Source organism: Artemia sp. Qi Xiang Cuo, chromosome 9 (assembly GCF_049724085.1).
Source record: "Artemia sp. Qi Xiang Cuo chromosome 9, ASM4972408v1, whole genome shotgun sequence".
Classification (NCBI taxonomy): Eukaryota; Metazoa; Arthropoda; class Branchiopoda; order Anostraca; family Artemiidae; genus Artemia; species Artemia sp. Qi Xiang Cuo.
Genome location: NC_142802.1, coordinates 26,758,617 through 26,830,705, shown reverse-complemented (window position 1 = coordinate 26,830,705; position 72,089 = coordinate 26,758,617). Strand labels below are relative to the sequence as shown.

Below are 72,089 nucleotides of genomic sequence, written 5' to 3'. Positions count from 1 at the left end.
TTCATCTTGACTCAAAGGGAACCTGAAAAAGAAAAATATGAAATATTATTCATATGCTTAAGAATATTTTTTTTTATTAATTATCTATAACTTACTTATGTGAAACTGAGGTTTTTTTTTCTTCCATTTACAAGTCAAGAGGGAAGCGGAAAAAGACAAATACCGAATATTTGTCAAATGCTTTAGAGCAATCTTTTTCAAATAATTTAAAACTTACTTACGTAAAACTGAAGTTGTTTTCTTCCATGTTGACTCAGAAGGGAACCTGAAAAAGAAAAGTATAAAATATTATTCATATGCTTAAGAACAATCTTTCTTAAGCAGGTGAAACCGGTTTTTTTTCTTTCATATTGATTCAAAGGGAACCTGAATAAAAATTAGTCATATAGTTAAGAACACTCTTTTTCAAATAATGTATAACTTACTTACGTTAAACTGAAGTTTCTTTCTTTCATGTTGACTCAAAGGGAACCTGGTAAAGAAAATAACAAATATTAGTCGTTTGTTTAAGAACAATCTTTATCAAATAATTTATAATTTACTTACTTGAAACTAAAGTTGTTTTTTTTCTATGTTGACTCGGAGGGGACCTGACTAAGAAAAATGTCGAATATAAGTCAAATGCTTAAGAACAATCTTTTCAAAATAATTTATAACTTACTTAAGTAAAATTTAAGTGGTTTTATTCCATGTTAACTCAAAGGGAACCTGAAAAAGATAATATCAAATATTAGTCATGGGCTTAAGAACAATCCCTTTCAAATAATTTATAACTTACTTACTTGAAACTGAAGTCGTTTTCTTCCATGTTCACTTAGAGAGAACCTGAAAAAAAAATCAAATATTAGTCATATGCTGAAGAACAATCTTTTTGAAATAATTTATACCTTATTTACCTGAAATTGAAGTTGTTTTCTTCGATTTTACTCAAAATGAATCTGAAATAAGAAAATGTCAAATATTATTCATATGCTTAAGAATAAATTTTTTTAAATTGTTTATAGCATATTTGCGTGAAACTGAGGGTATTCCATGATGACTCAAAGGGAACATAAAAAAGAAAAATATCAAATATTTTTTAAATGCTTAAGAATAATGTTTTTCAAATAATTTATTACTTATTTATGTTAAACTAAAGTTGTTCTCTTCCATGTTGACTCAGAGGAAACCTGAAAAAGAAAAATGTCAAATATTATTTTTATGCTTAAGAACAATATTTTTCAGATACTTTATAACTTACTTACTTGAAACTGAAGTTGTTTTCTTCCATGTTAACCTAAAGGAAACCTGAAAAAGGAAAATATTTGTCATATTCTTAAGAACAATCTTTTACAAATAATTTGTAACCTACTGACGTGGAACTGAAGTTGTATTCCTCCATGTTGACTCAAAGGAAACCTGAAAAAGGAAAATATCAAATATTAGTCATATGCTTAAGAGTATTCTTTTAAAAAGTTTATAACCTACTTACGTGAGACTTAGGTTTCTTCTTCGATGTTGACTCAAAGGGAACCTAAAAAAAATCAAATATTATTCATATGTTTAAGCATAATTTTTTTTTAAATAATTTATGACTTACTAGCGTGAAACTGAAGCTGTTTTCTTCCATGTTAGCTCAAAGGGAACTTGACAAAGATAAATATCAAATTATATTCTTATGCTTAAGAAAAATCTTTTTCAAATAATTAATAACTTGCTTACGTGAGACTGAAGGTGTTTTTTTTTCAAAGGGAACCTGAAAAAGAAAATATCAAATAAGAACAATATTTTTCAAAGAATGTATAACTTACTTACGTGAAAGTTGTTTTCTTCCATCTTGACTCAAAAGGAACCTGAAAAAGAAAAATATGAAATATTATTCATATGCTTAAGAATATTTTTTTTATCATCTATAACTTACTTACGTGAAATTGAGGTTTCTTTTCTTCCATGTATAACTCAAAAGGGAACCTGAAAAAGACAAAGACAAAATATTATTCAAATGCTTAAGAACAATTTTTTTCGAGTAATTTATAACTTACTTACGTAAAACGGAAGTTATGTTCTTTCAGGTTGACTCAAAAGGGAACCTGAAAAAAAAAGTATAAAATGTTATTCATATGTTTGAGAACAATCTTTCTTAAGCAGGTGAAACTTTTTATTTTCTGTCTTGTTTATTCAAAGGGAACCTGAATAAAAATAAGTCATATGGATAAGAACACTCTTTTTCAAATAATATATAACTTACTATTGTGAAACTGAAGTTTTTTTCGTCCATGTTGACTCAAAGGGAACCTGATAAAGAAAATGTCTGATATTAGTCGCATGCTTAAGACCGATCTTTTTCAAATAATTTATAACTTACTTACGTGAAACTGAAGTTGTTTTCTTCGACTCAAAAGGAAACGGAAAAATAAAAATATTAAATATTATTCTTATGCTTAAGAATATTTTTTTTATTATTACTTATAACTTACTTACGTGAAACTGAAGTTTTTTCTTCCATGTATAACTCAAAAGGAAACCTGAAAAAGACAAATACCAAATATTACTCAAATGCTTAAGAACAATCTTTTTCAAAAAATTTATAACTTACTTACGTAAAACTGAAGTTGTTTTCTTCCATGTTGACTCAAAAGGGAATCTGAAAAAGAAAAATATAAAATATTATTCATATGCTTACGAAAAATCTTTCTTAAGCAGGTGAAACTGTTTTTTTTGTTTTTTTTTCTTTCATGTTGATTTAAAGGGAACCTGAAAAAAAAAATAGTCATATGGTTAAGAACACTCTTATTCAAATAATATACTTACTGACTTAACTTACTTACTTGACTTACTTACGTGAAGCTCAAGTTTTCTCTTTCATGTCAAACAGTTCGTGGTAACGAACTGTAAGTAAGGAGCGACCCGGCTCAATAGTAACTAAAAGTCTAAAACCGGAATGTTGATACCAAGAGATACATCAATAGAATCAGATTTGTATGCTGATTTCAAATATATATGTTTCATTAAGTTTAGTTTAACCCATCAAAAGTTACGCGCCTGAGAAAATTTGCCTTATTTTCGAAAAAAAGGGAACAACCCCTAAAAGTCACAGACCTTTAATGAAAATCACACAATCAGATTCAGCGTATCAGTGAACCCTGCTATAGAAGTTTTAAGCTCCTATCTGTAAAAATGTGGAATTTTGTATTTTTTGCTAGAAGAAATATTACGGATGCATGTTTATTTAATTTTTTGTTTTTTTTTTCTCACGGGTGATCGTATCGATCCAGTAGTCCTAGAATATTAGGAGAGGGTTCATCTGAACGGAAATTAAAAGTTCTAGTGCCCTTTTTAAGGGACCAAAAATATTGGAGGGCAACTTGGCCCCCTCCCGCGGTAATTTTTTTCCCGAAGTCACCCAATCAAAATTTTGAGAAAGCCATTTCGTTCAGCATAGTCGAAAATTTGAAAAATATGTCTTTGAGGATGACTTAATCCCCCACAGTTCCTGGGGGAAGGGCTGCAACTTATGAACTTTGCCCAATGTTTATATATAGTATTGGTTAATAGGAAGTATACAGACGTTTCAGGAGATTTTTTTTCTGGTTGGGGGGGGGGGTAGTCGGAGGAGGGGGTTATGGGGGAGGATCTTTCCAAGGAGTATGTTTCCTTGGGGGAAAGGATATTTCTATGAAGGGGGCACCGGATTTTCCAGAATAATTAAAAAACGACCAGAAATTAAATAAAAAAACATGTTTTTTTCAACTGAAAGTAAGGAGAAACATTAAAACTTAAAACAAACAGAAATTATTACGTATATGAGGGGGTTTGCCCCCTAGTCAATACCTCGCCCTTTACGCTAAAGTTTGTTTTAGTATTTTCAAAAAAGCTATCTATTCTAATTAACCGGCCTTTATGATTCAGGGGTTTGTGATTCGAAACAAATTCGAACTTTAGTGTAAAGAGCGAGGTATTGACTAGGGGTGAACTTCCCAATATATGTAATAAAAACATAAAAATATAGAAGTTCGTTACGTAAGTTAATTCGTAAGTTACGTCAGAACAAAATTTCGAGAAAGCCATTTAGCCAAAACAAGTAAAATTAATGTGTAAATTTCATTCTAATTATTCATTTACGGTGAGCTAAAATCAAGCTGCATTAATTCAAAAACGTTCAGAATTTAAATAAAAAAAAAGTTTTTTTAAAGGAGTGACATTAAAACTTACAACTAACAGAAATTATTCCATATATGAAAGGGGCTGTCCCCTCCTCAACGCTTTGCTCTTTACGCTAAAGTTTTATATTGTTTAAAAAATAGAGTTGTGAGAAAGAGTCTAACTTTAGCGTAAAGAGCGAGGCGTTGAGGAGAGGACAGCCCCTTTCTATACGGAATAATGTCTTATCGTTTTAAGTTTTAATGTCGCTCCTTACTTTCAATTAAAAACACTTGCTTTTTTTTATTCATTTTTGAACGTTTTTGAATTAATGCAGGTTTTGATTTTGGCTCGCCGTAGATGAATGATTAAAACAAAAATTTACATAAAGTTGTCTTCTTGAAACTAAAATTGTTTTCTTTCTTATTGAGTCAGAGGGAACCTGAAAAAATATCAAATATTAGCCAAATGCTTAAGAACAATCTTTTCAAAATAATTTACAACTTACTTACGTGAAATTGAAGTTTTTTTCTTCCATGTTAACTCACAGGGAATCTGAAAAAGACAAATACCAAATATTAGTTAAATGCTTAATAACAATCTTTGTCAAATAATTTATAACTTACTTACGTGAAATTGAAATTGTTTTCTTCCTTGTTGACTCGAAATGAATCGTAAAAACGACAATGTCAAATATTATTCATATGCTTAAGAATATTTTTTTAAATGGTTTATAACATATTTGCGTGAAACTGAGTTTTTTTTTATTCCATGATGACTCAAAGGGAACCTAAAAAAAGAAAAATGTCAGTTATTATTCAAATGCTTAAGAACAATATTTTTCAAATGATTTATAACTTACTTACGTGAAACTGAATTTGTTTTTTCCATGTTGACTCAAAAAGAACCTGAAAAAGAAAAATATCAAATATTAGTTATATGCTTAAGAACATTTTTTTTCAAATAATATATAACTTACTTACCTGAAACTGAAGTTGTTTCCTACCATGTTAGCTCAAAGGGAACCTGAAAAAAATTTTTAAATATTATTCATATTCTTAAGAATAATCTTTTTCATATAATTTAATACTTATTTACGTGAAACTGAAGTTGTTTTCTTCCATGTTGACTCAAAGGGAACCTGAAAAAGAAATGTAACAAACATTATTCATATGATTAAGAAAAATCTGTTTCAAATAATTTATAACTTACTTACGTGAAACTGAACTTGTGTTCTTCCATGTTAACTCAACGGGAACATGAAAAAGAAAAATATCAAATATTAATCATATACTTAAGACCATTCTTTTTCAAATAATGTATAACTTACTTACGTGAAATAGAAGTTGTTTTCTTCCATCTTGACTAAAAAAAACCTGAAAAAGAAAAATATGAAATATTATTCATATGCTTAAGAATTTTTGTTTAATAATCTATAACTTTCTTACGTGAAACTGAGGTTATTTTTTCTTCCATGTATAACTCAAAAGGGAGCCTGAAAAAGACGAATAGCAAATATTAGTCAAATGCTCAAGAACAATTTTTTTCAAATAATTTATAACTTACTTACGAATAACTGAAGTTGTTTTCTTCCATGTTGACTCCAAAGGGAATCTGAAAAAGAGAAATATAAAATATTATTCATATGCTTAAGAACAATCTTCCTTATGTGGGTGAAACTTTTTTTTTTCATGTTGATTGTAAGGGAACCTGAAAAAAAAATTGTCATATGCTTAAGAACACTCTTTTTCAAATAATATATAACTTACTTACGTGAAACTGAAGTTTATTTCTTCCATGTTGACTCAGAGGGAACCTGAAAAAAAAAATATGAAATTTTATTCATATGCTTAAGAATAATTTTTTTTTAATTATCTATAACTTACTTACGTGAAACTGAGGGTTTTTTCTTCCATGTATAACTCAAAAGGAAACCTGAAAAAGACAAATACCAAATATTACTCAAATGCTTAAGACCATATCTTTTTCAAATAATGTATAATTTACTCACGTGAAACTGAAGTTGTTTTATTCCATCTTGACTAAAAAAAAACCTGAAAAAGAAAAATATGAAATTTTATTCATATGCTTAAGAATAATTTTTTTTTTAATAATATATAACTTACTTACGTGAAACTGAAGTTATTTTTTCTTCCATGTATAACTCAAAAGAGAACCTAAAAAAGACAAATACCAAATATTATTCAAATGATCAAGAACAATTTTTTTCAAATAATTTATAACTTACTTACGTAAAACTGAAGTTGTTTCTTTCCATGTTGACTCAAAAGGGAACCTGAAAAACAGAAATATAAAGTAATATTCATATGCTTAAGAACAATCTTCCTTATGCATGAAAATTTTTTTTTTCATATGGTTAAGAACACTCTTTTTCAAATAATATATAACTTACTTCCGTGAAACTGAAATTGTTTTCTTCCATGTTGACTCAAAAGGGAACCTGAAAAAGAAAAATATAAAATATAATTCATATGCTTAAGAACAATCTTCCTTATGCGGGTGAAACTGTTTTTTTTTCTTTCATGTTGATTCAAAGGGAACCTGAAAAAAAATTAGTCTTATGGTTAGGAACACTCTTTTTAAAATAATATATATCTTACTTACATGAAACTCACGCTTTTTCTTTCATGTTTGACTCAAAAGGGAACCTGAAAAAGACAAATATCAAATATTAGTCACATGCATAAGAATATTTTTATTTAAATAATTTATGACTTACTTACCTCAAACTGAGGTTTTTTTCTTCCAGGATTACTCAAAAGGGAACCAGAAAAAAAATACTAAATATTAGTCATATGCGTAAAAACAATCTTTTTCAAATAATTTGTAACTTAATTTTGTGAAATTGAAGTTGTTTTCTTGCATTTTGACTCAAAAGGAACCTGAAAAAGAAAATACCAAATATTAGCCATATGCCTAGAAACAATCTTTTTCAAATAATGTATACCTTAAATATGTGAAACTAAAGTTGTTTTCTTCAGTGTTGACCCAGTGGGAACCTGGAAAAAATATTCAATATTAGCCAAACGCTTAAAAACAATCTTTTTCAAATAAAAAAAACAAACAAGTTTTTTTAACTGAAAGTAAGGAGTGACGTTAAAACTTAAAACGAACAGAAATTATTCCGTATATGAAAGGGGGTGTCCCCTTCTCAACGCCTCGTTCTTTACGCTAAAGTTTTTAATTGTTTAAAAAACTAGAGTTGTGAGGAAGTCAAACTTTAGTGTAATTTTTGAGGCGTTGAGGAGGGGACAGACCCTTTCATATACGGAATAATTTCTGTTCGTTTTAAGTTTTCACGTCGCTCCTTACTTTCAGTTAAAAAAAACTTGTTTTTGTTAATTTAATTTTTGAAAGTTTTTGAATTAATGCAGGTTTTGATTTTGGCTTACCGTAGATGAATAATTAAAACAAATTTACATATTAATTTTAATTTTATTTGGTTAAATGGCTTTCTCGAAAGTTGTTTAATTATATTTACGAACGTTTTTATTAGTAAAATATATACGTAACTTAGGAATTGACATACGTAACGAACTTCTATATTCATATATTTTTAATACGTATATTGGGGGGTTGAAGCCCTAGTCAATACCTCACTCTTTACGCTAAAGTTCGAATTTTGTTCCAATTCTTTAAAAATGACCCCTTAATCACATAGGACGTTAATTCGAATAAATAGCTCTTATGAAAGTACTAAAAAAAATTTGGTTTGAAGAGCGAGGTATTGACTAGGGGGCGAACCCAATCATATACGTAATAGATTCTGTTCGTTTTAAGTTTTGATGTTGCTCATTACTTTCATTTGAAATTTTTTTTTATATATTCAATTTCTGATCTTTTTTTAAATAATGCTGGGAAATCCGGCTCCCCCTTCTTAGCAATGTCCCCTCCCCCATGGAAAGATCCTCCCACATAAACCCCAACCCACTCCCCTCCCCCCACTACCAGACAAAATCCCCCCTGAAAACGTCTGTATACTTCCCATTAACCAATACTATATGTTAACATAGGGTAAAGCTCATAACTTTCAGCCCTCCCCCCGGGGACTTTGGGGGATTAAGTCATCCTAAAAGACATAGTTATCAAATTTTCGACCATGCTGAGCAAAACGGCTATCTCAAAATTTTGATCGGGTGACTTTGGGAAAAAATTAGGGTGGGAGGGGGCCTAGTTGTCCTCCATTTTTTGGGTCACATAAAAAGGGCACTAGAACTTTTATTTTGGTTCGAAAGAGCCCTCCCGCGATATTCTAGGACCACTGGGTCGATACAATCAGCCCTGGAAAAAAAATAAAAAAGCATCCGTGATCTTTCTTCTGGCAGAAAATACAAAATTCCACATTTTTGCAGATAGGAACTTGAAACCCATACAGTAGGGTTCTCTGATACGCTGAATGTGATGGTGTGATTTTTAATAAGATTTTATAGCTTTTAGGAGGTCTTTCCCCCTTTTTTTTTGAAAATAACCTTTCTTTTCCATGTTAACTCACAGGAAACCTGAAAAAGACAAATACCAAATATTAGTCAAATGCTTAAGAACAATTTTTATTCAAATAAATTATAGCTTACCTACGTGAAACTGAAGTTGTTTTCTTCCATGTTGACTCAAAGGGAACCTGAAAAAATATATAAAATATTATTCATATGTTTAAAAAGAATCTTTTTCGAATAATTTATAACTTACTTACGTGAAATTGAGATTTTTTCTGCTATGACTCAAAGGGAACCTTAAAAAAGAAAAATATCAAATAGCGGTTATATTCTTAAGAATAAACTTTATATTCTTAATTAATAAACGGTTATATTCTTAAGAATTTCTAACTTACTTACATGAAACTGAAGTTGTTTTTTTCCTTGTTGACTCAAAAGCAACGAGAAAAAGAAAAATATCAAATATTAGTCATTTGCTTAAGAACAATTTTTTTCAAAATGATATATAGCTTACCTACTTGAAACTGAAGTTGTTTTCTTCCATGTTGACTCAAAGGAAACCTGAAAAAAAAAAATATTAGTCATATGCTTAAGAAGAATCTTTTTCGAATAATTTATAACTTACTTACGTGAAATTGAGGTTTTTTTTCTGCTATGACTCAAAGGGAACATAAAAAAGTAAAATATTAAATATTGTTCATATTCTTAAGAATAATCTTTTTCAAATGATTTATAACTTACTTACGTGAAACTGAAGTTACTTTCCTCCGTATGAACTCAAAGGGAACCTAAAAAAGAGAAATATCAAGTGTTTTTTACCTGCTTAGAGACGATCTTGTTGAATAAATTTATGTAGCTTACTTACGTGAAATTAAACTTGCTTACTTCCGCATTGACTAAGTAGGAACCTGAAAAAGAAAAATATTAATTATTAATCATAGTCTTAAGACCAATCTTTTTCAAATAATGTATAACTTACTTACGTGAAACTGAAGTGTTTTTCTTCCATGTTGACTCAAAAGCAACGTGAAAAAAAATATCAAATATTAGCCATATGCTTAAGAACAATCTTTTTCAAATAATATATAACTTACGAGAAATTAAAGTTGTTTTGTTCCATGTGGACTCAAAGGGAACCTGATAAATAAAATACAAAATATCAGTCAAATGCTTAAGAACGATCTTATTCAAATAATTTACAACTTACGTGAAACTAAAGTTGTTTTTTTCCATATTGACACATATGGAACCTAAAAAAAAAAAAAAAATTCAAATATATGTCATATGCTTAAGAACAGTCTTTTAAAAATAATTTATATCTTACTTACGTGACATTGAAGTTATTTTTTTCCATTTCAACTCAAAGGGAACCTGAAAAAGAAAATATCGAATATTATTCATATAAGAATTAAGAATTATTTTTTTTTAATTGTTTATAACTTACTTACGTGAAATTGAGGTTTTTTCTGCTATGGCTCAGAGGGAACCTAAAAAAGAAAAATATCAAATATTCATATTCTTAGGAGTAATCTTTTTCAAATAATTTATATCTTACTTACGTGAAACTGAAGTTGTTTTCTTCCATGTTGACTCAGAAGGAACCTGAAAAAGAAATATATAAAATATTAGTCATATGCTTAAGAACAATCTTTTTCACATAGTTTATAACTTACTTAGGTGAAACTAAAGTTGTTTTCTTCCATGATAACTCAAAGGGAACCTGAAAAGGGAAAATATCAAATATTAGTCATATGCTTAAGACCAATCTTTTTCAAATAATGTATAACTTACTTATGTGAAACTGAAATTGTTTTCTTCCATCTTGATTTTAAAAAAATGAAAAAGAAAAACATTAAATATTATTCATATGCTTAAGAATAATTTTTTTTTAATAAACTATAACTTACTTACGTGAAACTGAGGTTATTTTTTCTTCCATGTATAACTCAAAAGGGAACCCTAAAAAGACAAATACCAAATATTAGTCAAATGCTTAAGAAAAAATTTTTTCGAATAATTTACAACTTACTTACGTAAAACTGAAGTTGTTTTCATCCATGTTGACTCAAAAGGGAACCTAAAAAAGAAAAATATAAAATGTTAGTCACATGCTTAAGAACAATCTTTTTCAAATAATGTATAACTTACGTGAAACTGAAGTTTCTTTCTTCCATGTTTTACCCAAAAGGGAACCTGAAAAAGACAAATATCAAATATTAGTCATATCCTTAAGAATATTTTTATATAAATAATTTATAACTTACTTACGTGAAAGGTTTTTTTTTCTTATAAAGGAGGAAAAAGGTTTACTCAAAGGAGAACCTGAAAAAGACAAATGCCAAATATTAGTCATATGCCTAAAAATAACCTTTTTCAAATAATTTATAACTTACGTGACACAGAAGTTTTCTGCAATGTTGACTCAAAGGAGAACCTGAAAAAGACAAATACCAAATATTAGTCATATGCCTAAAAATAACCTTTTTCAAATAATTTATAACTTACGTGACACAGAAGTTTTCTTTAATGTTGACTCAAAGGGAACCTGAAAAAGACAAATATCAAATATTATTCATATACTTAAGGACTGTTTTTTTCAAATAATTCATAACTTATTTACGTGAAAATGAGGTTTTTTTCTTCCATGTTTACTCAAAAAGGAACCTAAAAAAGACAAATATCAAATATTAGTCATATGCTTAAGAATATTTTTTTCAAATAATTTGTAACCTACCTCCGTGCATGTCTGCACAATAGGGGACCTGAAAAAGACAAATATCAAATATTAGTCATACGCTTCAGAATATTTTTATTCAAATGATTTATAACTTATTGATTTAAAAGAAACATTTGAAATATTAGTCATATTTAAAAAAACAACAACGTTTATTTCAAGTATTTTATAAGTTACTCACTCGAAACTGCAGCTTACCCTTACATTTTGACTAACCAATAGCCTAAAAAAGCAATGTGCTTAGTGTTGATAAAATAATAATTTGAGGCTAAAGTCCTACTCTAAGCAAAAATAGCCAATAGCCGCTGAGTAGTTAACTGAAATTGCTTTTCTCACTTTAAGCATTAGCTTTTTGTATTTAGTATTTAACCCTTTAGTTATATAAGCTTTGAATGTTTAACCCTTTAGCAATGGTTTTGTTTGTTGTTGTTCTTGTATCTGACTACTACCTTTCTCTTCATGAACAGCTAAAGACTAAAGTGACGCGCACATTATTGCTGTATATAACCTTTCTTTTTAGTATGACGTCATTCTATATTATGACTTTGCCATGTGTTAAAGAGCTGATGTAATTAGTTTGCGACCTTTTCCTTTGAAAATGCAAGTAAGGGGCGACCCGGCTCAATGGTAACTGAAATTCTCAAAAACGTAATTTTGATACCAATAGATACATCAAATGAATCAGATTTTAATGCTGATTCCAAATGTATGAGTTTCATCAAGTTTAGTCTCACCCATCAAAAGTTACGCGCCTGAGAAAATTTGGCTGATTTTCGAAAAAAGGGGAAAAGACCCCCTAAAAGCTATACAGCCTTAATGAAAATCACACCATCGTATTCAGCGTATAAGAGAACCCTACTGTAGAGGTTTCCAGCACCTATATACAAAAATGTGGAATTTTGCATTTTTTGCCAGAAGAAAGATCACGGATGTGTGTTTATTTGTTTGTTTGTTTTTTCCCAGGGGTGATCGTATCGACCCAGTGGTCCTAGAATATCGTGGGAGGGCTCATTGGAACGGAAATTAAAAGTTCTAGTGCCCTTTTTAAGTGACCAAAAAAAAATGGGTGGCAACTAGGCCCCCTCCCACGCTCATTTTTTTCCCAAAGTCACCCGATCAAAATTTTGAGATAGCCATTTTGTTCAGCAGGGTCGAAAATATGATAACTATGTCTTTTAGGATGAATTAATCCCACGAAGTCCCCGGGGGGAGGGCTGAAAGTTATGAACTTTCCCAATGTTAACATATAGTATTGGTTATTGGGAAGTATGCAGACGTTTTCAGGGGAAATTTTTTCTGGTAAGTGGGGGGGGGGGGGCTAGGGGGTTATATGGGAGGATCTTTCCATGAAGGAATTTTTCATGGGGGAAGGGATATGTTATGAAGGGGGTGCCGGATTTCCCATCATTATTAAAGAAAAAGATCAGAAATTAAATACAAATTTTTTTTTTACTGAAAGTAAGGAGCAACATCAAAACTTAAAACGAACAGAAAATATTACGTATATGATTGGGTTCATCCCCTAGTCAATACCTCGCTCTTTAAGCCAAAGATTTTTTAGTACTTTCATAAGAGCTATTTATTCTAATTAACGGCCTTTGTGATTAAGGGGTCAGTTTTAAAGAATTGGAACAAAATTCGAACTTTAACTTAAAGAGCAAGGTTTTGACTAGGGGGCAAACCCCTAATATACTTATTAAAAATCTATGAATATAGAAGTTTGTTACGTAAGTTAATTCGTAAGTTACGTATATTTATTACTAATAAAAACGTTCGTAAATATAATTAAACAAGTTTTAAGAAAGCCATTTAACCAAATAAAAGTAAAATTAATATGCAAATTTTGTTTTAATTATTTATGTACGGTGAGCCAAAATCAAAACCTGCATTAAATCAAAAATTCCCCTCCTCAATGCCTCACTCTGTTGACCTACGCTAAAGTTTTTTATTGTTTAAAAAAAATAGAGTTGTGAGGAAGTCAAACTTTAGCGAAAAGCGCGAGGCGTTGAGGAGGGGACAGCCCCTTTCATATACGGAATAATTTCTGTTCGTTTTAAGTTTTAACGTCGTTCCTTACTTTCAGTTAAAAAAAACTTGTTTTTTTTTATTTAATATAGATAAAACATGACTCATAATAACTTTGCTCTTTTGCTGTTACTTGAAATGGAAGTTTTTTCCTCAATTTTAACACAAGCAAGAAATCGAAAGCAGGAAATAACAGAAATTAGTTTTACTCTAAAATACAAAAGGTTTATCAAATAGCTTACAACTTACGTGCTTGAAACAGGTTCTAAAACTCCATAATTGCTTTAATCTAAAAAAAGAAAAAAGATCAGATATCAGTCATATGCCAAACAAGATTGTTTTTCTCACATGATGTTTAACTTACCTACTCGAAATTGAAGTTTCTTCCTCCGTGTTGACTCAAAAGAATAGCTAAAACTGGAAATTTTAAATATTAGTCATCTGCTGCAACCCTTAAGTTACTTTCCAAATAATTTACAACTTGCTCGATAGAAAGGTTTTTCCTGTATCTAGAACCAAAAGAGGATGGAGGAGGAGCTTGCGTAGCTGTGTTGGCCTCAGGCGGCTTGGTGCTGCGGTTAGTTGTTAGTAGTAGTAGTAGTAATCACTCGAAATTGAATTTTCTGCCTCTGTATTGACTCAACAACGAACGCGAATAGAGAAATTAATTTTGTCGAAAGTTCTTCTTCAAATGATTTATAACTTACTCGACAAGAATGGTTTCTTCCTCGCGTTGATTTAAAAGAGTCTGAACAAGAGAATTATCGAGTATTAGTCATCTGCTAAAGCACTATTGTTGTTTTGAAACGATTTTTAACTTAAAACGAGTATATTAGTTTTACCTTAACATACAATAGTAATTTTTCATATTTGGTCGAAATTTATTCTTAACTCGATAATAACATATGCGAAAAAAAATTGTTTTTTAAAAAGATTTTTAATTTTTTAACTCCAATTTTAAAGTTCTGATTCTCTGTTGCCTCAAAAGAAAACATGAAAAGCAAATTTTAAATATATGTCCTAAAACCTTAAAGTTTTTTTTTCAAAAAATTTATAACTTACTTGCTCAAAATGACATTTTCTTCCTCCATATTGAATTAGGTAATATTTAGAAAAATTTTATACATTAATTATGAACAAAATCACAATTGTTTATCATAAGCAGTTTTTTATTTACTAACTAGAAATTGAAGTTTCTTCCTCGGTGTAGATTCAAAAGAGAAAATTAAAAGGGAAAATGTAAATATTTGTCGTTTTCTAAAACCTTGGAGTTTTTTTCCAAATAACTTATGATTTATTTGGTCAAAACAAAAGTTTTTTTGCTCGACTTCGGATCGAAAGATCAAACAGTTCGTGGTAACGAACTGTAAGTAAGGAGCGACCCGGCTCAATGGTAACCGAAACTGTAGAAAACGGAATTTTAATTCCCATAGATACATCAAAAGAATCAGATTTTAATGCTGATTTCAAATATATAATATATATTTTATTGTTATTAGTTTTTTATTGTTTAAAAAAATAAGAGTTCTGAGAAAGTCAAACTTCAGCGTAAAGAGCAAGGCGTTGAGGAGGGGACAGCCCCTTTCATATACAGAATAATTTCTGTTCGTTTTAAGTTTTAACGTCGTTCCTTACTTTCAGTTAAAAAAAACTTGTTTTTTTTTTATTTAATTTTTATCCTGAAAAAGTGAATGATCAGGCACTAGCAGCTCGGTCTAACTATCTTGAGGTTGGCAAGACGAGAATAGAATACTTGAAAAACAGTTTCAGGAAGTATGATCTTCCTGAGGAAGTTATTCCTAAAAGTTTCTCTGTTGACTCTTTTAATTAAAAGAAGATTCACTAGTCATTTAAAAAACATGATAAAAGACAAACGGCAAATCAGATATATAATTATGCCTGGCGCCGCGTATTGAAAAAAAAGAAAAAAAAATACTAAAGTACTGTTACTTTTCTTTAATGATTTTTAACTTACCTACTCAAAATTGAAGTTTCTTCCTCTGTGTTGACTCGAAATATTAGCTGGAAAGGGAAGTTATAAGTATTTAGTGCAGGGTTGCCACCAAGGTCAGTTCCTAAAGTGCTGAAATTGCCCAAATTTGCGTGCTGCACAGTGATTTTCGGTGCTATTTTAAAAAAATTGACTGTAATAGTGTTACAATGGAACTTTCGTCTTATTTTAGCAACCCTGAGCACATTCTACAGTGCCACACATAATAAAATAGTTCAAAAATAGGACTTTTGTGTTACAGCTGGAAACCCTGATTAAGTGTTAGTCATATACTAAAGCACAATTATTTTTCTCAAATCATTTTTAATTTCTTTAGTCAAAATTGAAGTTTTTTCCTCTAGGGTGGCTCAAAAGAGACATAATGGGTACATACCACGTCGAGCATTTATAATTAATGATGGTAAGAGGAGGGACGTTTACCTGTGTTTAATCATCATTGAGTACGCTCTGGCCGGGGAACTGGCCGGGTATCTAATTTAAAAATTCAGAATTTTGGAAAGCAGTTCATAAGGTTATAGAAGACTAGGGGTGGCTTACAATCAAAATCAATAAAACTGACCCACCTGTTGAGTAGTTTGTTCACTTGGTACCAAGCTAAATAATGTAAAAAAAAAAAAACACAATTTACCATATTAGGCTTACAAAATAGCCAGCCTTCATCTAACTTCTTCTATACAAGATAAGCTTAGGTCTAGCAAAGAGCCCCTTACTTAAAATGCTATTGATATTTTTAAAATATAAATGTTTTTAATTTTATAACTTTAATAAATCAAATAATATTAAGATTTTGATTACTATATATCAGTATATGTATATTAAACTGACAATGCACATTCATTTGTATTTTTTTCAGTAAAGTGCAAATTATGTTCTGGCCTTGGGAAGGCATAGAGGTTTTGAGCCCTACTCATGTTAATTTCTGCTCGTTTTGAGTTTGACTCGGTTATTTATTTTAATTTCTGTTCGTTTTGAGTTTGATTTATTTATCGATGCTGATTTGTGGTAGTTTCACGCTTGATAAAATAGATTATTTTATTTTATTTTTGCTCATGTTTTGTTTAATGGAGTTCTTCACTTTTCTTTGATAAACTTATTTTGTGGAAAAATTTTTATTCATTAATTTCTATTTGTTTTATATCGACATAGTTTTTTCAGAGAAAAAGAAAATAATACTTTAAATCTTTTCGTTTTTTTTCAAAGATTTATAGTTTGTCCTGCTATTTGTATGCTGGAGAAAATTTTTCAGCAATTTTTAACAACATACACCCTCTTAAAAATCTGGACACAAATAGAAGTGTTAAATTTTGTTTCATACCTCGTCTAGTTGACCTGAAATGGAAAACTTGATACCATTCACAAAAAAAATCAGCATACTTTCTTTGATAGCTTGGATACACTTACGCTATTTTGATTTGGTCAAATCTTAAGAGCAGAAGCAGCCCCAAAACTTTGAACATAAAACCCTCAGTCGTTCTTGGGATACTGCTGAGATGTCTTATTGGGAATTAGCATTGACACAGTGCATTTTGATTTAATCTTATGGCAACGTTTAGTTTTTAAACATAAAGTCGAATGGGAGGGTGGGCGTGGCAGGGGGATTAGTTTTCCTCCAATCACTTTTGACTATTAAAAAGGGCATCAGCCCTTTCTATTTTCAATCGAATGAGCCCTTTTCGAAGTTCCTACGACAACTCCTTCGATACAAAGTACCCTGGTCTAAACAACAACAACAAAATAATACATTATACCCACATCGATCTTTACTATAAAAATGTCATGGATTTGAGGAAGACTAAAATCTATTCTATAAATCATATACAACAACTTTCTATGTAAACCTTATATGCCACCAGGGCATAAATTACAACCCTTGCACTGAGGGCTCTGAGGGGGTTATCATCCTAAAAGACCTAATTTACAGAACTTTCAACTACCTTGAACAAAATGGATATCTCAAAATTTTGATTGAATGTCTTTGGGAAAATGGTGGGCGCGAGAGGGCCGTTAGTCGCTATCCAATCACTTTCAACTATTAAAAAAGGCACTAGCCCTTTCAATTTCCAATTGAATGAGCCCTTTTGAAGTTTCTACGACAACGCTTTCAATAAAAACTTTATATGCCTCCAGGGCATAACTGACAACTCTTGCACTGAGGGCTCTGAGGGGGTTATCATCCTAAAAGACAAAATTCCCAGAATTTTCAACTACGTTGAACAAAATGGATATCTCAAAATTTTAATTCGATGTGTTTGGGAAAATGGTTGGCGTGAGAGGGGCGTTAGTCGCTATCCAATCACTTTCAACTATTAAAAAAGGCACTAGCCCTTTCAATTTCCAATCGAATGAGCCTTTTTGAAGTTTCAACGACAAAGCTATCTGTAAGAACTTTAGATGCCCCCAAGCCATAACTTATGGACTTTTCCCTGAAGGCTGTGGGGGAGGGAGGGGGTGTTTGTCATCCTTAAGGACCTAAACTCCGGAGTTTTAAACTACGTTGAACAAAATTGCTCTCTCAATTTTGATATTGGATATATTTGGGGAAAAGGATGGCGTGAGAGGAGAGTTTGCTGCCTTTCTATCACTTTCGACTATCAGAAAAGGTACTAGTCCTTTAAACTTCGAGTCGAACTAGCCCTTTTTCAAGTTTCTACGAAAAAGATTTCAATAAAAACCTTATATGCCCCCAGGGTATAACTTATAATCCTTGCTCTGAGGGTTGTGGGGGAGTGTCCTCCTGAAAAATATGTTTTCTATCTTGATTTCAACTACCCTGATCAAAATAGCTATCTAAAAGTACCTTTTGGTTATGTTTGGGGGACTGATGGGTGTGGGGGGCTAGTTGTCCTCCAATCAGTTTGGACTAATAAAAAGAGAACTGGTACATTGAACTTCCAATCGAATGATCTTGTTTTGAAATTTCTACGACAACGCCTTCTTTAAAAAACTTATATACCCCCAGGGCATAACTGACAACCCTTGCCCTGAGGGTTGTGAGGCAGTGTCCGCCTCAAAAACATATTTTCTATCTGGAAATCAACTACGCTGAACAAAATAGTTATCTCAAAATTTTGATTGGATGTGTTTGGGAGAATGAAGGGCGTGGGGGAGGGCTAGTTGCCTTTCAGTCACTTTCGACTATTAAAAAGGGTACTAGCCCTTTGAATTTCCAATCGAATGAGCCTGTTTTGAAGTTTTTACGACAACGCCTTCTATAAAAACCTTATATGCCCCCAGAGCATAACTTAAAAACCCTTATCTTGAGGGGTGTGGGTGAGTGATCTCCCTAAAAATATATTTTCTAACGGTAAATCAATTCAGCTGGAAAAAATGGCCATCTCAAAATTTTTCTTGTTTAGGTTTGGAAAACTGATGGGCGTGGGGGGGGCTCGTTGCCCTACAATTATCTTCGAATATTAAAAAGGGTACTAGTTCTTCGAATTTCCAATCCAATGAGCCTGTTTGAAGTTTCTACGACAACGCCTTCTATAAAAACCTTATATGCCCCAGGGCATAACTTAAAACCCTTGCCCTGAAGGTTTTGGGGGAGTGTCGTCCTCAAAAACATATTTTCTATCTGGAAATCAACTACGCTGAACAAATGTATATCTCATAATTTTGATTGGATGTGTTTGGGGGAATGATGGGTGGGGGGGGGGGGTGGAGGCTAGTTGCCCTCCACTCACCTTCGACTATTAAAAAGGGTACTAGCCCTTTGAATTTCCAATCGAATGAGCCTGTTTTGAATTTTCTACGACAACGCCTTCTATAAAAACCTTATATGCCCCCAGGGCATAACTTAAAACCTTGCCCTGAGGGTTGTGGGGGAGTGTCCTCCTCAAAAACATATTTTCTATCAGGAAATCAACTACGCTGAACAAAATGGATATCTCAAAATTTTGTTTGGATGTTTCTGGGGGAATGATGGGTGTGGGGGGGGGGCGAGTTGCCCTCCAATCACTTTCGACTATTCAAAAGGGCACTAGCCACTCCAATTTCCAATCGAATGAGCCCTTTTCCAAGTTTCTACGACGACTCCTTTGATACGAAGTGCCCAGGTATAGAGAAAAAAACCAAAAACACAATGTGCCCACATCGTTCGTTACTTAGCGCGTGCCTATGATACTTTTAGTTGAGTCAAACTTTAGTGAGATGTTGGCTGATATCAAAGAATTTTTGTTGAGATACGCTAGCAAGTTAATTTCAAGTCAAATAGTGTGGTTTTCAAAGCCTCATGGAGTGGGGGGGGTCACCGGGTTTGAACCCTCACCCCGTAAGTTTTATCCGACTCGTGAAAATGTAACAGCATACATATAAACAAATATTTTATGTGTTTTTAAACCTACCCCCCCCCCCCCAGAAACAAAATAATGGATATGCCTTTGGTGGTTTGTACTGCGGATATCCATATAAAAGTATAAAATTCTAATCATCCTTCATGAGTAAGAAATATCAAACAAAATCTTTGAGAAAATATATTCATACACATTAATTTCCTGATGCCCATTTTTAATTCAACTCCCGATTATAATTAAAAATAACTAATTATTTTGCTAACGCGGAACAGAAACTGCTTTTTGGCGGAGCCCCCACTTTTATTTTTATTTTGGCAGCGTGGAACAAATTTCAGTCCAAAAAATCAATCATCATTAATTATGATCACGGCGCGGAATGCGCCCAATGAAAAGGGAAATTTCATTATTAGCTATATGCTAAACGTAAAGTTTTTTTTCAAGTAATTTGTTACTTATATACTCGAATCGAAAGTTTTTTCCTCTACGTTGACTTAAAAGAGAATATGGACAGGAAATTTCAAATATTTGATAAAACTCTAAGTTTTTTTTTAATAATTCATAACTTACTTAGTTGTAACGGAAGTTACTTCCTCCATGTTGACTCAAAAGAGAACCTTAAAAAGGGATACATAAAATATTATTGTTGAATATGTTGTTGTACTTCTATCTGACTAACACCTTTCTCTTCTATGGATCGCAAAAAAATGAAGTGACGCGAGCATTACTTCTATGGGTATAGCTTTCTTTTTAATATGACGTCATCCTATCTTATGAGTGCATCTTGTAAAGAGAATGTGACGTCATGTTTTCTGTCAAACAGTGGTTGTAATTAGTTTGTGATTTCTTTCCTTGAATATGACGTCATCTAATTTCGTTAATACATCACATAGACAGTACGCCCATGTGACTCAAAATAACTGTGCTCTCTTGCTCTCGCTTGAAACGGAAGTTTCTTCCTTAGTGTCGGTACAACAGGACAAATTGAAAACAAGAAATATCAGATATTAGTTATACTCTAAAATGTACTCGGTTTATCGAATAGCCTAGAGCTTATTTGCTCGAAACTCGTTCTTCACTCCATGATACCTGGAAATCTGAAAAAAAAGTCAAGTATCACACAATTTTTGTCAGCACAACTTTTTTTTTCAAATAGCCCATAACGTTTTTACTTGAAACGAAAATTTCTTCCTGTATGTTGACCAAAAAAGGAACTGAACAAGAGATATTTCAAATGTACTCATATGCTCATACGCAATCGTTTTGTATAAATAATTTATTTATTTTTTTACGTACTCAAAACTGAAGTTTCTTCCTCCGACAAATATTAAACATTTTTCATACGCTAAAGTAAAACTTATTTTTTCCAACTAATTTTTTAATAGTTTTAGTATTTTTAAGAAATATCAGATATTGGTTTTACCTGAAAATACAATAATTTTTTCAAACAGCTTAAAACTTATTTGCTGTAAACTTGTTTGAGCCCCCTCCCCCTCTCCAGGTCTGTCTTTGTGCTGCATACTGTAATTTTTGCAGATTTTCTTATTTAAACCCTGAAAAAGAAATTCCTTACAAAAAATTTAAAAGCTTATCTGTAAAAATAATCTTCGATTTGCTCGTTAGAGCAAACCAGTTTGGGTATTTGTTTTGAGCTTCTCTTTGTTTTCTCTTTGTTTTCATCGGCTACAGTTTTGAGCAATATTCTCTGGCTTTTTTTTTGGGGGGGGGGTCTGGGCGTTTTGGATTTCGAAAAAGAAGAAATTCTGAAGTTCATTTTTATTTTTTATTCAAAATCCAAACGTATTCAATTTTTATTTTTCCTAGTACCCATATCATTATTACGTAGCGATTTTTGAAGTTAAACAAGTGATTATACAAACTATGGGCTGACAGGACATTTCAAATGCCAAAGTATTGAGTGAACGAACCCGGTGACCCAATGAGCAAGGTGTTCCGATTGACAGCCATTAATGCAAGTTGGCGTACTTGTAGATACTCCGTTATACTTACAAGTATAAGGAACAAATTACAATGTATTTTGTCGTTTCTGTTTACTTGCTTGAGGACTCAAAACCCATTTTCCAATTTCTTAGATACAACTCTTTCATAGGATGTTTATTTTCTAATGTTTTTCCATTGTCTAACTTGTGTTATAATTTTGTGTCATTTATTTTAGAGCTAAATTCAACTCTACAGACCATCATTTTAGCCGTGTTAGTAGTTGCTCCTATGTTTACTGGATTTATTATGAATTGAATAAAAATAAAGTTTTTTTTTCAACAGAAAGTAAGGAGGAATGGTAAAACTCAAACCAAACAAGAATTATTCCGCATATGAAGGGGTTGTCCTCCTCTTCAATACCTTGCTCCTCACGCTAAACCTTTTAGCGCTATTAAAACAGCTTCCTATTCTAATTAAACGGCCCTTGGTTTTTAGGAGTCTTTCTTAAAAAATTGTGAAAACAGTTAAACTAATTAGGATCGAACAAGGAAGGGGGGGCGTATATTCAAAAAGTTGTATAACAATGTAAACTAGACGAAATATGCGCAAAAAAAAAGAATAGGAATACTGTGCAAATCTCAAGATTTTGGAGGAGCACGAACTTAAAGATATTTACCACTCATCAACTCCCCCCTCCCTCTAAATGTGCTATTTTATGACGAGAGAGCAAACGCATAAAAGTAAGTCTAGAACCCTGCAACTATCGATAAACTGCAGTTGACTATTCATATCCATGTTTAGATTTAAAATTTTTTTGCAAAGGGCACTGTTTTGTACCGCTATTTGCCCAGTGAGCTGTGAAGTCGGTGCCGAAAAAAGATGTGTGTGTGTGTGTGTGTCTGGCCCTTAAGAATAGTTTTAGCCATCAAGCTTGGTAGTGAAGTACCAAAAGTATCCCTTTATGAACGAAGCATTTCAACCCCACTTAAATGGAGTCTATTTAAAGAATGACTTAGGTGTCTTGAGCGTCCTCTATAAATTGACAAAGGTTGGGGTCCTTGCAATTGTTTTACAAAATACCTTACTAAGGTGCGCCATAAACGCTAGCCGCCAGAGGCTTTATTTTTATTATTAAAAAGAAAATAAGACCTTGCAATTTTTTGTTACAAAATTCAAAAACAGTAGAATTGCAAATTTTGTTTAATTTCTCCATTTTGCTTTGTTGGATGTTTCTTCTTTTGTTTTCACAGCTCAACCTCAAATTTTGTACGATTTCAGATTTATTAAGCTGATCTGTTCCCTTTTCTTCTGTTTTTGATCATTTGGAAAGGTTAGCACATGTTCACAATCCAATTACAGGCCCTGTACTGCTGGGATTGAACCCCGGGCCACCTCTTCTATTTTTGGCACTGCGTCTGAAAATCATACTGATGTAGATATATAACAGAATCTATATCTGAAAATAGAAAGGAGAAAGTAAAGGTATAGATTGAATGAAGGATCTTGATCCCAAGTTTGCAAACCAATGATGGTGTGAGATTTCGGGTAAGGAGATGCGGTTTTTAGACTTCTTCTCCAGACAGCACTAAACCCAGTTTTCTAATTTGCTCATCTTCCAAGTCAGTGAGTCCGAGTATTAGAGCCAAATTCAATCCCAAGGACCAAACAATATCTTCCTCGGAGTTCTTTCTTTTGCGCGTCTGGAAAATGCACTTGGGTTCTTTGCATATTCTTTGATGGTTTTGCAAAAAGCTGCGAAATTCAGTTGTTTCGTTAATTTTTATGTCTTCAGTAATTTTGTTTATCAGTATGTTCTCTGGTGAAATCGCAATTTTCAGGACTTGAGCAGCTTTACTTAATCTTTTAGACAGTGTATATGCATTCCTTTCTGGCAAGGGACCGACTTTACTTATATAAGTGGGTAAATCTAAATACCCTTCCTGATATTCCATAATGTAGATAAATAGGCTCTCTATCTCATAAATATCATTTATAGTGAAGTAAAGCGAATTCTCCTTGTGTTTGTGCCTCATTTCAGCTAAGTCCATTAAACAAGTTTCGCATAGATGGTATTTAGCTGGTTCATTATTTTTCGGCACGAATTTAACTGCAATGTTAATTTTGTCTTTTTTTCTAGATCCAAGGTAGGTAAATTTAGAAAAACCTAAAGGTTTAGTAATATCAAATGTGTAGGTTTCGTGAAATGCGTTTTCTTGTTGCACATAGAATTCTCTGTTATAGTCATTTTCTTCGCAGTGCCCCTCTTGAACTATAAGGGCTCCGCCCTTTTGCATAATTATAGCTTGTGCATTAGGTTCCAGATGATACTCACTTACTTTTATTTGAAACTGGGCTTCCTTAACTTCTGGGAACTGATTTTTTTTTTCCAAACTTTGCATGAACATAATTTTTTCGTGATCATTTTTGTTGATTTGTTTTTCAGTTTTCTCGGAACAAGATTCTCTGTAACACTCATCTCGATTGATTTGAAGTTCAGCTATTCTAAGCTTAGCGTATATTTTTTATAAAAGATGAAGAACCTTTGCAGACGTCTATGGCTCATAGGGTGTCGATTTGAAATTTCAGTTGCTGGATCTGTTTACAGGGAAAGATGGCAAGTCTGTCCCTGAACCTTGCAGCAGCTGGAATTGCATCCTGGGCCCTGTATTGCTAAGTAGAGCATCAATCCACTGTGCTACCACAGGGTTGGTTTTGCGTAATTGGGTACATAATTAGTATCTTAGATTTGCTGAAACTCAATGTAAAGAGTAGAGCGCGCGTCTTGGGGGTAACAGACCCCCTCTATAACTGAATAGTTTATCTCTGTTGTTAGTTTCAACTTTGCTCTTTAATCTAATTGTGAGTTGTTTTTTTTTTGCTTTTTTTTCAAAGCTCTTTTTTGAAATTGTTGGTTACTTTGGGCTAGAGTTTGTTGTTAACCAGATTGCAGCGGATGCTGCAATCATGACTTAAAAGAAGGTTCTTTTATTTACTTAACTTATATCCCTTTTTTAAACATCATGTTCAGAATTACTCTAAATATAAGTTTTCCGTTCTTTTCATGGCATCGTTAATGACCAAATTGATTTCACAATTTGATTAGTTTCTGGTATCTCTTATAATGCAGGTTGCGTTACCGTCAGAGACATACTTGTTGGATTTTGACCTTTCTGTTTTGGCCACCTTAAAATTTTGACACGACATCAAGTTTGACTTTGATAGGCCCCATGCATAAAAATGGTCCTTGGGGAATATTTGCCGGGAGCTAGCGTTTCCCCAGAAATTCCCTTCGTGGATAACCCACGGAAAATTCCCCCCATCGAAAAGTTCACACGAAAAATTGAGCTGTCACAGAAAAAGTATGGTAACTAAAGGACAAGATATCAAAAGCGGTTTTAGGACAGGAGCTGGTTGGTCTCTAATTACTTTTGACTTTAAAAGAGGACTGAAACTCTGAATTTCCGATCAACTGAGCATCCTCTAAAGTTCCTACGACCATATTGGGGAGTTTGGGGACGAGAAGGGGATAATCCCCCTCCTATGCGAAATAAATTCTGCTCGTTTTGGCATTTATTGGTGCTCTTTACTTTCTTAATAACGGCGTAGACCAGAAATATTTCCTGAAATCAAGAGAGAGATATCCATTTTTACCTCCACCTTCCCTTTCTTAGAAATACTTCTGTATTTCTAAGCATGCTCAATGCGAGTTCGAATGTTTTTGCATTAAAATGCCCCCTTTGAGGCATATGTCCCTCTCCCTAACTATAAAACGATCAGAGATCCCTACCGTGAAGGTTTATAGCTCCCATTTATAAAAATTCGAAATTTTGTCTTTTTGCCACAAAGGTCACAGATGTGTGTGTGTGTTTTTTCTCTCTCTTAGGGATGATTATATCAACCCACGGGTCCTAGAAGACCAGGATAGGGCTCATTCGGTCATTTAATCCCTTTTTCCCCAGGAGCCTACATCCAAATGGAATTTTGAAATAACCATTTCGCACTTTCTCTGTGGCTGCTCAATTTTGTATTTTGGGGAATTTATTGTAGGGGGGGGATTATGCAGGGGGATTTTTTTGGTGGACTGGTATTTTCGGGGGGCACGCCTATTACCGTATTTGCCCTCCTATAATTTTTTACTTTTAAAAGGAGGCCAAAACTTTTGATTTCCGTTGGACAGACATATCTTCGAAAGTTTTACTACCTCTGCTCAATACAATCAACCCTGGTAAAAAAAAAAAAAAAAAAAAAAAAAAAAAAAAAAAAAAAAAACTAGCACCCGTGACACGAGAAATAAGAAATTTTAGTCTAAGGATTAACGACAATACTTGAATACAAAGGTCCTTACGCTACTTGAATACAATCCTTTATACTACTTGAATACAATCCTTGGGCCCTTTTTGTCCAATTAGAGGTCAAACCACTGTTGCTAACATAGGTACAATAGAGTTTTGCATTGCTACCATTTGATTGCCACCAAAGTGTTTCATTTTCCTTGGTAATGTTTTAAAAGAATTTCAGTTTGGTGATGCCCCTCTCTTTTAGTTTTTTTTTTTCCTCTGTATCTGAAAATCAATAGGCTCCACATATTTGGTGTCAGCAAGAAGTGTAGATTTTTTTTCGTGCGTTTGTTTTCAAATTTTCGTTTTTAGAATTTCACTTGTTTGCACAAATCCCTCTTTGCTTATGGCTCGTTACCACGACCTTTTTTATGAAGATAAATAAAAAAAACAAGTTTTTTTAACTGAAAGTAAGGAACGACGTTAAAACTTAAGACGAACAGAAATTATTCCGTATATGAAGGGGGCTGTCCCCTCCTCAACACCTCGCTCTTTAAGCTAAAGTTTTTTTATTGTTTAAAAAAATAGAGTTGTGAGAAAGTCAAACTTTAGCGTAAAGAGCGAGGCGTTGAAGAGGGGACATCCCGCTTCATAAACGGAATAATTTCTGTTCGTCTTAAGTTTTAACGTCGTTCCTTACTTTCAGTTAAAAAAATTGTTTTTTTTATTTAATTTTTGAACGTTTTTGAATTAATGCAGGTTTTGATGTTGGCTCACCGTACATGAATAATTAAAACAAAATTTGCATATTATATTTTGTTAAATGGCTTTCTCGAAACTTGTTTAACTTTATTTACGAAAGTTTTTATTAGTAATAAATATACGTAACTTAGAATTAACTTACGTAACGAACTTCTATATTCATAAATTTTTAACACGTATATTAGGGGGTTCGCCCCCTAGTCAATACCCTGCTCTTTAAACTATAGTTCGAATTTTTTTTCCAGTTCTTTAAAAATGACCTCTTAATCACAATCAGTTGATCAGTTGAAAAACTTGTTTTTTTTTATTTAATTCCTGATCTTTTTCTTTAATAATGCTGGGAAATCCGGCGCCCCCTTCATAGCAATGTCCCTTCCCCCATGAAAACTTCCTTCATGGAAAGATCCTTCCATCTCGACCCCCACCCACTCCTTCCCCCACCGCCACCACAAAAAATCCTCAGAAAAAAACTGTATAAATACCAAAAAAAAAAAAACACAGTTAAAATTTAGTAAATATAATAAAATTAATACCTCCTCCTGGGGACTTTGGGGGATCAAGTCATCCTAAAAGACATTTTTATCATATTTTCGACCATGCTGAACAAAATGGCTATCTCAAAATTTTGATCGGGTGACTTTGGGAAAAACATGAGCGTGGGAGGGGGCCTAGTTGCCCTCCATTTTTTTTGGTCACTTAAAAAGGACACAATAACTTCCAATTTCCGTTCCAATGAGCCCTCCCCATTATATTCTCGGACCACTGGTTTGATACGATTACCCCTGGAAAAAAAAACAAAAAAAAAACAAAAAAAAAAACAAATAAACACGCATCTGTGATCTTTCTTCTGGCAAAAAATGCAAAATTCCAAATTTTTGTAGATAGGAGCTTGAAACCTCTACAGTAGGGTTCTCTGATATGCTGAATATGATGGTGTGATTTTCATTAAGGTTCTATAACTTTTAGGGGTCTTTCCCCCTTTTTTCGAAAATCAGCCAAATTTTCTCAGGCACGTAACTTTTGATGGGTAAGATTAAACTTAATGAAACTTATATATTTGAAATCAGAATTAAAATCTGATTCTTTTGATGTATCTATTGGTATCAAAATCCCGTTTTTTAGAGTTTCGGTTACCATTGAGCCGGGTCGCTGCTTACTTACAGTTCGTTACCACGAACTGTTTGAAAACGGTAGACTGACCAAATTATAATGTTTTTCACGCAACCTGGGACAGATTGGGGACAGACAACTAGTTATGATCGGTCAACGAGGGAGGGCATTGATTAAAAAAATTGCGGAACATATGTAAGCTAGACGAAATATGCACACAAGGAAGAATAAAAATACCGTTCAAATCCCAAGATTTTGGAGGAGCATGAACTTAAAGATATATGCCACCCATCCACTTCCCCTCCGTTTGTATATGCTATTGAATGACGGGAGAGTAAAAGGATAAAAACAAGTCTAGAACTTAGGGTGTATTAGAGGAAACATTAATGAGTTTAAACTAGGGTATGTTGTAAATCTGTTGACCTAGAACTGATGAATGAACTTTCCAGGAATTAAAATTTTAAAATTTGTCTAGTTTTGTTTCATTTTGGATGCAAAGTTAGTAACTCTTTTTATTTGAAATATTTTTTCTAAATGTATTTAAAAATAAAACTATTCAAAAAAAATATCCTGAAGTATATTTCTGTGCCCCCACCCACCACCGCTATTCTGGTGTCTGCCCTCCCCACCTGAAAATTTTGTGGGCACCCTTGTCCACCAGTACTCTTCTTGTTTCATGACTTCAAATACGTTTCAAAGGGTATAAGCTTCTTTTTTTTACAGTAGATAATATGATATTTCTCAGTTAATCGATAAATCTTTTTCTCAAGTATAAACTCCATTTTAACGGCACTGGACCTCATTTTTATTTTCAGGTTTTTCCGTTGGTATATTGATGCTATTCGCATGTTTTTGTTTCATCACAGTGTTGAGGGAAACCATGAAATATTACTGGAAGAGCTTCACTGTTGGCGAATGCTCTCTCTTGTGTCAAGCTCTGGCTGGATTTATGGCCTCAGTTGGGTATAATTGTTTCATTCATGCTGGCGAGCACACTATTGAAGACACTACAAAAATTTTACAGGTTTTATTTCGTTTTTTATGGATCTCTTATCCCCTCAATTTCTCAACTATCTTCTTGTTGAAAGTTGATTGATGATTGGTAACAAAAAAAAGAGATTTTTGGATTACAGTATATTTTCACACTTTTTTCATCAACCTTGGGTTATTTCTAGATCTATCTAAAAAGTAGAAACACTACCAAAATATTAGGCTATAGTGATAGACTTTTTTTATTTCTAACTATATATGTTTTTAAATTAATTTTTGATTCAATATAGCTCAGCAATTATGCTAAGTATTTGAAACATAAGCAATATAATAAAGCAGTATCTGACCCTGTAAAGCCAGGCTTGTATGGGATAAAGAAAGACAATGCTTGACAACAATTACTACTGCTGCTATTACTACTTCTAACAAGTCACTCTAGCACAACACAGTCTGAGGCCAACACAGCTACGCACTCTCCTTCTCCATTCCAATCAGTTCTAAGTGTCCCTCTTTACACCCTCCCAAGAAGACCATTTCCCTTAAATCTTTCCTTACGATATCCTCTCACCCCATTTGGGGATGACCTGCTTGTCCCCGAATCGGAGGGGGGGCCTAGATGGTTAACCGACAAGGACGACTTTTGGCATTCTGTCATCCTTTATCCACAGAACGTGTCCTAACTATCTTAACCGTTCTCTCGTTGTATCTCTAGAAAGCGGGATAACCCAAATTTTTCTTACAGTTTAATGATTGAGATACGGTCAGTCAGTCAGATACCCAAAACAATCCGTAGGCAACTTCTCTGGAAAACATCAAGCAAGTTCTCATACGTCCTTCAGAGTGCCTAAGCTTCAGAACTATACTTGACGACTGTCATCACTGTAGCTTCCAATATTCAGATATTGGTTCGCAGACTTATCTTCCTATTCTTGCAAGCTTTTTTCAACTGCGAAAAAAGCGCCCTGGGCCTAGGCTATTCTACTTATAACATCTTCACTGCTTCCACCGTCTTTACTAATAATACTATCTAGGTAAGTGAAGCTGTCCACTTGATCGATCTCTTTGTTGCCCAAAATCACCTCTTTACCTTCACTTATTCCTAGTCCGAGCGTCTCAGTTTTCCAAACTTTAACTTTCAGGTCTTGCACCGCAAAGCCTCCAAAAATATATTAATTTTGCTAATAGTTTCATCTAGGATGCTTAAATAATCAGCATAATCTAAGTCTATGAGAGTTTTATTTCCCAAACTGACTCCGTATTCTCCCATTGCCTTTGCTGTGCTCCTTATGACAAATTCCATGATAATGATCCATATAAATGGAGATAGAACGCAACCCTGCTTAACTCCTGATTTAATACGAAACCAGTTACTAACCTCATTTCCTGCCTTATTCGCAGCAATGTTATTCTCTTACATAGCGCCAATCACTTTAATGTATTTATCTGGGATTTTAGGCGTTTACCCTCCTCCCCAGCGATTGCCCCCGGAAAATACCCCCCCCCCTCTCAGAAAATACCCCCCACCCCCGCGAACAATACCCCCCCCCCCCCCGTGGGAAATAATGCTTTCCAAATTTGAGAATTTTATTTGAGCTTTATTTTTTTAATTTCCGTAGGGGGAAGAAATTTTGGTACTTGTGTATTATGCGCCACTCACTCAAGTTTACGCTGTGTAAAATTTGAGAACACACCGTTGTTTTTTTTTGTTAGTTTCTTCGTTACTTTAGGAATAAATTTTTCAGCTTAGTGCGAGACAAGACAAAGACAAGTGACAGAATATATGGGAAATATATAATTGGACAGTTTGAAGTCAGAAAACAATTTTTCTTGGTATATGGCCACTTCAAAAATTACAAAAAAATAGCGAGGTATCTGGGAATTTTGTTGACTAAAAAAAAAAAAAAATAAATAAATAAAAATCTAAGTATTAAGTAAATGTAATGTTGCATTTAAGTGTTTTTTCCAAGCGTTAATCGTTTTTTTTTTCAATGATCGTTTTTTCTAGTATTAAGTACTATAATTAGGTTAATGTAGTGTTTCATTTAAGTGTTTTATGATGATCGCTGATCAAAGTTTTTGTTATTTGTGCCTTTCATTTGTGTTATGAAAGGCATGTTCATGGCCGCATATTTGGCTTTAAAATACACTTATCTATCTATCTATCCAATATGCAGAATAATTGTACCAAACACATTTTGCGAGCAGATGTGCTATACTTTACCCCCCTCCCCCTTCCTAATTTGCAAATGTATATTCCAAATTTATTTCTAAAGTAACCAAGAAGCTAACTAAAAAAACCGGCGTTTTCTCGAATTTTACAAAGCGTAAACTTGAGTGAGTGGCGTATAATACACAAGTACCAAAGTTCCATCCCCCTACGGAAATAATAAAAATAAAACTCAAATAAAATTCTCAATTTGGAAAGCCTTATTTTCCACGGGTGGGGGGGCATTTTCGGGGGTATAATCACCGGGGGGGGGGTAAACGCCGGCCACCATTTATCTGGTATACTATACATGGATAGGACCTTCGCTAAAGCTCTTCTACTAGCCGAATCAAACATTTTTTCTGACTAATTCCCTGTCAAACTTCAGCTTGAAAAAGAAGAAAAGTAAAAAGCAAACCAAGAAAGCAAAGATCACCAAAGTAGTTGATGAGATAGCTGCTAAAGGTAAAAATGGTGGCATGCGTTGGCCAGTGTTTTCCGAGGAGGGTATTTTTTTGCAGGGGGTATTTTTCTCGGGGAGGGGGGGGGGTATTTTCTGCGGGGTGGGGGGTAAACACGTAGAACCAGTAAAAACACCTACACAAAGAAAAACTACATAGAGTTTGACAGTGAAGACGAAAATGTCCTGGAAAATGAAATTGTTAATTCTTTTAAAGCTGGTTCTTCTGATGAGGAGGATGTGAATGAAGAAGTATTTAACTACATCAATATTGGTGAATTTTTAAAATAGTATTGAGGGAAGATTTTACCCTGGTTTTATTGTGAAAAAAAAACAGAGAACATTACCAAATTAAATGTCATTTGTATGGCCAGACCTCAAAAATGGAAGTGATCAGACCAAGAAGACTCTATCTTTTACCTTAGGGAAGATATACTCAAAAATTGTTAAGCCCTGTTCCTGCCCCTGGTACTGCCTCAAGGACATCTTCGTATTTCATGTTCACCAACTTGTGGTTAATTTATGGTGAAAGTGTGCTTGATTTTAGTTATTTGATGTCAATTTTTGAATCATAAAAGTGATTTTTAGCCCTTTTTTTATAACAAATGAATGGTTTGTATCGTGACCCACTGTGTATCATCCCATGTTTCTGTATGTGCCACTCCCTGGTGTTTAGTAGGACAACTGGTACATGCAGGGGCTCTCCTTTTTTTCTTTAGTTGAGAAGTCAAAAATATGAAAAAATCAGATTCTATTCTTCTGATAATGGGGTTTCACATAGGCGTAGAGTATGGGGGGGGAGGGGCCAAGGCCCCCTCCGGGTGAAGCCCGGGGGCTCACCCCCCCTCCCCCCCCAAGAAATTTCGTATTCTCCCCTGTAACGTTCAGATTATTAGCACAAGCAGACTTCACAGTTATCTTCTCAGTCTTTAAACTGATTCTTTTGACTGATCATGCAAATGAGTTTCTTTTCCTTCCTGGCGAGCAGAAAAAGAACCTGTCGATTTTGACAGTTACAACCACAATTAGACTTCAAATTTAATCTTGGTTTTGTATGAGCCCCCTTTTGCTGGAGAGTGAACGAAAGTGAAAATAAAGGGTAGGATCCGCTGGCGAAACCGTCAGTGCTCAGTGACCCTTTTGGACCTAAAAGGACTGTAGTAAAAGAAACAGTGGCAGAAACTTAAACAATAAAAACAAAAGAACACTATATCTTTTTGCTAAGAACTCTAAAGACAAAAACAAGTCTATAGAGGGGAACTCACATATTGGGTACCAAAATAGAACAGGTAAACAAACAACCGAGCATTTGTAGTTTAGGGGTAATATTTGACCTAGTGATGTAAATGAGAAAGCAAATGACCAAGGCAGCTCTAGTAATAGCAATGTGTCTAGTGTAGCTCATAGTCAGTGATGTCGGTAGTAATAGTACTACGAAGGGCAGAACATTACAAGCTAGCTGGACTGAAAAGTACCACTGGTTGCGACTCGCCACGACAAAAAACCGTGCTGTGTGTACAGTCTGCAGAGAAGCAGTGAATACGAAAATGTCCCTTCCAAAGACTTCTCGCGATAAAGACTCCTTTGACACATTCGTAACGAAAAGGTTCAACAACTGAAAAAAGACGCTTGGTTACTTTAATTCACACGAAGCTTTGGCATTTCAAAATGCAGCTATCGTAACCACAGGCTCTTTACACCGAGGCAATGACATGAGTCATCAGGTAAGTGCACAACATAAACAAGAATCTCATAACTCTCGCAAAGATCAGAAGCTCATATTCTCGTATTTAAAGTACCTTGCCTCACAAGGAGTACCTATAAGAGGTAAGCAAGAAAAGTCTTCGAACTTCCGACGCCTTCTTGAACTAAGGGCAAAGGATGTTCCGGTTTTAGAAAAGTGGCTTGTCAGACCAGAAAAGTACAAGTGGTGGTCATCTGACATTCAAAATGAAATATAAGAGGGTATGCTACACTTAGGCTTCTCATTGATCAAGTGAAAAAGTACAAGTATTTTGGAGTGATGCTTGACTAAAGCGCTGATGTTTCCTGTAAAGAACATATTTCCGTTTATCTTAGAACTGTTCATGACATCTTCGACATAAGCGAAAGTTTTTTTGATTTTATGTAACTGAAAACACAAAGAGTGAAACACTATTTAAGTGCTTGGTTGATATCCTTTGTCATCTCGGTCTTTCGTTACAAAATTGTTGTGGACAGAGCTACGACGGCGCTGCTAACATGTCTGGGAGCGAAAGGGGTCTACATTCTCTGGTGAAGGCCTAGGAGGGAAGAGCCTTATATGTACATTGCCGTGCTCACAGTCTGAACCTGGTTGCTCAGGATGCGGTGAAAACTAACATAAATATGAGGAATGTCGTGAACATGGTCCAGAGATTTATTGCTTTTGTTAGAGGCTCCCCGAAAAGGTTGTCAAGTTTCAACAGCGTAAAGCTGGATGAAGGGGCGGTACTCCGACCATTCTGTCCAACTAGGTAGATCTTAAGAAAGCCCTCTATCACGACAATCACTAGAAATTACTCCAAAATAATCAACTGGCTTGAGGACTTCGGCAATCACCCAGAAAACCGTAAAAAGACAGCCGAAGCTGATGGATTTCTTGAGACCTTTACCAGCTTTGATAGATTCTTCATGCTTGAAATTCTGTGAATTATCTTTACTGCGGTAGAAGACTCTAGTGCCGTACTTCAAAGAGCGCAGCTCCACTTCAGAGAGGCATAGGAAATAATCGATTGCCTCTATATGTTCTTGGAAGGTATGAGGAATGAACATTGCTTTAAACTGCTATGTGTGGTAGCTGTCTCAATTGCAAATATTTTGGGTCTTAATGAACCAAGGCTCCCGAGAAAACGCAAAGTTCCCAGTCGTTTCAATGGAAGCAGTACTCATTACAATCCGTCTAAGCCTGAAGATACTTATCGCCAAGTTTTCTATGAAGCTATCGATTGCGTACTGATGGGCTTGATTACAAGATCTGAACCAAGCCATAAAACTCAACATCTCTCCAAAGCAGAAGAATTGGTCAAAGGTTTGTCTGACGTTCCATAGATGCAGCACTTCTATAAAGACGATTTTGATGACTATGCCCAGTTGCAGCTGCCCCGAGACATACTTCTTGTTCAAGCTAAAGAGAAAAAAAAGAAGATCCAGAAATTTGATGATATTGTCAGTTTTCTGAAAGAAAATGATTCTCTTGCTAAAGTTGGTCACCAGATGGTGAAGTTAATTAGGATGGTGTCGGGTATGCCAGTTTCAAACTGTACCTCAGAAAGATCGTCTTCAGGCCTCCGAGGGCTAAAAACATATCTTCCGTCAACCATGACCCAGGAAAGACTGAATCATTTAGCTGTTTTTGTCAATGCACAGGGAAGTCCTAGAAAGCGTAGACTTCAACAAACTCAAAGACGAGTTCATCAAGCGAGCTCAAGTTCGGATGAATACGTTTTCACTATCCCATTAGATGTAGCATGCGTTAGAACCCTAGAAATGAAGGAACTCTTTGTATTCGACTTTGTATTGGTGAGTGCCAATTATTCATGGCTTAAAGTCGAAAGGAAATTTGGGACAGGTTCAGTCTAAACAGAAATATTTTCGTAAATTAACGGCGAGATTCTATTCATATAATAATTTTAATCTTAGGCTAAAAGCATCTAGCTATTTTCAGAAGAAGGCCAAAGAAGCCTTTAATACAGTGTTAAAATTTTAAAGTTTTTATTTTATTCTTGCTCGAGGGGTCTCGATGTTGTACTTCGGATTTTTGTTCAGACACAACCAAAATTTTTTCTTTACCTCATCTCTGATGAAAAAAACACTTCCTAAAAACTTCCTAAACTTCTAACCCGAAACTCTGTTCTGAATTTAAGAGAGTTATGAGATAAAACAACATGTCAAAATGCACGTCCCTCTGACCCACATCTTCCCTAAGGCAAACACAGCTTTTATGTTGCTTTGTTTTTGGTGCAAGGGCTTGCCCCCCTCGGAGAAATTTAAACTCTACCCCTATGGGGTTTCATTTAATTTACAAACCAATTCTTTAGTCAACGATTTGATATGATTTTTTTAATATTTAAAGAAAAACTCCACGTATATACCACACTTCCCAACTTTCTGTATAGTTGACATAAGTTCTGTGATTTTCTGTTTTTGTATAAAAATATTCGCTATCCATAAAAACAAATAGATATTCATATATTTTATTTCTTGTTTGTAGATTTATACACCCAATATGGCTTCTAAAAAAAGGAAGAATGTTGACGAAAGACGGATTTTTAATGAAGCATGGACAAATTTATGTTTTTTTTATTGAAGTTGAGGAAAAACCTTTGTGTCTAATCTGCCAAGAGTGTTTCCGTAGTAAAGGAATATAAATTGAAGTGACATTATGATGCTGAGCATAAAAGTAAATTTGACTGTCTTGAAGGTGAATTTCGGAAAAACAAAATCATTAACTTGAAATCCTCACTCAAAAATCAGCAGAAAATCTTTAATGTTGTGCTAGACCAAAGCGAATCAGCTGTACGTGCCAGCTACAAAGTGGCAGAAATAATAGCCAAGCATGGTCGCCCATTTACTGACAGCAAATTTGTAAAAGACTGTGTCTTGGCTATTGCGGAGGAAGTATGCTCGGAACAAAAAAAAAATTAAAACATTAGTCTCTCTGCTAGAACTTGCACCCGTCGCACCGAAGACTTGGGTACTAACTTGTGTGAACAGCTTAAGGATAAAGCACAGTCTTTTACGTACTTCTCTCTTGCGATTGACGAAAGTACAGATGTGTCGGATACGGTACAATTCCTAATATTTGTACGAGGTATTGATGAAAACTGTCATGTATATGAGGAACTATTTAAAATATGCGGTCTTGATGGAACTACAAAGGGAGAAGATTTATTTCACCACTTGGAACAAGCTCTTGTTTCATGTGGCTTGTGCTGGAAAAAATTGATCAGTATCACTACGAACGGCGGGAAAAACATGAGCGGTTGTAATAAGGGTATCGTTAGAAGAGTCAACAGCAAACTTATAAACTTCTGAATTTCCATATACATTTCACTGCATTGTTCATCAGGAAGCATTGTGTTGCAAGGTTTTATCGTGGAAAGAAATAATGGATACCGTTATATCTGCTATTAATTTTGTAAGAAAAAATGGGCTTGTTCATCGCCAGTTTAAAAAATTTTTGGAAGAGGTGGAAGCTGAATATTGTGACGTGATGTATTACTGTGAGCAGTGGAGCCGAGGAGCAGTACTTGAACGATTTTTTAATTTAAAGAAAGAAATTTGTAATTTCATGGAGACTAAAGGAAAGGTAATACCCGAAATTTACAACAAACAGTGGGTTGTAGATCTTGGGTTTTTAACTGATTTGACTTCAGAACTGAATCTACTCAACACACGTTTACAAGGAAAAAATAAATTGATATGCCAGATGTATTCAGATGGTAAGGCATTTGAAATGAAACTAACATTATTTATCAAGCATATCGACGAAAGAAAGCTCGATCATCTTCCAAATTGCAAGAAAGCATTAGAAGAAGCTGGTATAAATCTTGTTTGGCAAAATACTGAAATGAAAAGTGCATTAATTCAACTTCAAACTGAGTTTGACCAACGGTTTGCTGATTTCAGAAAAGATCTCACGTAAGATGGATATTTTTGGAAACCCCTTCGCAGTGAATATCGATAATGTACCAAGTGATTTGCAAATCAAGGTGATAGATTTTCAAAGTGATACCACGCTTAAAATAGCTTTTAAGGAAAAAAACAGCTTGGTGAATTTCTATGGAAGTTTCCCTTCTGAAAACTACAAGGAATTAAAAAGGTTTTCTCAGCAAATAATTTCTATGTTTGGTAGTACATATATTTGTGAGCAGACTTTTTCAATCATGAATTATCGAAAAAACCAGGTACTGTTCTCGGTTATCGGATATACATTTAGGCGCAATACTACGTGTCTCTACTAGAAAAATGCAAGCTACTGTAGAAAAACTTGCAAGTCAAATGCAACAACAAAAATCTCATTGATTGTACTAACTACAATAAATGTCGCAAAAATATATATTAAGCGTTTTATTTTTAAGCCTAACTACTACTATGACTGAAACCTGGCATTTGTCAAGTCATAAAATGAGCAAATAGCATTCTATTATTAATACCCTCCCAACCTAAACAAGACTTAGCAGCTTCCTTCTCAGTCATGAGCACTACTCCCTGCCGACGCACGCCATCCTTCTTGTCTGAGTGAATAAATTCTATATCACCTTATTTTATGTTTCCTATTCCTGTGATACGAGTATCTGAAATTCCTAAATGTCCAGTTCGAAGCGTCTGAATCTGTCTGTCAAAATGTCGAAACGATAGCTGTTTTTTTTTAACTTTGTAACATTCCAAGTTACAATTTCCATATTCCTTATGTCATTGAAATTATTATGGCATCAGGAAAAGCAATGGTCCCAGAACCAATGGAGGATGGGGACCAATACATATTCTTAAGTCCATGCAAAGCTCTTAAGCCGGCTTAGAACTGGACAGCAAGAAGTCTCTAAGACCTCCAGCATGAATGGAGGCTTCGTGAAATCCTGACCAACATGTTGGTCATAACATGGTTTTCCACTCTTGGCGAAGCTCTTTATCAACAAGAGTTGAAATCCTAATTATGCAGTCTGAAGCGTATAACCCCCGAGTCATTGTATATTCATGCCTACAAATTTTATGAAAAGAGGTTATTTAGCCCCCCCCCCCCCAAAAAAAAAAATCAAAACAGACCAAACCCAAAGAATTATCCATTAATGGGAATCCAGTGCAATGCTGTGTCGTTTACTAGGCTATAATTTCTTTGAGGGGTGCCACTCATCAAGGTCACGTTGCAGCGCTGTTAGCAGTCACAGCTTAAGTTAGGAAAAGTGGTGAAAAGTCCATCCTTAGGTCACGCAAGCAGTTTTTCCCTGTCAGGGATAGGGAAAAAGGGACGGAGAAAGGAGCTATTAGGAAAGAAAATGAAATATTGCAAAAGACTGAGAGAAAAGAATTGTAATTATTTCATTAATTTAGGAAATATGAACCATGGAGATAGAGAAAGGAGATGCATCATTAGGGATAGAATTTTATACATATCGTTTTACAAACGTGACATTTCTGGCTAGTGAGGGAAAACCTAAATAATTTTAATTTGAAGTTGTAATTTTAAATTTTGGTCTCTTTATTTACGTGTAGGAATTGCTTTTTTTCATTTGATTTCTATAAGCTTAGAGACTATGCCCTAATTCAGGCGCTTCAGAGTGGGAGGATCACCCCCCCCCCACCCCCCACAAAAAAAAATCACTAAAGTTCAACGATTTTTTGCCTAGTTGCACTGAATTTTTGCAAACTGCCTTTTTTCAAAATTGGCCTTATTTCCCCAAATACGCCCCCCACTTTCCTTAATACAAGATCCTATATAGGTTTTGCTATAAGTTTGGGATATGACCTTTCTGTCTAAATGTGCTTAATCTAAAGCATTGTCTAATTTAAAAATGTGGTTTTATTGTATTTTCTTTGTTTTTCTATTTCAGGTTGGATTAGTTGCTGTGTTTGTATTTGTGATCGGGCTATGGAAAGTTCCAAACTTAAGAGATCCTGGCCTATTTTACCCTTGGTTTTTCTGCACCTCGATAATGGGTTTTATGACCATGCTCAGTGTTGAGTTGAAACATAACATTTTTTCATGGATTATTGTTTTTCTTACCGCTTCCACTGAAAGAGTAAGTGTTTTTTTTTCTCTATTTTCGTTTTATTAGGGGAGTTGGCTCTAGCTGCTAGTTCAGGTAAGTTTTCTAGACCCTCTTTATGCCGCTGCAACAATTTTATGCATATTTGAGAAGACATTTTAGTTTGACTATTAGTTCAACACTGTTGGAACTATCATACAGTGTTGCGCTTTTTTGCATTAATACTGCCCAATGTGTAAAAAAATAAAAGCTGCAAAAATGTAACGAAGACGAAGAGATCTGCAAAAAAACGAAGAGATGTCAAATACCGCGAGTTACCACATAGCCTAAGATAAGAGCATGACTTATGGTTTAATTATAAGACTTTGGAAATTTAAAATGAAAGTGTTGAATCTGTGATCTCTGGAGGGAAAATGCCAAAATCCCCAATCAAATATATATATATATATATTTTTTTTTTTTGAGGGGTAGTAATTTTTTTTTGAGTGTAGTAATTATTGAGGCATTAGTCTGGTCTCTCTAGGTAGCAAATTACTTAGTAATATGATACTTTTTAGACTGAGAGATGCCGTAGACAAAGTTTTAAGAGAAGAGCAGTGCGGTTTTAGAAAAGGTAGAGGATGTGTTGACCAAATTTTCACTCTTAGGCTAATAATTGAGAAGTGCCTAAGTTTTCAAACACCTTTGGTTCTCAGTTTTATAGATTATGAGCAAGCTTTCGATTCTGTTGATATAGGAGATTTAGTAAAGTTTTTATACTTGTATGGTATACCAGACAAATACATTAAAGTGATTAGTGCTATGTACGAGAATAACACTGCTGCGGTTAAGGTAGGAAATGAGGTTAGCAGCTGGTTTTGTATTAAATCAGGAGTTAAGCAGGGTTGTATTCTACCCCCCTTTATTTGGATTATTTTGATGGACTTTGTTTTAAGGAGCGCAGGAATGGCAATGGGAGACCACGGAATCAAACGGGGAGGAAAAAGTCTCCTGGACTTGGATTATGCTGATGATTTAAGCATCCTAGATGAAAGTGTGAGCAAAATGAATGAAGTTTTAGAGGTTTTGCGAGTTCAGGGTGCTAGAATTGGTTTGAAAATTAATGTTAGGAAGACTAAGTCACTAAGGCTAGGAATAAGTGAAGATGAAAAGGTGACGTTTGGTAATGAAAAGATTGATCAGGTGGGCAGTTTCACTTACCTTGGTAGTATTATTAGTAAAGATGGTGGGAGCAATGAAGATGTTCAAAATAGAATAGCCAAAGCTCAGGGTGTTTTTTCACAGTTAAAAAAAGTCTGGAAGAATAGGAAGATAAGTCTGCAAACCAAGATTAGAATCTTAGAAGCTACAGTGATGACAGTGGTCAAAGATGGTTCTAAAGCATAGGCGTTCCAAAAAACGGATGAAGCTTTGCTAGATATTTTCCAGAGAAATTGCTTAATGATTGTTCTGGGTACCCGGCTAACTGACCGTATATCAAACAGTAGGCTGTACGAAATATGTGGTTCAATACCGCGTTCTAGGGCTATAGTGAAAGAAAGGTTGAGGTGGTTAGGGCATGTTGTGCGGATGAAGGATGACAGATTGCCGAAGATTGTTCTTTTCGGCCAACCGTCTAGGGCTAAACCGAACGCAGGCCGTCCTCGTCTGAGGTGGGAGGACGGCATAAAGAAAGATTTAAAGGAAATGGGAACTTCGTGGGTGGGTGTAAAAAGGGAGGCTTTGAATAGATTGGGGTGGAGGAGGAGCGTGTGTAGCCGTGTTGGCCTCAGGTGGCTTCGCGCTGCGGTGAGTTGTTAGTAGTAGTAGTAGTAGTAGTAGTAGTCTGAGCCCAAGTTTACAAAATATCATGGTTTTATGGTTATCTTCAGAATTTCAATTGATTTCATACAATTCTGTTGTCTTATTTTGAAGAACTTCCGTCCTCACGAATTAAAATCCTGTACTGCTCCTGTGACTTAGGATTTTCTTTTAAAGAAAAGTATCGTGAAATAGTGTTGCAATTTATTTTGTGAAAAATTAAGCTTATTTGTCTTTATCGAAAAGATAGCATGCGAATATTCTTTGGATTGAAACTTAAAACTTCCACCTTCGAACTAAGGATTAGTTCGTATTCCAGTACCTCATTTTAATCTCAAGAAACTTGTAGACCTTTTATTTATATATATTTTTTTACGGGTGGTGTCCCCTTTCTCCCTTGAAGAAATACTTTAAAAACAGGTTCTGCAACTCATGTTTTCTCGCTACATCTTGGAGTTTTTTACGTTTAGAAAAATTTCCTTGTAAAAACAAAAATTTTGCAACTTGAAAGCCAAGAAACTGAAATAGATTTTTTAATTTCTTTGCCCTTCATCATGGGCCTAGGGATGGGGGGGGGGCAGCTGCCCCCCCCCCCTCTAGAACTTCTAATTTAAACTAGATATTAACGAGAAATTTTCTTATGTTGGATTTTTTTTGCTGGATGTTCACTAGTAGATGGTTGAAAAAGCTGAAAATAAAGAGAAATTTCCAAGCATCGTTTCCGATATCGATATTTACGTTTCGATATTCAAAATGGATTTTTGGTCTCATATAAAGATACATCAATTCTTAGAACAAGAAGCTGCTATCTAACCTTAATGTGATTTCTGTCAAATCGCTTTATGGTGTTTATGTTTTCTAGAAATTGGATGTAAGATAGTGATTCTATTGTATTATAGTATTGCAAGAAGATAATAAGAGTATAGCAATCCAAGAAGATTAATGCTGAAGCTAATTGATGATTTATGATTTTGGGTCATTATTGATGAATTAAGATTTTAAAAGGTAAGATAGAACTTGCTAGCGATGTGAGGTTTTGTGAACTGTCATTGTAACTTCAGCTCCCCCGTTCCATCACAGAATCGGGTGCCCCCCTCCCCCCCGAGAAAAGATGCTGCCTACGCCCATGCCCTTCCTTTCAAATTTATCGAATTTTTTTCTGCGTCTTGGGTGTTAACATATATATATATATATATATATATATATATATATATATATATATATATATATATATATATTTTTTTTTTTTTTTTTTTTTTTTTTTTTTTTTTTTTTTTTTTTTAGACCAGGGCACTTCGTATAGAACTAGTTGTCCTAGAAACTTCAAAAAAGGCTCATTCGATTGGGAATTGAAAGGAATAGTGCCCTTTTTGAAAGTTGAAAGTGATTGGAGGGCAACCAGCCCCTCATCCCCTACGCTCATCATTTCCCCAAATAGATGCAATCAAAGTTTTGAGATAGCTATTTTGTTCAGCGTAGTTGAGAGGTCCAGTAATTGTGTATTGGAAGATGACAACCCCCTCCCCCCACAGCCCTCAGGGCAAGAGTTGTAAGTTATGCCCTGGGGGCATATAACGTTTTTATGCAAAGGGCACTTCGTATAGTGCCCTTTTTTTATACCAGGGCACTTCGTATAGAAGTAGTTGTCCTAGAAACTTCAAAAAAGGCTCTTTCGATTGGAAATTGACAGGACTAGTGCCCTTTTTGATAGTCGAAAGTGACTGGAGAGCAACCAGACCCCCCCCCCCCATGCCCATCGTTTCCCCAAAGACATCCAATAAAAATTTTGAGATACCCATTTTGTTCAGCGTACTGGAAAGGTCTGGAAATTATGTCTTTGTGGATGACAACCCCTTTCCCCACAGCCCTCAGGGAAAGGGTTGTAAGTTATGCCCTGGGAGAATATAAGGTTTTTATGGAAAGTGTGGCTATATAAACTTCGGAGGGGGCTCATTGGACTGGTAGGCTAATCAGAAGATCTAGGTCCGTTTTTAAGATTCAAAGTTAATGGAGGGCAGCTACACCCTCCCCCTCCATTTTTTATTTTAGACAAGGGCACTTTGTAAAGAAGGAGTTGAAACTTCGAAAGAGGCTCTTTCGATTGGAAATTGCAACGTCTAGTGCCCTTTTTAACAGTCAAAAGTGATTGGAGGACAGCCAGCCGCCCCATCCCCTACGCCCATCATTTCCCAAAATACATTCAATAAAAATTTTGAGATAGCCATTTTGTTCAGCGTAGTTGAGATGTCCAGTAACTGTGTATTGGAAGATTACAACTCCCTCCCCCACAGCCCTCGGGGCAAGGGTTGTAAGTTATGCCCTGGGGGCATATAATGTTTTTATGCAGAGGGTGGTCATATAAACTTTGGAGGGAGCTCATTGGAGTTGAAATCCAGAGCTCTAGTGCCCTTTTTAAGATTCAAAGTGTTGGAGGGCAACTTGCCCACCCCCTTACGGTCTTTTTTCCCCAGATGCATCCGATAGAAATTTTGAGATAGCCATTCATTCAAAAACAGTCCAAAGATCACATAACAAGGCCTTTGGGGTCGACACTACCTCCCAGAGTTTGGGGGCAAGGACTTTAAGCTGTTCCACAGGGGCATATATGCTTTTTATTAAAGGGGTGTTTTTTTTAACTTTAGAGGAGGCTTATTTGATTAAAAATTTAAAGTTCTAGTTCTCTTTTAAGAGTCAAAAGTGATGGAGGGAAACTAGCCCCCCCTACCTGACACCCTCTTCCCCAAATGGATCTAATTAAAATTGTGTTAATACGTTAATGCTGTTAATACTGCTGCTGCTACTAGTACTACCACTGTTACTATTAGTACTTATGCTAGTAATACAAGGACTACTACTATGATTGCTCTTACAACTATGCCTAAAAGTATGAGGGTGAAACTTTCAAGAATTCTTTGTAGGAGAGGGGGGGTGAACTTAATCACAACACGCCTTCTGTGTGCAGGTTGTCAAAAGAGCGTAACTGCAATATCATAGGAACAGTTGGTGTGGGAAGTTGAAACTAACAGGGCTTGTTGTGGGGATATTGAACTAACCAAAAGAAAATATTTGCATCCAATTGCTACTGCCTCTACTCATACTATTACTGCTGCTACTACTATTACTACTTCTACTACTACTACTGCCACTAAAGCTAATGCTATTACTATGAATTCTGCTGCTATTACTACTACCGTTGGTAAAAAAATATTAAGGGTATTAAGGTGAAGAATTTGGAAAGATTGAAACTGTATGGAACTAATTTGAAGCACTATTTCCTCACAGGTTGTTAAGAGGACGTATGAGAAATGCTTCAGGAACGGTTAATGGTATTAAGTTCAAACTTTCAGCGTATGTTGATGGGGACGTTGAATAAACCAAAGGTGCTATGCGCTACTAAGGGTGATACTGCTGCTAATGCTACTACAACTATTGCTACTACGCAAGCTAAGAGTATTAAGGTGAAACTTTCAAGGAATATTTAGGTGGATATTGAACTAAATTCAGAGGTTCTAGTACCATTTTTAAGAGTCAAAAGAGATTGGGGGGCAAGGAGCCCTCCTTCCAAGCCCATTCATTTCACAAACAGTTCCATTGTAACTGAACCCCCGTATAACTGATCCCCGTGCAACTGAACCCCCGTGCAACTGAACCCCCGTGCAACTGAACCCCCGTGCAACTGAACCACCGTGCAACTGAACCCCCGTACAATTGAACCCTCGTGCTACTGAACCCTCATGCAACTGAACCCTCGTACAACTGAACCCTCGTGCAACTCAACCCCATTTAACTACCCCGCCGAGTATCTGACCCCCCCTTTAACTGTCCCCACCTGTAACTGAAACCCCGTTTAACTGTACCCCCGGAGACCCCAGCCCCCCTTCCACTGAACCCCCAAGCAACTGAACCCTCGGGCTACAGAACTCTCATGCAACTGAACCCCCTTAAACTGCACCCTCGAGCAACTCAACCCCCGTGCAACTCCAACCCATTTAACTGAAACTCCGTGTAACTGAACCCCCATGTAACTGTAACTATGTGTAACCATGTAACCATGTAACTTTGTGTTAACAGAACACAACTGATGAGCGAAAAGTGATGAAAGAGAGGGGTAATACCGAACTCTCAGCTACCATTCTTGGGAGACATCTGACAGTTTATAAGTGACCATGGAATTCCTGTGTTGTTTTAAATTCTTTTTTCTGTGAATAGGCAGCGTAGCGGCAGAGTGCACCTGGCGACGATAAATGACATCAGTCCAGTTTTTGTCAGGAAAAAATTACTCAGTGATAATTTATTGCTCCCGCTAGCATTATGCGCTTCTGGGTCCAGGCCTAGGGACCTAGGGGTAAATCCAGGCCTGAACGTGCACATATTTCCTTTTGGTGAATTGACTTTCCCTTTAAGCACTCTCTGAAAGTTCCAACTTAATGCACAAATCACTTTTTGAGATATGCCATTTTGAAAATCTGCATGCACATAGTGTCTTCTGATTTAGTTCAAGTTCTACCTCAAATACCTCATCCTGTCAAATTTTCAACTTGACATGCGTAGCCTTAATAGTGCTAGTTTAATAGCAGTAGAGGTCGTAGTAGGAGCAGAAGTAGTAATAAAAGTGTTGAATTAGTAGTAGTAGGAGCGGTATTAATAGCAGTAGTAGCAGGTAGATGCCCCAGAAGTTTCATCTTGATACGCTAAGCTGCTCCAAAAAAAATTGCTGATACACCTGTATCAGCAATCTGTATGTTATTGCAAGTTACCAATTGTTAAAATGTAAGGTTTTTATAGAAGGGATGATCGCTAAAACTTTGAAGGAGGCTCATTTGATTGGAAATTGAAAGTTCAAGTTCAATTTCGAAGAATCAAAGGTAATCACAGGAAAATCAGCCTTTCCCTCTTAACCAACATCCCCCCCCCCCAAATACATCCGATCAAAATAAAAATAAACATTTTGTTAAAAAAAAGTCTGAAGATCAAATAACCATGCCTTTGGGGTTAAAAACCCCACTAGCAGCATCTGGGGCAAGGGCTGTAAGTTAAGCTAGTTGCTCATTGCTAACACATAAGGTCTTTGTAGAAAAAAGTTATGTATGAACTTTGGGGGGGGGGGGCTCACTCGTTGGGAAATCAAAATTTCCAGTGCACTTTTTCAGAGTTAAAAGCGATTGGAGGGCTTCCACCCCAACCTATTTTTCCCCCAAATACAACCGATCTAAATTTTGGGACGGCCATTTTATTTAAAACAGTTTAATGGTTAAATAACTATACCATAGTTAAATAACTATGTTTCATAACCCTATTGTGTTTTACCCAATGTAAGTACGGTGGTTGAGTTACACGAGGGTTCAGTAGCACGAGGGTTCAGTTGCACAGGGGTTCAGTTGCACGGAGGTTCAGTTGCACGGGGGTTCAGTTGCACGGGGGTTCAGTTACATAGGGGTTCAGATACACGGGGGTTTAGTTAAATGGGTTTGAGTTGCACGGGGGTTGAGTTGCACGAGGGTTCAGTTAAAGGGATTTCAGTTGCATGAGGGTTCAGTAGCACGAGGGTTCAGTAGCACGAGGGTTCAGTTGCACGGGGGCTCAGTTGCACGGGGCTTCGGTTATACGGGGGTTCAGTTGCACGGTGGTTCGGTTATACGGGAGTTAGTTGCACGGTGGTTAGGTTATCCGGGGGTTAAGTTACACGCACACCTTCACAAACACATCCAGTCAAAAATTTTTGACAGTCATTGTGTTCAACATAGTAGAACGGTCCATAAACTATGTCTCTAGGGATATTGGGTATGTCAGTCCTCCCTCCCCTACGATTATGTAATTGACACATTATGCTTTAAAACTTAATGTTGCTTTAAAACTAAATAATAAGGGACTGTGTATATGGCCGCCAATAAGAAACCTCAGCAATATATCGAGAACGACTGGGGGTATTAAGCTGAAAGTTCCGGAGCTACTACTATTACTACTTCTGTTCTTTTAATTTAAACAAATCAAAGAGGGTAAGTGTATCCAAGTTGTCAAAGAGCATAGATAGGATTTTTTGGGAATTATATTAGGTTTTATTTTTCAGTCCAACTTGAGGAGGTACAAAATAAAATTAAAAAATAATATTTGTGTCAGAATTAAACATTAGTGAAAAAGTTTCTCCAACATACATTATCTCCACGAAAAAGAATATGTCAATAAAAATGAACAGAAATTAATTTAAAATGCTTTTTCCACAAACTAAGTTTTTCAAAGAAAAGTAAAGAACTCCATTAAGATAAACATCAGCAGAAATAAATCCAAATAATCTTCCAAGCGTAAAACTACCACAAATCACCATCAATAAATAAATGAAACCCAAAACGAACAGAAATTATAATAAATAACCAAGTCAAACTCAAAACGAGAAAAACTTAAAATGAGTAGTGCTGACAACCCCCATACCTTCTCAAGGCCAGAACATAATTTGCACTTTACTGAAAAAAACGAAAAAACAAATGACCTTGGATTGTCAATTTATTATAAATATATCGATATTTATTCCATAAAGTCTCAAGATTTTTTTTTGTTTATTAAAGTCAAAAAAGTTAAAACGTTTAAAATGTATTTTGTTTTCAAAAAAGCGTTTATTATGTTCTGGTTTTGAGAGGGTATGGGGGTTGTCAGCACTACTAATGTTAATTTTTGCTCGTTTTAAGTTTGACTTGGTTATTTATTGTAATTTCTGTTCATTTCCAGTTTCATTTATTTATTGATGGTGATTTGTTGTAGTTTTACGCTTGGAAGATTATTTTACTTTATTTCTACTGATTTTTGGTTTAATAAAGCTCTTTAATTTTATTTGAAAAACTTGTTTCATGGAAAAGTTTTTTAAATTAATAATATTGATAGAAGGATTTTGCAATAATCGAATAAAAATAATTATATTGGAATATTGTATACTATTTCAATTTTGTTCTAGAATTCTTATTCTACTGTTAAGAGAAAATCCCTAGCCTAGAGGTCAAGGTAAAAGAAATTTTAAAGTTACAAAAACAAGCATATGAAACGTTTTATAGGTAATATTTTATTTTCAGAGCCTTTTATTGAGTAATTAAAGAAAATACTGTTTTTCTGCAGTGGCGTAGAAAGGTTTTTGGCACCCAGGGTTGAATTGCAATTTGTCCCCCCGCCCCAACTTGTTTTTTTTCAGTTTGCTGATAATAGAATAGGAATGACTGTCTTATTCCAACTTTCTTGTTCTCTGTGTGAACATAACGAATGCTTCATCATTTGACCAGTGCGCGAAACATCAGGTGGGCCTTCAAAGATTATGTTATAATACAATGCCTTATTAATATCATTTAAAAATTTACTCTTTACCATGCTACCAAGACAGAACAGGAAGGAGAAGTGTGTTCTTGCTTCTTCCGATTTTCTAAATTTCTCTTGCGAGTGCCTCCTTGGAAGCGTAATACAGCGATTAGTAACCGTTCCAATATACCCGACCCGTACACAGTTGTTCAGAAAAGAGTAGAGAGGTTATATACGAGTTTAACGGGAAATGAACTTTATTATGCTCTGTGATATTAGTGTTTATTTTTAATTAATGCTTATATATACCTGTGCGTTTTTTTTGTTATTGCTCTTTTTTTTCATTGTTTATTCCACTAGTGACGTTTTGTCTGTATTTAGTGGGAAATCAAATTCATTCATTCACATATAGGCCTACTGAAAAACTTTTACTGAAACCAAGTTTAAATGAAAAATTTTGTGTCTTGGGTTTTTACAACAAAAGCTGGGTCACTATTTTTTTAGAAATTTCAACTCATTTGGGTACATGGAAGGAGTCGTGGTTTTCCCAATGTCTCAAAATTTTAGTAAAGTGATTAACCAGTTATTGTGAGGTGTATACTAAAAACAAATGACTAATTCAAGCTACTACTGAAGTAATCTATGTCAAAACGGATAAGCGATGGTAATGACAAATATTTTTTCTAGTAATGTTTCGTGAAGATAACAAACTGACTAGAAAAACATGAAAAACAAGAAAAAGAATCCTTTTTCGTACAATCTTTCTTTCCGGGGCAGTCCTCTCCTCCACTAACTTAAGAACTTCAAAGAAGGTCTTGTCTAAGCATCGGCACTGTTTCTTTTTTTACTTCTACTTCTCTTTTTGTCTAACCTGTTTCTGTTTTCCCAAAAAACAGAATAGAAAGGAGAAACGGGTCACTTATTTTTGACGGACCTGTCTTCGTTTTTGCTTTGTTGTTTTTTTTTATTTTTTTCATTCGTTTTTTTCCGTTTCTGTTTTTACTTCTGTTTCTGTTTTTGCATAACCTGTTTTTTTTTCACAAAAAAAAAAAAAAAAAAAAAAAAAAAAAAAGAAAGGAGAAACAGGTCACCTGTTTTTGACGGACCTGTTTCTGTTCTTCTTTTTTCTTTTTTTTATCTGTTTTTTTTTCGTTTCTGTTTTTGCAAAGAAAAAAGAAAGGAAGAACAGGTCACCTGTTTTTGACAGACCTGTTTCTGTTCTTTTTTTCCATCCGTTTTTTTTTTGTTTCTGTTTTTACTTATGTTCCTGTATTTGTCTGGCCTGTTTCTGTTTTTTCCAAAAAAAAAAAAAAAAAAAGAAAAAAGGAGAAATAGGTCTCCCGTTTTTGATGGACCTGTTTCTCTTCGTTTTTTGTCATCGATTTTTTTTTTATTTCTTTTTTTTGCAAAAAAAAATTGAACAGAAAGGAGAAACAGCTCACCTGTTTTTGACGGGCCTGTTTCTGTTTCTGTTATGTTTTTTTTTCATCCGTTTTTTTTCGTTTCTGTTTTTACTTCTGTTCCTGTTTTTGTCTGACCTGCTTTTGTTTCTGTTTTTCCAAAAACAAAAAACAGAACAGAAAGGAGAAATAGGTCACCTGTTTTTGACGGACCTGTTTCTGTTTCTGTTCTGTTTTTTTTTTTTTTTTTCATCTGTTTTTTCCGTTTGATTTTTACTTCGGGTTCTGTTTTTGTCTAACCTGTTTGTGTTTTTCCGTTTCTGTTTTTACTTCTGTTTCTGTTTTTGTCTAACCTGTTTCTGTTTTTACTTCTATTTCCGTTTCTGTCTATAACCTGTTTCTGTTTCTATTTTGGCAAAAAAAAAAAAAAAAAAAAAAAAAAAAAAAAAACCAGAAAGGTTAAACAGGTCACCTGTTTTTGACGGACCTGTTTCTGTTGTGTTTTTTTTCGTGTATTTTTTCCGTTTCTGTGTTTTGAAAAACAAATGGTGCCGAGACTTAGTCTTATCCTTATAAATAGACTACCATGGAAAGAGGTTAACTACTAAGCATGGGCACTGTTTCTGTTTTCTGTTTCTGTTCTGTTTTTAAAGTACCTGTTTCTGTTGTGTTCTTACAAAAAACAGAAACAGAACAGAAACAGATGACCTGTTTTTTATTTACCTGTTCTCTTCTGTTTCTGTTTTTATAATAACTATTTTGTCCTGTTTCTGTTTTTTTTCTAACTGTTATTCTTCTGTTCTTTATTTTACTTTATTAATTCGAGAATGAGATATTAAGAAATTTCGAACTTACAAAATAGTGTTTTAAATCATAATTTGAAATTTTGAAGAAGCGTGGTTACGCCCCATACAGTTTTTGGAATTGGAGCGTTAATATAAAGTAGAAGTAAGTAAAATGATGGCACTCAGTGTGTCTAACATATCAAATGGGCTGCTAGATTGTTTCAGCTAGGCAAAATTAGGACTTAGGAGTTAGATGAGAGTAGGTAGGTGTGTAAATGGGAGAACGGTAAAGGTCTAGTTTTGTTCCACTAAAACAACTTATTTTTTAGTGTATATTATTCAGTCAATTGAGCAGCCAAGTTGCACAGATACTGTCTAGGTGAAACAGGATTCAAACAAAGCACTTATTACTGTATATTCTGGTTCTATTGATAGGGCTCCTGTGTCCTACATTATATGGGAAGTAATCTGCACCTTTAACCGGCAAAACTTTAATTCAACGGTTTTATGGAATTTATGCTTCTAGATAACAGAGACTTGCTATGATTACCATACTAGCCTATACATAATAAATACCGATTACTAATTGCAAATTTTCTTAAATGTTTGGTCAGAGAGGAATGTAAATGTATTGAAGTCTTGTCCAGTAGAAATATATGTTTTTGCTGGCACGTTTTATTGCATCAACATAACAAGATATACTTTTTCAAGATGCCAAATATACTTTTTCTCGCGTTAATAAAACCATCTCTAAATATAATCAACGGAAACCCTTTCTGGGAAAAGCCTAGAGTGGAAAAAGTGGCCTAACTAGCAGATTCTGGCCTAGCTGGCCAAAGCCTTATAAAATGCTGATACACTTTTTTCATTCAGTAGGATAACACATCTTCCGGTGAACACGGTAATTTTTGCCATACAGCGCAATAAATTAAAAAAATTGTCACTAAGCACTATATTATTTCTTGTATCTGTCTCTTAAATAGTAAGTTCCCGTAAAATTAATACTGTGCTGCAAATTGTCTAAGTTTTTAGGAAACCGTTGTTAGGAGCTGTCATTTTGCTTTTATTTGCCGACAGGTTTTCTTGGCTCATTGCGCAAACGAAACCGCTCAGGGGGAAATTGGCCCCTTTCCCCCTAATTACGCCACTGAGGTGAAAGAGGTCAGATATTTGGCTGGAGGTGCAATTTTCAAAATGGTAGGCTACTGGAAGGTGCTTCTAATTTTGTGAAAAATCCTAAAATCAACCTTTGTTTTAAGACAAGCATGATGTCATATTCTGATGACGACTTGGATGTTCCAAGACATCTCTCTGGGTACCCTGCAGAAAAAAGGAAGCAAAGGAAGTATTGGGTGTAACTTCTGAAGAGCGTCTCTAAAGGCCAAGGGAGTCTCTGCCATGAAATGTATGTACTATCTTAAGAGGAAGCACACAACTGATATGCACAAAGATAAAGTATATGCGGCTGGTGCAGAAAATAACAAACCCAAATCAAAAAAAAAAAAAAAAATATCAAGTCAGGTTGTTTCCTTTGAGAAAACTCCAGATAGTAAAGCAAGTGACACAGAGGGCAATGGATTAGTGAAATCGAGAATAAGAAGAGCAGAGATACAGCGGTTTTTTATTTCCAATCGATCAAAACAAGCTGGTCTGCGGAGGCTCTGCTGCAAAACCCTGTTTAACGACAAATTGCCATTTTCTGTGTTTGATTAGCCAGATATGAAACGGCTTATTAAAAAAAAAAAAAAAAAAAAAAAAAAAAAAGGGCTTGAAAGCACCATTTGGGGGAACCGTCCATTGTCACATAAATTTTGCTGCCAGAAAAAAAGAATTTCTGGAGGCTGCTTTAAAATCTGCAACTCAGACTAGCTTGACTTTTCATTGCTGGTCTGCAAAAGCATCTGGCTTCATAGGTATCACTGTCTATTACCCCAGGAAGATGAAAAATGAGCAGAGGTTGCACCACTATCTTTCAAATTTCAAGAGGCATGAGCATTCTCGTACAACTACTAACATCCTTTCAGCAATCCAAGTTGCAATCAGGAAGTTTTCAATGACAGATAAGATGTTCTTCGTTGTGACTGATTCTGGGAACAATGTCACCGAAGCCTGTAGGATATGAGCCCTTTCCTGAACTTCATGTTTTTAACATTGTCTTCATTCATCTGTTGCACGCGTTCTTGGATTTTGGTCCACTCGAAGCTTAGACAATGACGTCCCTGAAGAAGATCGCTTGGAGTCCTTTGATGAGGTCGAAGATGTCGTTCCAACTGGTGAAAACGATTCAGACGGTCTTTCTGTTCCTTGCTCTGAAAACTCCGGAAATGAAGATAAGTTTGCTGAAGAATCTGAATAAACTGATGCAGTGTCTAAGGAAGAGGGCGGTGAAAGTAATGGAGAAGAAGAGTGGGGAGCTGGGAGTCTGTCAAAAAATGAGGCTGCAGCACAGGCTATCAGAAGACACGTTATACTTGCTCAAACATTGATAGCTGAGGTTGTCACTACCCCTTTTCCTTTGGGAATGGGCCATGAAAACGTGCCCAAATAATCAAAAACATGCCCACTCGTATTCTTAAAACAAAAGGTTGATGTAGTAACACTTTCTATAATAAAGCAAGTGTATGGGTTGGAGAAAGTATTTTCGCATCCCTTTGCATCCCTTTGAAAACCTATTTAAGAGAAGAGAATGCTTAAAGAAAGTATTTTGTTGCAAAGGATCTAAGTTTCTTTGAAATTCACAGTTTGAGAAATTTCATTTTACATATTTACTTAAGAATGAAATCGGTGGAGGGCCTAGAACATTATTTTCTAGCACAAAGCGCCGTAAAAATATACAAAGTACCCTTAAACTATGAATTTTCCTTTTGATTTGTCTCTCATACAAATTGGCTAGAAAATAATTAATCTTAAAAAGTTGTTTTAAGCTGCGAAGCAACGAAAATGTTTGACTTGGCGGTAAGAAGTGTCATTTTCCCGTGCATTTTTCTTCTTTCATAGATTGTTTCAGATGGCTTCCAAACATCAGGATGGGGGAAGGAGAAAGCATGGTCTGGAGGGGGAGACTGTCCCCCGTCAAAGCAACTATTTGCTCTGCTGAAACACTAATGACTTTGAGCTGACTGCGCAATTTGACGACGAAAATTATTTTATTTTCAAAACGTCTCAAATAACTAGTATGCATTTCCGGGAAATTCGAGAAATTCTGTATAAACATAAAATTGCATTTTTGGAAAAAAAAGAACGGGAAAATGGAAGAAAATAACTATAAAAAAGGATGGCGATGTTGTGTACATAGACAGTTTTTCGCCCCTTTATTGAAAAACTGTTTTTTTTTGGCGAAAAAATGCTGCAATAGTACTGATAATAATCGAAAACTTATCATTTACAATTTTTTTTTCTTTAAGCTTTAGCTGTTCGAAAACAGCTGTTTAATTAAACAGCTGTTTTTTTAACGAAAACAGCTGTTTTCTGTTTTTACCAAAAAAAAACAGAAAAGAAACAGAAACAGGTCTTCTGTTTTTTTGTTGACCTGTTCTGTTTCTGTTCTGTTTCATTCAAGCCCTGTTTATTCTTTTCCGTTTCTTCAGAAAAACAGAACAGTGCCCAAGCTTATTAACTACCACATTGTCATTGGTGGTTGAATTCTGTCGATGTTTCTGATCCAGGCCGGTTATCTCGTCCACTGCCCCCTCCCCACAGACGAAGCGTCTCGTTTAGCGCTGAATTTATTTCCGGAATCATAGAAGATTGTTTAGGAAAGTATTTCAAGTTTTCATTCGAGCCATAGTTTTGTTTCTAGTGCCTTTACATTATTACTTTTATTGCTACTGTTTACTCTAAACATTTTTTGATTTGAGGATTAGTGTAATAAGCTAAAATATGTTTTTACAGACTATTCAGTGGAGATTCAAAATCGATTTGTCATAGGGTGACTTCTCATCGTGCTTCTTCATTGGTCACCTTCTCATTTTCTTTGCTCTTTATTCTCTCTTTTTCACCTTTACAATTCCTATAGGCCTACAGCCTTTCAGAAAAATAACATTTTTTTACCCAGGATATTCTATATTTTGCCAATTTAATTCTCTTTATTGAATTTTAGATGCTATTGATTGTATGGTTTGCTATGCTTTGCATTGGAGCTGTTTCATTCGTGATATACTCCCAAGAAAATACGGAGAGATCGATAGCTGAAGTTGTTGAAAAGAAAGAAGCTGAGCCCAAGACTAAGTCTCAAATTCCGCTTACAGTTCTACGAAAGGTTTTCCATGTGATTATCGTTTGCGTAGATGTGCCTGGGCTGCTTTGGGATCCTGAACTTGTATATTTTTCTACAGGAGTCATTCTGGCGTTATTTATAATCGTTGAGGTAATGAAACATGGAATAGACTATGACAGTGATCTAAATACGCTTTGCCAGCCGAGTTTCTCGCCGTTTTCGAAAAAAAGATCTCTTAAATAATCTGGTTCATTTCTGCTTCAGTCGGGGGTTGACAAATTTGTTTCTTCAGCTGACAAAATTGCTTTTAAAATGAACAAAATCTTCCCTTTTATGTATCGATTAAGGTTTACGATTGGTATCCTTTTTGAGAAATAATCAAGAGATCGTTTTTGGTTGTTGAAAAATTTTCTAAGATTTGTTTGCTGCTTGATCGTTTTTGGTTGGCAAAAGAGGCCGTTCTCTGTCAGAACTTAGTCTTATGTTGTTATGCCATCTGTGTTAAGTTTACTATTATAAATTCCATATTAACTGCATTGTTGAAAAAAAAAATCCGTTAAAGATTCATTATTGCTGATCATAAAATGAAGGTTATATGGAAATTACTTTCAAATTTGTTTTTTGTCGTATTTTCTTATAAGCTGCCCAAAATGTCAAAAGATATCAATTTCGTAGTTTAATTTTTGGATGTAGAATATAAAAGATTTGAAATTTTACAGTTGCTTAATAAGTGCGTAAAAAATATACTGAGCATGTATATCAATCCTAAAGCTAAGCTTGTACAGGGAATGAAGAAATTTGCGGAGCAAAAATGACCAGGCGACATCGTCATATGGGATTGGGCTAGTATGTTTGTTTGGAAATGAAACCCTACGCAGCACTGCTAAAAAAAAAACAAAAAATATTAGTGTCTAAAATGTAGAGATATTTATTATAGGTATCTGTTATTTACAGGGGCGTCACTAAGGGGGGGGGGACTACCCCCCCCAAGGTCCTCAAAAAGGACCTTTGTTCTTTCTGGACAAAAATTTGCTATCTTTCGGTGCGAAGTGAAGCTTCTGGAAGGGTTTTCGTCGGGCGAAGCCCGATGGAACTTACTACTTTATGTGCACGAAGTCGACAGAAACCAATTGGACCCCTAAAAACGACTAGTCGAGTGGAGCCCTACAAAACTTGGTATTTTGTCGGTCATTTAAGACTTCCGGCAGGCGAAGGACTACGAAATTTACTGCTTTATTTGCAAGAAGTCAACAAAAAACAATTTGCCCCTAGAAAAAGACTTGCCGGGTGGAGCCCTACAAATCATTTTGTCGGCCCATTACTATGTCATAAAAGACTTCCGTCGGGCAAAGACAACGAAATTGACTGCTCTATTTACGCGAAGTTGACAGAAACCAATTGGCCGCCTAGAAAACGACTTCACATTTTGTTACCTATTTCTACTATTTGCATTCCTATAATTCGTTCTTAGATGGAACTGTTGATTTCAAGTTTTTATATTAAGATCTCAATCTAATTGCATGTTAATGCAGGATTTCCATGTTATAATATACCATTTAATTATGTTTCGTTTCAGCCCTAGACCAAAATCAGATAGCATCACCCATAATAAAAAAGAATAACAAAGCTCCTGTAAGCAGCCATTAATAATGATGAATAATATTTTTTTTTACCCATTGTGAACAACAAGACAAAAGTGGAGTAGTGAATTACAAAAGAAAGAAAGAGACATAAATAAAACAGAAAGCAATCAACTAGAACAAAAACATGGGATAAAACCATGAAATGGCTGAAACTTTCAAATAGCAGACTCTAACAACTCCTTGTTTAACAGGGCCACTTTTGCCGTTCTGTCTGGAGCATTAAAATTCTGCATAATTTTTCTATTCTTATACCATGGTGGCAAATAAAGTAAAAATCTCAAATGGCGAAAATGCACTGAGCAGAGAGCTGGGATATGTTTTTTGAGGAACATTTGAAAGAAAGGAGATAAAGATAAGAGAGACAGAGAATGGTCACAGTATGTTGAGTACAGCTTCACTAGTGCTTTAAGGTTATGTTTATTCCTGTTAGCAACAATTTTTAAATACCCAATGCGCACCTTAAACTCAATGCCAGAAACTGTACGCGAAAGAAACTGTAAAAAGCCACAAATTGCTCCAGAAATGTTATCCATTCTATAGCATAAAGCTAAATTTTTTCCAAATTTGAGACGACACAGCTCTTAATATTCCTATTTTCTCCAGGGCTTACTTGATCTTTGATCTCTCTCTAGAATTTTCCTTTCACTTTGTGGATTGCAGGAGAACCAAACTATGCCGACCAATATAGATCCCCACAGAAATTATCAGGAGGGGGATGCCCGAATTTTCTCACATTTTTCCATATTCTGCAAAAGTATGCTCTTTTTTGTGATGTTTTGTCTTCTGAGGGGAGGAGGAAGGGGCATGGCCATCAAATTCAGTGTCGATATACAAACCACGTTTTCTCTTTTTCTTTCATTTTCCTTTTGTCTAAAAATGCTTATTTTATTCTTAATAGTGCATATTCATAACTAAACTCCGTAATACCAGTGATAAAACTTCTGGCTATCGAATAGTTTGTTTATTTTTTGTTTCCCATTTCAATGCCTAACTTACAAAGTTCCCTGATAAATGTACGAAAAGTATATGGTTGTATTTAAACTCTATATTCAAACGCACTGAATAAAAAAGAAAAAAAAACATTACCCGGTTTTACTTTGTCCTCTGTATATTTTATGGAGTTCCTAAAAATGGCAAGTGTATAGCTTAAGCAAAATTCTATTCTCACTTTATACATCCATACTCAAACCCATAAGTTTGCGAACAGAATTCGAAAAAAAAATTCCATCTGATGTTTGACGCTAAAATTATATTGTATATCAGCTGTCCGTTTTAGATTTTTTGTGTATTTCATCAATTTAACATGTGAATGCCTCATTTGTCGTATCTGTAAACAACTCTTGTGTTTTCAGGTAGTTCGACTTTTGCAAATACCACCTTTTGGACCATTAATATTTGCCAGCTTTAAACCTCTTCTTGATGAGAAAGACAGTGGGATGTTGGTTTTAACAAATATCTACTTATTACTCGGATGCTCTGCTCCGATGTGGCTCTATCCCCTCCCCTTCGAGAAACAGGATTATTCGGCAGTTCTTCCCATGGCCGCAGGCGTCCTGACGCTTGGTGTTGGAGACACGGCTGCCGGATTGGTTGGAGTGTACTATGGAAGAAATAGATGGCCGGGTGAGAATACCAATAATAATGAATAATAATTGAGAGGCATATGAAATGAGATCTATTTACTATTTGTATTGACCTTGAATAATGATTACAATGAAAAAGAAAAGGTTAATCTTACTATTTAAATTTTTTTACATTGAAGTTTCATGGTTTTCTTTTTTAAAGGTCATTCAATGTTAAAAGGGAGCTAAAGCTTTAGATTGGGAATGTCCATTTTTAACGAGTAGTTTTGGGGTGAGGCTGAAGAAAAATTAAGTATTCTTGAAAGATGAGATAGTCCTCAAGAGGAGAAAGCAGGTGATCATGGGCATGCTCAGAGAATGACAAGAGAGGTACATTCTAGACTTAAATACATAAATTTGGATTTGTGCTAGATGGATATGCTTTGTCTTCCCGATGAGAAATTCGATATGCCTGGACTATTTCTACGATATAAGCCACACGGGAGTGAGCAATCTTCTCATGAATACCTGAACGTACAAAATGACAACAGGCAGGTTTTCCAGTGGCTATTCAAATACTTTGCTCTAAATTACAGAGGAGGAGAATGATCTCAATCAGTACCAAACTGCTTACTAAAGAAGTCATGACCAGATTATGCCTGGAGTATATGAAGGTGCACATAACTGAAATTCGGGGGGAGGGAGTGGAGGGTAAATATCAGAATTATCCTAGGGGTCTACTTGATGCTTCAATTAAGTGATAATTGACCCCCAAATTTTCTTTGGAGATCCGTCGTACCAATATCAGGAGGAATAATGCCTCTCCGTCCCTCCCTCCTGTATGCAGGTATGTATAACCCTGCCATTACAGGAGGTCTAAACAGCCATGTAAGAAAACCAATGAAATAGAGAAGCTAGTGTCATAAGCTTGAAAACTTCTCATAAATAAAGGTGAAAATGAAGCTGACTGGGCAAATGCTCTTTAATTCCTACTTTATTAAGTTCAAGATGAACCCTTATTTTAACGTATCTTTATTTTAAGAAAGAATACAGCTATGCTAAGCGTAAAACTTACATCTCAAGAAACCCTAACTTACGATAAGGATCATCGTATTGAAGCAGTCTACGGTCTCGTTTCATTTGTTATTTTTTATCCTTTCCAAATTGGTTAGGGGTTTTTTACAACGAATGATCAAGATTGACTCCTTGGCTGTCGTGCCAAGGCTACAAAATGTATTTCAAGAATCTGTTTCGTTCAACAGAGAGCATTTTCATGAAGTTACCTTACACAAGCATTCGAGACACGGCGTATTCCGTTGTTTGGTTTAGATCAAGAGTGGTATTGTAGATTAAGGAGTCCAAGGTGGTATTCCTGAATGATTAGCATTGGCTTCCTGGCGTTTGTAGCATGGATGAAAACGCAAGAAATTGAGACATATATCCAAGTTTTTAAAGTTTACTTTAGGGGCTTAAGAACCTGTGCATTCCATCTATAAGAACATATATTATTGTGCAAACATATACTTTCACCTGGTTTCTAGTTTTTAAGCCAATTGTGGCATTGCTCTTGGTTGAACATGTTCTTTTTCAACAGTACACGAAGAAAATCAAAACGAAAATTGCATTAGAACTTAAAACTGCATGCAAATTTAATGAGTTAACTTTGGTAGCAAGCCTGGAGTAAAAAAAAAAAACAAAAAAAACAGATAATTACCAGGCTAAAGTGGAAAAAAATAGCCCGATAGCGCGTATATTAAGGTTCAAGGTTTTTTATTATAGTAGCCATAAATTACAGAAATTAATATCTTTTTTCGTTGGCGGGGAGCAGAGCTCGTATAACAACGAGAAAAAACAAACAAAAACAATACATCTTATTACTGAAACGAACATAACTATTCTTGCCTGTATTTCTTATTTCAGAAATAACATTGACTTGCCACACCAATCTACCACCAACATACATTCATTCGAGACAATGCTAACTTAATAATACCAATTATCAGGCTACAGTGGGCAGGGATTGCCCATCACAAAGAAAAATACTATTTTAATTTTAATTTTTTCACGCCGAAAAACTCATCCTTTATTATTATAGCTTATCAGGAAGTTATTATGTTACAGAAGGTCGTAAGTACTTTTCTTTATCTTTTTTTTAACTGTTTTTCCCAATGAAGCTATTCTCAGTCAGTAGACTTAACATGTGCTTATGCTGCATTAATATTTTTATTGACCTGATGTTTCAACGTTATACTTGAAATTAACGTTAAACTAACTAGACCTTTTTTTTATCGTCAAATACTTCAAGATAGAACGGTGTAACACAAGAGCAAAGTGACAAAAAGTTCAGTTTTTATCACAATGATTCGAGTATCAAAGGGCTTACTTATTCGCATTTCAAACAATGAAACTTTCCGTTAAATGTTTTTGAAAAGCAACCGGTAAAAATAAATATAATCGCCAACTGGCTATAGTTTATTGCACTCGAAAATACTCTCGGTAGAGTACTAGCCAATTTCGAGCATAAAGAGCCGGGGATTGAGAGGGGTTGTGCTCCCTACAATGATTTAAAATTAGATTGTACCAATTTTTGGCTAACATATTAAAAAATGTGTGTTATTGTTCTCTTATTGTAAGTAATGACAGTAGCCTACAAGGCTGATTCACTATCAGTTGTTGTTGTCGACACTGCATTTTATTATTAACAGAAATTAAATAATTTATACATAAATGTAAAACGTACGTTAAGAGTCATGACCCGTTTTCCTCATGATGCAGATTAATATAAATGTGTGTTTAAAATACTTAAGGTAAAAATACGTAAGTTAAAAACTATGTTCACGGAAAAATTTGTCCTCGTTGATATTTTAGGGTGGCATACGTCCCATCTTCGTTATTCGTTAGCGGAATATAATCTTTAATACAAAAATAAATCGAATAAGATTGAAATCAGTACTTAATTATAGAGTTAAAACTTAAATGTAGAGTAAATCTGTATTTCATTTTATTTTATTTTTTCAGCAGACTTACTTGTGATGTTTTGTAAAAATTTGTTTGACCCAAAGTAGGACACATAAGTGTATCTTTACCTGATAGATACCTAACAATTATTTAAGCTTCATTGTTTAATATCCCCTAAAATAAATGCAAGCAAGTTTTTTAAAGCCTTGAAATACAATGCTCTTTACTGAAAAAAAACGAAGTATACAAAGCCACTGCTGCTCAGAGGTCAAAACCAATACTTGTATTTCTAACCTGTATAGAATTATAACATTGTTCACGTAATTTTTAATAATACTCAAAACTCGTAAAAAAAATTACCAAAACATAATCCAAACTGAAGTGTAACAATAGTGAATTTCTTCTTTTCTTCTGTTTAACACTTGGCTTGATTATAGACGCCAATAAACCCTAAAAAAAATAGGTTTAAAACTCAGTTAATATTTAAAGAAATAGTAAAACCAAGAAGGATAACAAGTCTTGATTTAGTGTTTAGTAAGCTTACTCCTTGTTTTAAATATAGAAATCAAATACTCGAAAATGACTTATTATTTTTCACAGATTCATATAATCATTTCAAATTAATTTGTTTTATTATTTAATGTTTTGCCTCATAAATAAAATAAATATGTTTGTAGAATTTGGTTTTTAGTTTCTTCTTTTTCTCAGCTAATTTTGTCAGGCATGTAAATAAGGGAGGGGGTCTACTGAAAACCATGATGTTTACATTTGTTCCGCAATTTTGTCCTTTCCATTTCATTCGCATGCTATTTAGTACAATGACAGTTTTTTCTCCCCCCCCCCACCGAATTTCTTGCGTAAATTCTTGCGTACATGGCTGCATATAAAGAACAGCATCTAGTGTTTTATAAATACTTTTATAAACACAAGGATAAATAAGATGTCACCTTTTTTATATGTTAATTGAAATATAAGGATCTGTCACATACAAATCGGAATGCCGCTCCAACACGTTCTGAGAATGGAATGGGTCGGGGGGGGAGGTATTGGATAGAACGTTTCGACGTAATGTGGTGGGACATTATTTAAGCCGAGGTTTGCTTTTTTCACCGTGGAAATGATTATTATCATGTTTTTTTTAGAGACAAGTGAAAAAGTTTGCTGGAAGTTTTTACAGATCCAAGATACAATCCACAGACACCCGGTCAGGCGACGGATGACAAAAATTGTATTTTTGAAGACGAAATAAGCCTTCAGGAGATTTTCGAGTGGGAAATTTTGGGAATTTTGGGAGTAAAAAGTTTATTTTTCAAGAAAATTTTCATTTTTACCCATAGAAATAGAAAAACGATAGAAACCCGATTCTCACCAGGTTTTGCTATTAATTCCATTTTTCCAATATAAAACAACGTGACTCCGTGACTTAACAACGAAATCTGGCCTCGAAATGTTGCAAAATGTGACCTGTATTATTTTTTCTATTGTTTTTATCCAAATACGGCAAATTTCACCATCTCAAACTTTTTTGTCTTCCATGAGTCAATACAATATCTCAACCCTCTTGCCCTCCTCTGGTGGGATCCCGTACTGATTTATTTCAGAAAATACAGCTTAAAGTCTAAATATTTAGATTTTAAACTCTGAGATTATAAAATTGCCGCCGATGTAGTTGTCAATAGTTGTGTGTAGTTCATTTGAAGGCCAGTCCTCGTGACTTGGTATAATGAGGTAAGTATATTCCAGGAGAACTTGTTATGCTTTCATGAGATTATTTATTGAGGTAGTTTCTATAGACCGTTGAATAGTTTAAACCTTAGGGGGCAAGGGTTCTCGGAAGATCTTCTCTGTAACAGCTGATCAGGTACATGAAAAAGGATGTTTTAGGCCTGAATATTCAAATGATGTACGTTCATCTCAACTATTTTATCTCAAAAGTTCTATAAAGTCTTTGTATATTTCTTAGGAAGTGGATTCCATCTTCCATTTCCCTTTGGTTTTTACCTCTGAGCAAGGCTAGATAGATTTAGCTTCCCTAACTATTAGTGGTGTTAGTAAGAATAAAATATGGCCCTGTTTAATTGTAGTAACTAGTCTTTTTAAGCTACAGCATCGAAGCGGTTTAGAGTGATTGCAGGCCAAATGTTCTAGTCATAAACAATATGCTTTTTATTTATACGCTAGCTTTCGATCTTTTATCTAACTGATTTTGGTATATATTTTAGGTACAAAAAAGACAATCGAAGGGACTATAGCTTGCGTGGTTTCACAGCTGGTATTTCTTTACATACTACAACAATTTGGTAAGTATGGCAATACAACTATTTGGTAACTATGACAATTTAATTTTAAATTGTTAAATTAAGCCAAACGAGTTCAAGTTCAAGTTCTTTATTAATCAATAAAAAAATTTTGACAAAACTATCAAATTAATTACCCACAGTGAGAATAACTCGTGTGTGGGTTTATATACACTCAACAATAAATAACTAATACTATCTCCAGATACCGGAATAAAAAGATTGCTCTTCAACTCTCCGTACGGTAACAACAAACAAAATCCGCAAAAAATCAAAATATAAATCAAATTAATAATTACTGATTAAGTGATTCATTAATCTAATTTTATTATTAACCAATGAATTATTCAAATATGTAAAATTGTGGAATTTATTCCGATTATATGTAATACTCTGCCTTGGTGAAAAACGGGACCTTTCATATTTTATTAAAGCCTGACGGACAACAGAATTGTCACGGGTCCAATATGCATGAAAAATCTGATCATCATCCTGAAAAAAATTATTATGCGAATAAAAACACTCAGGAAAAAGATCTTGAACATGTTTAATCATATAAAGAACAGAATAGGAAGAAAGGAAAAGTTCCAGTGAAAGGATATTTAATATTTGATACATACTTTTTGTTAACGATTTATCAGGGTAAGAAAATGGTCAAGGTAGGCAATTTTTCAGTAGACGCCGAGCTTTATTTTGTTGCCTCAGAAGAGGAAGAATATGAGTTTTAAAAGTATTCAAAAAAAAAATGGGACAGTAATTTATATATGAATGCACTAGAGAATGATTAAGAGATTTCAGGGCAAAAAACGGCAGAATAAATTTTAGATGATTCATCATACCAATATTTCTTGCCAGTTTCATGCAAAGATAAATTACATGGCTTTTAAATGATAAACTTGAATCCAGTATTATCCCGAGATATTTAATATCATCAACTCTTTCAATTTCAATAGGTAGGCCTTGAATATTAATCATCATAATTTCCGATGCTGTTTTCCCAGTACGAGAGAAGATGATGAATTTTGTCTTATTACAGTTAATAGTCAATTTATTTCTCGAAAACCATAAGATAAGCCTCGACAGTGCTGATTCCAACCTAATCTTCAAAGATGTAGAGTCGGGGCTTCTGACATTGCATGCCGTGTCATCGGCGAATAATATGTTAAGGCCAATATCATTGATGCTATTATTGATATCATTAACATAGATAAGAAATAGGAGTGGACCCAAAATAGAGCCTTGTGGGATTCCGACTGACTGAGATTGAGATACTGATGAGGAAGGAGTATCACCTCCGTCTACATACTGATTTCGGTTTTTTAGGTATGCCATTACTAAATCATTAACTGGGCCTCTTATGCCGCAGTTATCAAGTTTAGTATGCAATATTTTATGGGAAATCGTATCAAATGCCTTTTTAATGTCTATAAAAATTGTAGCACGAGTATCACCTTTGTTCAGGGCGTCATGAAAAAACTGAGTCATTGCCATACTAGCATGTTCAGTAGAGTGAGACTTCCGGAACCCAAATTGTATCGGACTAAAAAATTTAGATTTCATTAGAAAGCTGACTATACGGTTATATAGGCACTTTTCAAGCAACTTCTCAAATGTAGACAGGATCGAAATCGGCCGATAGTTTGTTGGGTTCTTCGGGTCTCCTCCTTTATACAAAGAGATAATTCTTGCAGACTTGAAACAAGAAGGAAATCTTCCGGTTTTAAAACAGAGGTTGAACACATGGGAAAGCGGGTTTACAATATTTGGTGCTATACACTTAATCTGATTAGTCGACGACCCATCGGTCCCTTCTGAAGATCCATTCTTTAAAAGGTTTGTTGTAAGTAAAAGTTCATCTGGGGTTACAGGAGTAAGAAAAATGGAGCAATTGAGAGACGGGGGTAGATATGATTGAAAGTCCTCTCCAGTTTTATTATCCAGATGACGGGCCAGGTTGTTTCCAACAGTTGACGCGGTTTCCTCGCCAATTTTTGCAAAGTGTATATTTAATGCATTGATAACTTCCACTTTCCCTGTAGCCAGTTTAATTCCATCTTCAGCTATTAATTCATCAGGAAGATCATGGGTCTTATGTTTTCCTAAGCTCTGATTAATTATTTCCCATGTCTTCTTGGGGGACCCTTCTGCTTCAACAAATGCTTCGGCGAAGTAATGACTTTTTGCTGATCTTAAAATTTTTGTTAAATAATTTTTGTATCTGCGAAATTCAGCTAATTTAGCTTCAGATGGATGCATTAAGTATGCCTTATGTAACAGAGTCTTATTTTTTATTGTTAACAGCAATCCAGGAGATATCCAAGGCATAATCAGATTTATATTATTTCTTCTCAATATTTAGCGGAGAGGGAAAGCATTATTAAAACAATGTTTAAACTGATTAACAAAACATTCAGCAGCATAATCAGGGTCCGAAGACTCTAAACAAGAAGAAAAGTCACTTGAAGAAAGCAATACTTTAAGTTTACTTAAAGAGTTTCCATTAGGCATTCTCATTTTTCTATTAGTAGGCCTATTAAACTCTGTAATCAAGTGAAAGTCAGTCACAAGCATCAAATGGTCTGAAAAATCTTCAATAACCACATCACTAGACTTTAGTTCCAGATTCGTAAACAAATTATCAATAAGGGAAGCAGAATCTTTCGTTATTCTTCTTGGGACTCCATAAGCTGGTAAGAGACCACCGGATAAGCAAACAGATAACAAGTCAGCCCCGTCAGAAGATATTCCTTGGAAATTACCACTTGAATTATTAGAATTATATAAATCAATATTTAAGTCACCCATGAAAACTATTTTTGGATATTTTTTCGAGGCAATATGCACAAAATCATCAAAAAGTTCCATGAACTTTGAAGCAGGATAACTTGGAGGCCGGTAAAAAACACAACACAAAATTTTCATACCATTTACATCTATTTTAACTGCCAAAAATTCAAACGCCATTTCAAGATATAGGTGATAAAATTCGCTCACCAAATCTGACTGAATTGTTGATTTAATGAAAAAACCTACCCCTCCCTGTGTTATATTAATCCAATTCTTATGAAAAAAAGTATAATCCTGTTCATTAATAAATGACTTTGTTAAATCATTTAAAAATGTTTCACAAGAGGCGATACATCTATATTATGATGAGAAATAAACAGGGATATTAGATCAACAATATTTAATAACCCGCGACAGTTCAAAAATGCCATTCTAAAATTAGAGCCTTTATTAAAAACTTGGTTGGGGAGAAGATATTTATTTTTGAAATAGAATGAACCATCGTATCAAAATCATCATCATCTTTGCATAATTTCTCAAATATTTTACCTAAATCTAGTGGGAGCTCCTCAAAATTACGGATTCTATCATCCATTATCTCGATGCTGGGTATACTTATTGACAAAAAGTGACTTACCAACCATACGGAGAGTTAAAGGAGACACAATTGTGGCCATAACTTCTTCTTAAAGAGACAAACATAAACAAAAAACAAGAAATTTATAACATGAAAACCTTGCAAAAGAAAAATCAGGAATATTGCGTAAAAAATTAAAGCAAATAAATATAAAATTTTGATAACAAAAAAAAAACACATTAATAGAAAACCACATGATACTCATTCTGATACTTTTGTGAACAGGCCTCCGAAAATAAAATAATAATGATCCTCACACGATCATAAACTATAAAGTTACTTTACAACAAGACCACCAAACACAAAATAACAAAATACTCCACAAAATAATATAAATCTAAACTCAGATTACTACTATCCAATTCAGTTATTGATCAGCTCTCTCCCATATCACCGAACCATTTTTTTTATCTCAAGCCATACGTGGGTTCCTTTATTTTTAACCCGAGAAGCAATAATCATTCCAGACTCCTTCATCTCTTTTGCTTTAGTGAGGAATCCTGTGCATAAAGTGTTAAGTGCTGGAGGAAGTTCCGTGCAAATTCTTATTCCAGAGCCCTTAAGCTTAGATACGTTTTGCATAACTAAATACGCTTCAGCTTCATTCCTGAGCCTAATTAGCACTGGATTAGCTGCAGGTTTAAGTGTCTGACTTTGATTACGGCATCTATTCGTTATATTAACAGTTTTTCCACCTAAGCGGTAACATTTGTTAATTGACAAAGATGACTCAATTTTTAAGGTATTCTTAAGTAGATCTTTCACGTGAGCTTCAAGGGATTGATTCGGATTAATATCTGTAGGTGAGCCGTGTACGATCAAGTTCGAACTTCTTTCCATTATTTCAATTAGTAGCATTTGACGCTCGAGCAACGAGTTCTTCTGCTTTTGCTCTTCCAGTGATCTTTCTAATTCGGCTATTTTCCTATCTCTTTTTAAAGCCTCATTCCTTAACACCTGTATCTCAGAAGATAAATTTTTAACTGCAGTTATTATATCACACTGCTTACTAAGTAGTCGGTCTAATTTTTCTTTTTGGAGCTCATTAGCTTGGTCGAAATTGTCTTGAGATACTGGAATATTCATTATATAATTTGGCGATATGCCCGAACACAATTTTTTTTTTTTTTTTTTAAAAATCATTAAACGAGACTTACTCGCAAGGGGGGTGATTGAATGCCCCCCCCCCCCCAAAAAAAAAAATACAAAGAATGTGTTGTTGAAAGAAAAAGTTCTGTTGAATCAACTACAGTTCAGGTATCCAGTAATTGCGCAATTTTAATCCTTTCATTCACTCATATGTTTTTCAATTAGGATAGCTATCTATTTCATATTCTGGTCTTTACAGTACGGTAGCTAGATTCATACTGAAGCACATTTTATCTTCATTTATTTCTGATATCAATCTTTTCTTAAATTTTTGAGATGTGGCTATTCAAAGGCGTTGTGTGATTTCTATTTTTATTATTATTATTGTTTATGTTTATGCCCAACTTCCCAAAACTGGGTACGATGGATCGAATGATTCACTCGCTTTTTTCAAATGGGTTAAGTCTCTAATTCTTTTTTACAGAAATAATTGGGAGAGGAGCCATTTGAAGCCAAGTTTTTTGCCATGTCGTGAAGGCTTCAAAGCTTTCTTTGTTTAAAAACCGGTAATTATTAAATGATAAAAAAAGAAGGATGCCATTTTGGAATTTTTGCTCTCCTGAAAAATTTAGGTTATGCAAGTTATGTATTTTTGAATTACCTCAGCCAGGTCCGCCTCAAACAACTGTTTCCAAAATCAGACATTCCAGAAAATAAGATTCTACTTTTCCTTTTTGTCCTAAAACGGAGCCATCTCGTTATAACAATTGTTTTCATCTCAGGGGGTTTCATCATGGGATCCAATAATCCCATCCCCAAACTAACTTCTTTAAAAAAAAAACTAGTTTAATGGCGTTTTCCATTAACACTCGGACTCAGAATTACTTTTAGGTGTTTTTTTTTTTCACCTGATGCTCATAAAACATGTCTAATCAGAATGTCCAATTCTGATCTATAGCAGGAAATTAACTGTATACCCGAACATGAAAATTACGGATAATTATCATTATGAATGGATTCACTAGAGGATGCCAAAAACGCCAACAACATTCTGTTCTCATGCTAAACGGATAAATATATCACGGTATCAGGTATTTTTGATGATAGTGTTTAATTGCCTTGGTTGAAAATCCTTTTCTTCCTTTAAAGTAACCCCCCCAATGACATTTTCCTTGAAGTATAATTCAAACGCATGCTTAGACAGACATCAGTGTCTAGGCATAATTCTTTGGTTCCGATCCTAATTTGCCTCATGAGCACTGGAGATGCCATGTTTTTTATGTTGTCAGTGTTTTGAATTGCCATGGTTGCTAAAACCTCATTCTACGCCACTGTATCTTATCACCGACATTAAAATCAGGACGTAAAAAAGAAGAAATTGATCGAAACTACTAATCTTTGAAAGCATAAATGAAGCTTTAATTAGAAGTTCAGAAGCTTAATAGACTTGAATACTTTAAACGTAATTAAAGGTGGAGTTGAACTTTCTATTGAGCTCAGTAACTTTCTATACTCTTTATGGGACTGCTAGTTTTTAGCTCCTATCAACCGCGTCAAATATCCAATTCCAATTCCCTTTGCTTTCCTCTATAATTTTGTTCAACCAAGTAGATTCTTCACGGTTTATGACAAAAGTCTTAATCGCTTTAAAACGTAATTTCAGATCATTTACAGTTGTTTGTCAGGGAACATGTGATGAATTTTTCATCTTAATTTACTTGTTTTTACTTTAGCCCCGGACTTCGTGAATGGCTATGCATGGACGAAAATCGCCATTGCAGCTTCAGCAGCAGCCTTGATTGAAGCATTTACAACTCAAGTGGATAATTTGGTTCTACCTCTCGTTTTTCTCATTCAAATATTACTTTAAACCTCAAAATGGAATTGTAATTTTAGCGCGATTTCTAGCACTTATATCTTCACCAGTTTTTCCTGAAATTTTTGCTTATTGAAATTGATGCATATGAGAAAACTTTCCATATATGTGAACTATGAATAATTGCATGTTGTTGCCGTTTTAGGTGAAGACCGTGAGAGATTTTTTTTTAAATGTACTTATTTAGAAAGTTCTTCTTTTATGGTCAGTGTAAGTAGATATTTGTTGCTCTAAAGTATGAATAGAACAACAGAAAACCGTTTTAAAAAAAGCACCAGGTAGATAGAGAGAGAGAGAGATTTATTCTAAACAAACAAACAATTTAACATAAGTTTAGCGGCCACCCCAAGAAGTAAAAACTTGTCCAAGGGGGTGGCAAAAATACTCTAACAAAACAAAACAATAAAAAAAAACGAAAAAAATAATAACCTATCCATATCACTGTCCCCAAACAGCACCACAAACCTTAAACCTTAACATCTTCATTAAATTTGCTATCATATTCACAATCATCACCCCCAGGAGCCATAAAAATTTACCAATATCATTATTAAAAAAAAAAAAAAAAAAAAAAAAAAAAAAAAAAAAAAAAACCCTAAAATTAATACTTACTAAAAAGCATCCCTTTAATTACTATCTTAAACGAAGAAATATCACCTATATTTTTTATATTTTGATCAAGATGGTTCCAACTTCTGATCCCCCTGTGAAGTAAAGAAAACATCGATCGGGCCGAAACTACCAGTGGAATATTAATCTCTGCAGATGACCTAGTATCATAATCATGGACAGAAGATCTCAGGTTAGCCAAGCTATCAAAACACGGGAGGTTTATACCCCTCTGAATCCTAAAAATGAATAGAAGTGTATACAACTCCCGTAATCCGGAAGCTGGCAGTATCTTTACACGTTCATACACGTTTCGTACCGAATCCCGGGGTTGTAGGCCATCTAACAGCCGAACAGCGTTGTTTTGTAGAACTCGTATTGGCCGAGCAATAGAAGGAAATGTTCCAAGCCAAACGCTACTACAATACAATATATATGGATGGATAAGGGAATAATAAAGAAGGCGCATAACAAAAGGAGGAAAAAAATGCTTAAGTTTTCTCATTATACCCAGGTTACGAGACACGGTTTTACAGACATAATGTACATGGCGCTTGAATGATAAAACATCATCAATATAAACCCCCAGGTACTTATAAGAGCACACCCGCTTTAAAGCTCCATACTGTGTTGCAATATCCTGAAACCATGGTAAAGCTCTTCTAATTAAAATTCTAAGTTTAATAATAACAGAAGCATAATGTTAAGCAGTCACCATCTGAATGTTGCGTTATTATGTTGCTATTATCATGTACAATGTGTTTTTTCAATTGTATTTCCACCAATACCATCTATAAAGTTTGTTGTATATCATTAACCAGGCAAAATAAAAGGAATGGCTTTTGTTTCATTTTTTCCAGTTTTTTTTTTGCGGGGAGGGGGGGGGGGGTCATCACCCTTCATGTTCTCCATTTTATTTTACTGAATGGTTGGATTTTGTTTTTCTAGGGGGTTTTACGGTAAGAACAAAAATTTTAGTTTGTGTTTTTTATGTGGTCCTACCACTGTAGGCTGGAACAGTAATATTCTGAGAATAAGAACCTCGATTATGACCTGAAGCTAAAGCACGGACGAAGGTGGAAATTTTATTAGTAATTGTAGCTCCAACTTGCTCAATCGGGCCAACTTACGTGTATACAGAAAGCATCCAGTCTACATGAGAAAAGCTAGTCTTATTCTGAGGGAAAATTTTTAGGTAAAACAAAAATCATCCGTCAAACAGAATTTAACTGCTAGAAACATTATATTTGCTCAAATAAATGAGAAACATACTTTTTAAGTATTAACGCCCAATTTGGTATAAGAATCCTACTGACAATTGCTGGGGCTGAGTTTTGCAGCTGACATCCTTCTATGATTCTTTGTTCACAGTTGATATGTGTTCATAACACTTTGCAAGCTATATTTCAGAGGTGGGTAGAAGGAGAGAGAGCATCAGGTTTGTAAATGTAAAATCATGCAAAAAGTACATGAAATGAAAATGGCAGAAACCGTAAAAATTAACATAAGTTTATCCACTGGTTAAATAAAATAACATAAAAAAAGTTTTTCTATGCTTGAATTCCCCTCCCCTTCATCAGGTGGCCGGCGTTTACCCCCCCCCCGGTGAATACCCCTCCCCCCCCCCCCAGAAAATACCTCCCGCGGAAAATAACCCCCGGAAAATACCCCACCCCCGAGGAAAATATCCCCCCCCCCCAAAAAAAAAATACCCCCCGTGGAAAATAAAGCTTTCCAAGTTTGAGAATTTTATTTTTTTAATTTCTGTAGGGGAATGGAATTTTGGTAATTGTGTATTATGCGCGACTCACTCAAGTTTACGATGTGTAAAATTCGAGAACACACCGTTTTTTTTGTTTTTTTTTAGTTTCTTCATTAATTTAGAAATAAATTTGTGCTATAGATTTGCACATTAGGGGAGGGGGGGGTAAGCATAACGTGTCTGCATGCAAAATGTGTTTGGTACTATTATTCTGCGTATTAGATACATAGACAAATAAGTGTATTTTAAAGCCAAATATACGGCCATGAACATAGTAAAATAACATAA

General features: G+C 34.7%; 1 protein-coding gene across 1 annotated transcript; it reads left to right on the top strand.

Annotated features, from left to right (window-relative positions):
* The first annotated feature begins 28,543 nt into the window (after nt 1–28,543).
* Nucleotides 28,544–71,704, top strand: LOC148948507 (dolichol kinase-like). Its single transcript, XM_089093958.1, has 6 exons — nt 28,544–28,746; nt 38,950–39,138; nt 54,465–54,731; nt 57,577–57,847; nt 62,967–63,044; nt 69,288–71,704. Exons 1-6 carry the CDS (start codon nt 28,558–28,560, stop codon nt 69,422–69,424), a joined length of 1,131 nt encoding a protein of 376 aa, XP_088950084.1. The 5' UTR covers nt 28,544–28,557; the 3' UTR covers nt 69,425–71,704.
* Nucleotides 71,705–72,089: the final 385 nt, after the last annotated feature.

What these genes read in the sequence shown, in the direction of transcription:
- LOC148948507 (XM_089093958.1), top strand. Translation starts at nt 28,558, where the DNA reads ATGCTATTCGCATGTTTTTGTTTCATCACAGTGTTGAGGGAAACCATG. An exon ending in ACACTACAAAAATTTTACAG is followed by an intron (nt 28,747 to 38,949) that starts GTTTTATTTCGT and finishes TTTCTATTTCAG; the next exon opens with GTTGGATTAGTTGCTGTGTT. An exon ending in TTACATACTACAACAATTTG is followed by an intron (nt 63,045 to 69,287) that starts GTAAGTATGGCA and finishes TTTTTACTTTAG; the next exon opens with CCCCGGACTTCGTGAATGGC.